The sequence below is a fragment of the Xenopus tropicalis genome, chromosome 5 (assembly GCF_000004195.4).
Source record: "Xenopus tropicalis strain Nigerian chromosome 5, UCB_Xtro_10.0, whole genome shotgun sequence".
Classification (NCBI taxonomy): domain Eukaryota; kingdom Metazoa; phylum Chordata; class Amphibia; order Anura; family Pipidae; genus Xenopus; species Xenopus tropicalis.
In genome coordinates, this window is record NC_030681.2 from 137402905 (window position 1) to 137474993 (window position 72089).

The 72089-nt window shown below is 44.7% G+C and overlaps 2 protein-coding genes and 2 long non-coding RNA genes across 9 annotated transcripts in view; 1 reads left to right on the forward strand and 3 right to left on the reverse strand.

Moving 5' to 3' along the window:
- Positions 1–24877: 24877 nt before the first annotated feature.
- On the reverse strand, positions 24878–30825 carry LOC108647704. Its single transcript, XR_004222804.1, has 2 exons — positions 25690–30825; positions 24878–25546 (listed from the first exon to the last, which is right to left on the reverse strand). It is a non-coding gene; the product is annotated as an uncharacterized LOC108647704 (long non-coding RNA).
- Positions 30826–31483: 658 nt separating this feature from the next.
- LOC116411071 lies at positions 31484–35354 on the reverse strand. The gene is made up of 2 exons (XR_004222803.1): positions 35115–35354; positions 31484–34471 (listed from the first exon to the last, which is right to left on the reverse strand). It is a non-coding gene; the product is annotated as an uncharacterized LOC116411071 (long non-coding RNA).
- Positions 35355–35536: 182 nt separating this feature from the next.
- id2 (inhibitor of DNA binding 2) lies at positions 35537–39842 on the forward strand. The gene is made up of 3 exons (NM_203554.1): positions 35537–35979; positions 36909–36966; positions 39120–39842. Exons 1-2 carry the CDS (start codon positions 35635–35637, stop codon positions 36960–36962), a joined length of 399 nt encoding a protein of 132 aa, NP_988885.1. The 5' UTR covers positions 35537–35634; the 3' UTR covers positions 36963–36966; positions 39120–39842.
- A 9436-nt stretch (positions 39843–49278) lies between these two features.
- Positions 49279–72089, reverse strand: part of kidins220 (kinase D-interacting substrate 220kDa) — a 90262-nt gene continuing 67451 nt past the window's right edge. For 2 of the 6 annotated variants that reach the window (XM_012962719.3, XM_012962720.3), the window contains exons 25-31: positions 70212–70325; positions 65080–65136; positions 57184–57321; positions 54658–54756; positions 53512–53736; positions 51455–52673; positions 49279–51294 (exon numbers count right to left, since the gene is read on the reverse strand). In XM_012962719.3, coding sequence (XP_012818173.1) covers positions 51272–51294; positions 51455–52673; positions 53512–53736; positions 54658–54756; positions 57184–57321; positions 65080–65136; positions 70212–70325 — 1875 coding nt within the window. In that variant the 3' untranslated portion in view covers positions 49279–51271. 6 annotated transcript variants of the gene reach the window in all.

Below are 72089 nucleotides of genomic sequence, written 5' to 3' on the forward strand. Positions count from 1 at the left end.
GGGCGTGGTCAAAAAATGTGGCCCTCTTTTCATTTTTCAAATGTTGGGAGGTATGGAGCAGGGGCCAATGGTCAAATTGTACAGTGGGCCTATGAAGACACATCAGACGAGGACAGTATCAGTACGTTTATCTGTTCTTCATTAGATGGAATTTTCAAACCTGCCTGATAAAAATCTGACTTTTAGGCAGATATTGTTCCAGCAGGCCCTGCCAAGGGCACCAATCATGATTCAGTAAGCTGCCTTTTCTATCTGAAGGGAACAAGATAGCAGCCTTTATCTGTCCTCAAATGGCCCTTGTATCGTCATGATGCAGTGCTGGCTAGGACATACAGCAGCATCAGAAGATAAGTGATGCCATGTCAACTACCAATTCTGTAAACAGGATCTTTGTATTAATCACTTTTCTTACATTCAGAAAGGGACAGCCTTGACTATAATGAAAGAGTGGCACAGCATGTTTGTAAACAGGAAGTCAATGCATTTTCTTCCCAGCCTCACTTCCTGCTACCTTGCAGGAAGTTCAGTAAACAACTTCCTGTGAAGTATTTATCCACCCCATTCATGGAGAAAAAAAAAGTCTAAATATCCCCAAACCATTTCAATAACAAGTTTTATCCTTATTATTCCTTTCATGTCAGCTCTGGCAAACACACTGTGACTGTATATGGATGCAATATACAATGGGCATTGTAGTGTAACACAGTTGCATGTTCTGTGTGTGTAAAGGTGGCCATACATGTAAAGTTCCACTCGCCTGGCGAGGTTCCCAAGCAAGCGGATCTTCTCCCGATATGCCCCACCTACGGGTGAATTCAGGCTAATTTGGTCATTTGGCCCTGGGGCCAAACAATCTAATTAGAATGCCGGTAATAGGCACAATCGATTCGAGGCCACATCAATGAGCCGATGCAGTCCGCGATCCGACCAAATTTTTTAACCTGCCCGATCGATATCTGCCCTATTTCAGGCCAGGCCTCTTGTTTGTGCCCCTACACAGGCTGATAAGCTGCCGAATTGGTCTAAGGGACCGATATCGGCAGGGTCGGACTGGGTGTGAAGGGCCCCCCGGGGCTTCCGTCCCAGGGGCCCTGCAGGTGCACTCAGCTGGGCACGTCCTCTAACCACCCCACACCCCCCGTATGGGTCCCCCAACCCCCCTCGCAGGGCCCCCACCCAACGTCCTCCCCCGAGCACATAAATTTGATGCGTCAGGGGTGGAGCGTTAGGGAGGCGGAGTGCCGGCAACGGTCGGGTCTGGGCCGCTGGGGCCCACTAGAACCGGGGCCCACCGGGATTTTTCCCAGGCAGCTACAATCGGCCACCTTAACAAAGAAAGCCTGTTAGGGCTCTGGCACACGGGGGAGATTAGTCGCCCGCGATAAAACTCCCTGTTCGCGGGCGACTAATCTCCCCGAGTTGCCTACCCCTGCCATCCCACCGGCGAACATGTAAGTTGCTGGCGGGATGGCAGACGCGGCAGGGCGATTTCCGGAAATCGCCGAAAAAGACTCGCGAGTGTGCCATCCCGCCGGCGACTTACATGTTCGCCGGTGGGATGGCAGGGGTAGGCAACTCGGGGAGATTAGTCGCCCGCGAACAGGGAGTTAATCGCAGGCGACTAATCTCCCCCGTGTGCCAGAGCCCTTAGACTAGAACTAGGAGTGTGATGACATTTACACACCTAATTATCCAGCCCACGACACACACAACTAAGGAGTGAAATCTCATCTCCCGACATGTTTTCCATAGGCTGCACCAGCTGACAGAGATGCTTGCTATGAGTGATACATTTAGCGTTTGCCGTATGTTTTAATAAATCACTCTGTACACCATCTCCCCACAGCCCAAGACTGGACATAGATTTATTACACCACATACTGCAATGTTCCCATCTGATCATCTTTATCAAAATGAGACAAGCAACACCTGGATTCCGAACGATAAACCCCACAGAGAGAAGCGGAGCAGCACATCTGGCCTCGGTATCACGCCGAGAGGAGAAATATGGGGCCGAGCTTCCATTTTTCAGCCAACATTTCGGGCACTTTTGGGTCAGGAAAACTATCATTAAAGAATGAAAGATGAGCTTTTTACCGTATATTGTTTTTAGAAGGATTTTTAAGAACAAAAACAACCTTAAAGCTGAAAAAACACAAAGTCCTTTAAGCTGACCATAATCTAAAAACTCCCCGCTTGTCAGACCAATACAGTCATTTCTATTCATCAACACCAGTGTTTCATGACTGCTGATTATGTAATATATTCTCATGGCAGATTGTAATAGAACGATAGGGTCATACAAAGAACAATATGGACTCCGAGCATGCTGTGGGTGCATTGGAGGGCCCCCTCCCTCCAGTTTCCTGCTTTAAAATACTTCTGTTTCATTTGTACACACTTCTGCTTACTTCTTGCCAGTTTTCTATACAAAGAAATATATATATAATACAAAAAATCTGTCAATATCCTTAAGTTATTTGCTTATAAACTGTGCTTAGTGATGTTGTTTGTTATACTTGGGGTGCTCAGTGATATAATTTCTGTCACATGACTAACTGAAACTTGTGTATTATAACAATTATTGTACTCCCTGTTGTAAAATATGAGGGTATTAGAAGTCACCTTAGAGTCACATGACTTGTATAAAAGCCCTTGGCATTTGGACTTGTGCCTTTATATGGTCATGGAACTCATCAGTGACTTATAATATCCTTATATTTTACAATAGGGGGTACTTTATTCAATTTATATGTATATAGGAAGAATCTTTGGTCCTTAATCTAAGGGCACGTATAGAGGATCGAAATGCTCAATACTCCCGCCGTTTGGTTTACTTGCATCCGCCTGTCCCTGAGAATACAGAGCCGAATTCAGGCTAAAATGCACAATTTTTGGGCCAAAATCCAGGCTGGCACTGGTGTTTTTTCAAAGGCAGAGGATCTGCCACTTGTGCCCCTAGCCTTAAGCAGTCAATCCATCGTTATCAGTGGAAATTATTCTTAAGAAATTAAATTTACATTTCCTGTCTCCTCTCTCCCCCCTCCTAACCAATCAAAAAAGGCATTTCTTGGCCTGTAATATAACTAACACAAAAAAGTAAGGTCACGGTGCTTGATAGGTCAACCAATTAATACATCACTTAGCAGGTTACGTACTGTGGAAACTCTGTGGTAGACGAGGATTGTTTGTGGCTAATTATTGCACAGAACTGTAGGGGGTTTCAGCAGCGCACACAGCTTCTTATTGTGAGTGATATAAACCTGGCTAATGTTTATTATTTCGTGGGGATTTTTTTCTGGTTTTGTGGGAATTTCTTTGTTCATTTATTAACATTTATTGTTAGTAGATGTGAAAATGGGTCACGGTTTGCATATAAAAGAAATGCAAGTCTCCTGAAGGAGCAAGAGCTGGAAATCACCACCAGACGTGTGGTTGGATCTGTGCAAGACAAAAGAAGCACGCAATGATATTAATAAACAATAGGCAAGCAAGGCAGAAATAACGAGACAATCTCTTTATCTTCTATTCATTCCTTTGAGGTTATGTCACTCTGAGAAGTACAGCAATAAAATCTCTGGCCTCTGCTAGGGTTGACAACTTTCTTCAGCTGAAATGCAAGGGTCGGAACTAGGAGTTCCATCACTAGGCATAAGCTTGAAACCCCAGCTTGGGGAGTGGGAGTACCAGAAAGGTCAGGCAGAGTCATAATGGCAATCTAATAGGCATAGGACATGCCATGTACCATAAAAATATACAATATTGCTATATACAATATTATATACAAAATGCTCTCAGTAATTATAGATGTGGGATCTGTTATCCAGAAACCCATTATCCAGAAAGTACCGAATTTTGGGAAGGCTGTCTCCTTTTTCTCTGTAATAATAAAATAGTACCGTGTACTTGATCTGAAGATATAATTAATTCTTATTGGGGGCAGAACAGTCCTATTGGTTTATTTCATGGTTAAATGATTCCCTTTTCTCTGTAATAATAAAACGGTACCTGTACTTGATCCCAACTAAGATATAATTACCCCTTATTGGGGGCAGAACAGTCCTATTGGGTTTATTTCATGGTTAAATGATTCCCTTTTCTCTGTAATAATAAAACGGTACCTGTACTTGATCCCAACTAAGATATAATTACCCCTTATTGGGGCAGAACAGCCCTATTGGGTTTATTTCATGGTTAAATGATTCCCTTTTCTCTGTAATAATAAAACAGTACCTGTACTTGATCCCAACTAAGATATAATTACCCCTTATTGGGGCAGAACAGCCCTATTGGGTTTATTTCATGGTTAAATGATTCCCTTTTCTCTGTAATAATAAAACAGTACCTGTACTTGATCCCAACTAAGATATACAGTAATTAATCCTTATTGGAGGCAAAACAATCCTTTTGGGTTTATTTAATGTTTAAATGACTTTTAGAGGACTTTAGGTATGAAGATCCTAATTACGGAAAGACACCTTATCCGGAATGCCCAGGTCCGGGGCATTCTGGATTAAAGGACCCATACCTGTACTAGCAAGGTAGACTTGCAATAAGTTATTCAACTTAAGTGTTGTTGGAACCCTCCTATGAGTCATATCCATGGGTACCAGGCAACACAAACTGATTTAAATACTACACTTACAGGACTGCCAATTACAATATTGTGGTTTATTGTGTAGTTCAACTTTTCCTTAGGGACAAGGCAAGGTCTGACCATTGATTACTGGTGTACTGTCAACAAGGGTGTCAAATATACACCAGTACTAAGGAGGTGAGGAGAGTTGTAGTCAACAGAGCTGGCAGATGGCAAACTGGCAGAGCTCAAGAAAATCAACAATACAAGGAGCTGGCCAAGGTGAAAAGTAGTGACAGGTAAAAGTACCTGTAGATTGTAAGCTCTTTTGGGCAGGGCCCTCTTCACCTCTTGTATCGGTTATTGATTGCTTTATATGTTACTCTGTATGTACAATGTATGAAACCCACTTATTGTACAGCGCTGCGGAATATGTTGGTGCTTTATAAATAAATGTTAATAATAAAAAGTAGGAGCAGAAATGAGAAAAGGAGTTAAATTAGGAGTGAGATGAAGAGGTTTAAATGATTGTCTGCCAAGGCAAATCAAAGCCTTCTAATGTCATTCTAAGGACACTTCCGGGACAATTGTAAGCAAAAATTCCTGTGTCATCTCTGCAAAGCCTGCACATTTTTGCTCCGGGAAGCAGCAGGCGCCCCTCATGGTCGAGCAAGTGACACTTTGTGCATTTGAAACCTTTGTCACGACTGCCCAATTACATGTTACCAGGCTCAGAGGCAAAATCCACAAGCTGAGTTAGTAACATAAGTATTGAAGTTAGTAATATATGTATAGAACCAAGTGTAGCACTGCGAATGGAATATATATGTGAATGCTCTTGTAAGACTAGCCCTGGAAAGATTATTGAACCTTCATTCCGAAATTCACCTCACAGATCCATCAAGCAGATATGAAGCAAAATGAACTCAAAGGTTATTGTGCCTTTAAAATAAGCAGGTCACATGAGGTGCACTGACACCCCGTGACATGTTTAAAAAGAACAATAAGTGGGTGGGGCTAGTATACTGAGAACGTACAGTATGAATGGCTAGGCAGCAAGAGTGACTCCGACAGGAGGTTTATGCCTTTGGCAAAAACACACCTAGAAATTAGATGCCAAGAATTTTCAGAAGCATTGTATAATTATAGTGATTTATGACATCATTACAGGAGAAAGCCTTATGAATATGTTGAAACATTTGGCAGAATGACTGCAAGAAACCGGCTCCACACTAATCTACTATTAGCCTGAATGAATAGCACCCTGGTTGTCACCTATAATGATAACTCTATTATAGTCTTACACAAATAGAACATCTGCAAATAAACACTTCCCAACAGTAAGTCTCACAAAGCGATTTAGTCACATGCGATAGATCTCTGCTACTGTGGTCAACTAAATGCCTCCGAAATGCCTTTGCACTGGCAACAAGGGGAATCACCAGTAGAAAGGCCTACGCATCACTTTGGTTTTCCAGAGGTGCGCAAAGTTTCTTCTTGCAGGAAACTTTGCACGAATTTGGAAAACCAAAGCTATGCACAAACAGGCCCTGCCCATTAAGGATGGTTTGTCTTCTATTTATTGTTACCTCACATATCTCCTAAGACATCCAATTAAAAAAAAACCTGACTTGACTGGTTACAGTCCTTTGGAACAGAGCAAACATTTACCAAATTTATTACATAAATCTGTATGTGTCAATGTAAATTCAGGCTACTGCAGCCAGTTCCTTTTAAGGTGGGAAATTTGACTGCCCACCTAAAAACAGTGGAGGGGCATGTATACAGAAGTCAAATTGAGCCTTCATAGAGCTCTACCCCAAGAAATAGTATTGTTGAAGAAACCTGAATGGTTATCTCTGAAATCACCAATGGCCTCCAAGCCTTTGTCAACCAGTGCTTGAGAAGGATACCCCATGGTCTGTTTTGATTAAATCGAACAAACCTGTGGAGACAAGAAAAAGAGGAGCAGATACAGATGAGGATGTGGTGATGGTTCGGACACATACTGAAAAGGGATCAGAGTACCACAGAGATCAGAGCGCTTCTGTGGAACCCCCAAGGTTGAAGGAAGAAGTATACTCCAAGGATGACACGGAGAAGGAGCATTGAGGAGGAGACAAAAATGTCGGGAGATCTGAGAACCCTCATTCATAACAGAGTCTGTGGCATTATTTTATTCTCTCTAAGAATGAAGGTATTTAAGTAAAAGAGTAAGTAAATTTGATTGCCTAAAGTGGGCAGATTTTTTTTAGCCTTGGGCTGATAATCAGGTCAAAAGGGGCACTGGGAAGCAAGGTCAATTACATATCCACATACATGAGATAATGCACTAAGCACTGGACATGTTTTGTCCTAGTGACTGTGGATTTATTGGTACCAGTACTACAATCTCATGTTTTTAATCCCATTCAAGGGACAATGGTCTGATACTGAAGCAAACCAATTCACACCTCCCAGCCGTTGCTAATAAGTCCATCAGTTCCAGTTTAGGGAAGTGTAGGGAAGGGCAGTGGGCAGAGATTGGGATAGATCAGTTTGTGGCTTGGTGTTGTTGGAAGTAGCCTTGGCAGATAGGGTGTGGCTTTAAATGCCCTCATTTTTCATTTGATGGTTATCTGTGTGTGTATAATGGCCTTCTGATCCCCACTGATATCCATTTACTATGGTTTAGGAATTGGGAACATTTAATTTGCCGATGTGCTGTCGGCCAGTTCATGGTGCAGCTACAGCTCCTCCTTACTTCCTGCTGTTTTGATCACTAATGTTCTTTTCACAAATTTTTGGAACAATAGAAAGAAGGGCATACCGTGTGTCGCCCCTCATATGCTCCCAGTCCGATAGACCTAGCTGATTGGGCCTTGTGTGACCGCCTTAAGACTGGGGAAAGCAAATAGCTGGTTGCTATCACACACTTAACTGCAGAATACTTATGCCCATTCTACTTTGTAGTCCCTTAAACTACAGCATTGTTATCATTTTGCTGCATTAATAAAATGTAACCTTCTTTAAAGGGCTATTGAATTTCCCCATAATTTAAAGAAGGCCATACACGTAGCAATTTCGATCTTTCAAAGATCGTTCCCACCCTCCACTGACGTTCAGGGCTGAATCATCAGATATGAACGTAGATTTTGCTTGGGCGCCTTCAATGGCACCAGATCAAAATCTTTTAACCTGGCCAATCGATGAGTCAACCGATATCCACAGCCTTTTGCGATATCGGTCGCCTTGTCGAGCCGCCATACACATACCTTATATTGTACAAAACAAGGTATTGTATGGTATCATCGGAGCGTGTATGGCCAGCTTAAAACTTTGTCTGTGATAACAAACCCTCACAGTTACTTTGTGCCCGAAAGTCTCCAAGACAGAGAAGGAGGTATAATTATCTCAAAGGAGTCAGCATCTGGCTGGATGAGACATAGACGTGTGTCTTTTCTAGGTCGGTTACTGCCCCATCCAGCTTGACTGGATCCGTGAGGAGGGTTTCCAAATCTATTGTATAACACTAATTGCTGACAGTGAGGTAAGAAAGGAAATGAAGCCTTAGGTAGATAGGGGTGCACAATACCCAAAGCCTTAAGTGCGCAACAACAACAACAAAACAAAAAAGGCAGAGAAAATGGAAACCCTTCACCACACAGCTTTGAGTCTAAGTAGTATATAAACAAAGCAAGGCACGGGGATTACATGTAAGAATGTATTAAATCAGCCAGTGGAAGAGCTTGCGCTGAAAGCAAGAATTCAATCGCTGTGGGTAAGTGATACGAGCAGGACGAAACTGAGAACTGTCATTATGATATAACTGCAAAAAAGAGGACAATTTATATCAGGTACTGTCTACTAGGAATTAAATGGTTTTGTTTCTTCTGCCTCAGTTAAGCTTTCTTGTCTAAATTGGCCATGGGCAGTCAAAAGGGCATATGTGCCATAGGCCCAATGTCTGCAAAGTAGTAAATAAAAAGGAGCCTTTCAGAGCAAGTTTCATTTATCCTGTGTGTCTTGTAAGACACTAAAGCTGGCCATACATGGTGAGTTATTTGGTGAGGTTGCCAAATAAGTGGGTTTTTTTTGGCCAGTCTGGCCAACCACATGCTGACCTAAATCAGGCTGATCAAATTATTCTGTGGACCAAATGAGATCATTCAATGAGATGATGATAAAACCAACACACAAAAGTGACCCTTGACTGATGGGATTTCTTAAGGTGGCCATACAGAGACCAATAAAAGCTGTTGGAAGTCAGCAGTCAGCAGTTTATCTACCCATTTTTGTTGCCCTCAGATTAGCCTACCCAACCAATATCTGTCTGCAAATCAGCCAGATGTTGATTGGCAGGTCAAAAAAAACCCTGCTGGGATGAGGAGCACATAGACACGTTGATGTGATCGTTTTACCAATAGCCTGTATCCCATCAACGTGATCCAGTCATTTGGCCCGAGCCAAGCTCAGCCATATATCTGTTGGGCAGACCCATCTAAGAGCCCCATACACTGGCTAATAAGCTGCCAACTTGGTCTGGAGGGGGTGAGTTGGAGATTTTTTATTGGCCCATGTATGGCCAGCTATACTTTGACCACAAGTACATGGCTTATGCAGTTAATTTTAAGCTTTCTGCAAGTGACATTTCTTATTCAGCCGTTTATCGTGCACCTTCTGGGTTTAGGATGAAGAAAAAAAGTCCAATTTTTTTCCTTCTGTAAATGAAATGAAGTTCCCTCTCCTCTCTCTTTCTCTCACTCTGTCCCCAGAGACTGTGGGATCCAAGTGATCTGTTTTTATGCCCCAAAGTAATTACTGCTGTTTGACTTCATCTCCCTTTGCTCATTAGTTACAGTTTGTTTATGGAGACACAATGTCTTATTTGTAAAGTTTCTTTGCTATCAATTTGGGTCCAGCTGTGCCCACTAGCAAATGGCCTCCATGTGTTTCCTTAAGTAGGGGGAGCTCCAATGGGAGGAAGGCAGTGACTCTCAGCATCTGAGTTGCAACATTTAACCTAAAATTAAAAAAATAGCAGATAATATAAAATGTTCAGGGCTGCAATGATACAATAATAATTAAATTGTAAGCAATGTGAGCAATAGGTTTTTTTGGCTGCTGGGGTCAGTGACCCCCATTTCAAAGCTGGAAAAAGGCAGAAGTGGAAGGCAAATAATTAAAAAACTATAAAAAAAAATAATAAAAGTCAATTACAAAGTTGAGAGGAGTAGGACATTCCATAATATTTTTAACGTGAAGTTGAACCACTCCTTTAAATTGTGCTCTTGTGACAGCCCCCATTAATTGTCACATGGTTTTGTACTTAGTATTTGATTTAAAGAACCCCTTGGCGTCTAAAAATTCCGCTGTGACTGTTCAGTGAGTGCTGTCTATACATTTATTTTCCTATAGATACCGAGAGACGAGTCGGAGTCCTTCACAGACATGCACTACAAAGCATGACCTTTGTTAGGGAGAGTGCTGTATGGCTCAAAATAATGCTGCCCCAGGCTGCTGCCTTTCATCGGAGAAGAGAGCAATTGGTGACCTAGATTTCAGAGCTACAACAAAGCCTGGACATTACAGATACACGCTGCTGGGAGAGGAATCTCTTTTTAAAGGTCAAACCACCTAGTATGAGCAAGGCACATTCATAGCAAGCATTGCAGGCACTGTGGTTAGCTCAGCACATATGCTTGAGACCTGGATCATTGTACAACAGGTGTTAAATAGGGTCATCACCATGGAAAAGTGCTTGTGGCCACCTGCTGGCCGTAGGACCCGGTTCCCCACGCTCACCTGTTACACGCCAACGTCAGAGTTTGGTTTCCACCCACAGGTCTATGTACACAGGCTTGTTAGGAGCTCAATGAATTATAATCGTTATTGCTTAACAGGGCCAGAGATGTTCATATGTATGCAAAAACCCTATCACTCAATGCAACAGGAATCTGAGCTAGGTACCCAGACAGGAACCATACAATGATGCTTTGGTACCACACCAGGCCTGTTCATATTGAACAGCATATAAAGTTGTATATCTAAGGCAAAATCTCTTGGGGATTCTAATTCTAATTATTATTATTAACATTTATTTATGAAGCGGCAACATATCCCACAGCGCTGTACAATAAGTGGGTTTCATACATTGGACATACAGAGTAACATATAAAGCAATCAATAACCGATACAAGAGGTGAAGAGAGCCCTGCCCAAAAGAGTTTACAATTTACAAGGAGAAAGGGTTGAGACACAAATGCACTTTTTATGTAAAAATGCAACATTCACTAGTTGTATTTTTTTCAGCTATTCCATATTTTATGTATGGTGGGTTTGAGGTACCAAGCCACCTAAGAGCCCCCCTGAGCCACACTCCAGAAGCGCACAAACAAGCCCTTAATGGGCTGCATGGGATGTATTCAGAGCCTATGGCCTATTCTCAGAATGTAAGAACAGTTTGCTAGACTATGGGACACATTTATCAAAGTACGAATCCGAATCACGAAATGGGAAAAATTCGGATTAAATTCGATAATTTCTGATGATCGGAAATGTCACGAAAATGCTTACGAAAAGATCGTAATAGCGTTCCGAAAGTCACGATAATATCGTAATGGCGTTCCGAAAGTCACAATATTTTCGTACCGCAAACTTCATAAACGCCATGAAAATATCGTACTACTGTAAGCGAAAATCACGAAAAAGTATTCGACACAATCGTACATTGATAAATGTGCCCCAAAGCCTTATCACCTTGAAGTCAGTGAATATGGAGTACAGGTGTCTATAACTTATATGGTCCCATAAAGATAGCGATGTTTGTTAGTCAGTGTCTTTCATGAATATGTGCACTTGTTAGCAGCCCTGCTTGCAGCCCTTTACAGTCCTCCTATGATAATTGCAGTGATCCAAAACTCTAGGGTCTGATGAAATCTGTTTCCCATTTATTTATATGTGAAATGAGCTGCCCATTTCCAAAGCCATCAGGTGGGGATCCCTCAAGAACACGTAAGTCACGTCTTCTTCAGACAAACTCATAGCATGCTAAAACATCTGGCCTAACATTGGCCCCTATATTTATAAATGGAGAAACCCATGAGTAGGGGGATCATTCAAGAATGGCAGACCATGTTTAAAATGTTACCTAATAACATGTCTTAGTGAAACTTTCAATGTAATCTAAAATATCTGGATGCTATGGGCCTAACATTGGCCCCTATATTTATAAATGGTATGACCTATACCATTTGGTAATTTTCAATGTCCGTAATTCCCTGGGACACATAATAAGGGACTGTATTGTTCCCCAGGGTTTTTTCTGGTATGTGCATCCCCTGTGCTTACCACTTTGAGCTTTCAAAGGATGGCCACGTGCATCCCTGAGGGATTTCAGCTGGGCCTTCACACTGCCTGACAAGGATCAGCCCTTCAGTATACACTACATTGTTGTCTGCTTATCAAAAGGGGCCGCTGTCTGGGTATCACATGGATGAGGAGACAATACCAAGCAAAATAGGTGCACGGGGGACATACCATTTGCATCCCCACACAGAGGGCCCTGCACACATGAGTGGCCTTAAGGAATCGCTGCTGCCCTTTCATGTCATGTGATGCTGAGCTGACTACCCAGCCATAAATAAAGTGGCCACAGAAAGAAAACATTAGCAGTCAATACATTAAGTATTGAAAAAAACCTGTTTTACTTCAAAATCAGGAATAATATAATATTGTCCAATGATTGTCTCTGAAATCTTTAAGTCAGATGAGTCAGAAGAGACATAAGGGAGATGAAGCCATACAACATGTGACCGAGATCAGGAGTCGCATCCTTATTATTATTAACATTTATTTATACACCATATAAATATATAAAACATATTCCGCAGCGCTGTACAATAAGTGGGTTACATACATTGGACATACAGAGTAACATATAAAGCAACCAATAACCGATACAGGAGGTGAAGAGAGCCCTGCCCAAAAGAGCTTACAATCTACAAGGAGACATACAGAGTAACATATAAAGCAACCAATAACCGATAAAAGAGGTGAAGAGAACCCTGCCCAAAAGAGCTTACACTCTACAACAAAAGAGCTTACAATCTTGAACTGGGGAATGAATTCCTACAAATATTAAATATTGAAAGCAATTTTTCAAATGAATATTATATATATATATATATATATATATAAAGACACATAAAGGAAATACCTGAATAGCAGAATCTGGAACAGCAAAAACACTTTTTGGAGATTCCGTGCATTAGGTCTTCGCTCCTTTTAAAAACAACGGTGTGCTGACGCCAGCCAAGGCAGATCTAAAGAGAGTCGCTCGCTAGCAACTGGCGCCTGTGAGGAAGGGTCATGCGTAGACAGGTAAAGCCATGACATAGAGACTGAAGAAACAAATTGAAAAAACAGCCAACAAAGAATACGCCAATCAAAAACGTCAACTTTCATGAAAACTGGTGTGAAAAACTGCACAATGTTTATTTAGAACTTCTTTAAAGGACAAGTAGGATTAGATAAATATGGGTTTGCCTTAATATTCACTGTCTGGTGGTTTTATGCGTAAATCTGTATGATTACACAGCTCTAACAATGTTCTAAATCAGTGGTTGTTGGACTTTTCCAGTTCAAGTCACCCTTTAATGTTTAACCTTTGGTCAGGACCCCCTTATCTCATAACAAGTAGGAAAGCACTGGAGCAATAGTCATTCAACCATAGTTCCAAGAATATCTGGGACAGAAAAAATGTTTTTACCACAATTCTCACCATAGCTAAGTTTCTAGCTGGGCTTTCAGGTGTGTCCAGGAGAGAAAATAGGCCTTCTCCTGCCTTTGCTCCAAGTTCTCCCCCACCACAGAGGCAAGCCACAAGCTTTGGAAACAACCAATCTAGCTTTAAATCTGGGGCAATTTAGGCCATGCCCCAATCTACAGTAGTCATGTCCAGTTACAGTATATAGAGCCACCCTAAAACCTGCTTTCTAGTAACCCCACTATCTGGATTTGTGAGTGAGAACAAACTTTACAACCTCCACTGAGAGCAGCAGCACCCAACAATGGTCCTAGGACTCAATGTACCTCTCAGGAGCAGCCAATGGCTTCCTCTGATCCCTACTGGAAACAACATGTCATAAACGACTCATTGCTGGATGGTGCCAGAGGCAAAACCTTCACCTTGCACTGTATTATTTAAATAACTATACATTTATTTTTATTGCATGTACAAAGCCCTAAATAGCTGCGTGCGGAAACTGAATCTGCGATGGCACCATGCCCGAGTTTTTTCAGAGTAAGCTGTACATATGGGACACATACATAAAAGACAGGCAGGAACTGAGAATTAGGAACTGAGCTTACGAAACATTTTTTATAAGTTTTAATTCTCCCTGCCAACAAAGGTGAGCCACGGTGACTGCACATCCTAAGGCTGGACTTATTCATCCTTCAGCATACTGGGTAACAGGGATATGGTAGCTGTGGCAATACAGATGTCTGTGAACTACAACTCTCCAACATCCTGCAATCAGTGCTCTGAAGGATAATGCTCATCAACGTCTCCATTATGTGATCTATTATTCTTGCAAAGAAAAAAAAAAGTTGGTTGCCGGGCAGACTTTTAAAAAGGAATAGTATACTGCATCCTGATTGGTGAATCTGGTTAAATAATTAAACACAGTGCAGCAAGGGGGAAACAGTCTATATAAAAAGTCTATTAGTACATTTGCATGAAATAGCTCCAGTTACAAATATATATAAGTGCAGCAGGCACTGCCCTTTAGGTCATCGACCTCTTACTCATAACATAGTGTTGCCCTATCTGATAAGCTAGTTACACTGGGCTCGGATGAGCTAGTTACACAGGGCTCTCATAAGCTAGTTACACTGGGCTCGGATGAGCTAGTTACACTGGGCTCGGATGAGCTAGTTACACAGGGCTCTCATAAGCTAGTTACACTGGGCTCGGATGAGCTAGTTACACTGGGCTCGGATGAGCTAGTTACACAGGGCTCTCATAAGCTAGTTACACTGGGCTCGGATGAGCTTGTTAGACTGGGCAGAACACGAGGTTTTTGGCTGCTGTAAGTGGACAGGAAACAGTGGCATACCCCAGTCGTGGGGGGATTGGGGGACCCTATATTGTTATATATAAATTTATACACAACCGCATGGGGGGACACCTGTGGAGTGAAGGGGGGTTGGTAGGGTTGGCTACGCTGTGCCAGGCCCCTCTGAAGATTTTTTTGCAGGGGGGCCCAGCACAGAGTAGTTACGGCAGAAAATGTAGCCCCATGGAAGTATTTAGGTCCCACCCTAGAAACTAAACCTAAGTACAGCCCAGCATGGCTGTGCGTGATGTCACTTCAGGTGCGCATGATGTCACTTCTGTTGATGTCATGGAGGAAAATGCACCGACCCCAGCTCCCCTGCCGGATCTCCCTTGGTAGGTCTGATTGCAAGCAGGAAAGGGTTCTGATTTTTTTTTTATTTTTTTAAACTTCATTGATTATATAGGCACCCAAGGGCTGCCCCCCCTAAGTCTGCCATCCTACGCACAGGCCCTTGGGTGTCTATATTTAAATGTGGCCTGGGTGGCCCAAATTTAGGGGCAGCATGCCACCCAGCAGTATTTACACATTTGGAGCACTGGGGTCTAGGCGTGGTGAAGTTTTTTGTGCGTCCTGTCCCCAGTGCTCTGTGTGCGAGCTAAAAGTATGTGCTTCAGCGTGATCCTGGGGAGGAAGGGGGCAGGGGATGGGGGGGTTGCCTCTGGGTACCTTGTTTAGAAACCAGTACTGCATGGCCATGAAATAATTATGTGATTTATTATATCCTTGTATTTTACAATAGGGGGTCCATTATTCCCTATATATATAACAATAAAGGGTGCATATTACTATTATATACATATTATACATATTATTATATTCATATTACTTATATAAATTTCAGTGTCATCTTTGACTACAACACTACAGCCCTTACTTACTAAAATCCCAATGTGATGAAGACCAAACTGCATTCCTCCCTGCAGGTCAAGTAGCCGGAGTCTAACGGGTCTGATTGATGAGGGTTTGATGCTCCCTCTCTATCTATGTGATTCATGGGGCAGCCGAGGAAAATAATTAGCACTTCCATATCTTCTTGGGATGTTGACCATTTGCTGAGAATCCTGTCTACAATGCTAAACAAATGATCTTTTAAATGTTTCTGACATTGCGCCTTCCCTTATACCTTTTAAACAATAGAATTCCTGGGTTCTTAGATGGAGACAAGCTGACGGGGAAGGTCAGGGCAGGGATGTTGTATGAAAGTAGCACCACAACAAACAAGGCAAGGGTGCAGAGCAGTGATCTCAGTATAACAAACCCCAGCCATGCCATTCAGTAAACAAGCTGACTAGTGCCATTTCAATATGTAGTGCCCAGAGGTGCCTCTAAACCTTGAATAGAGAGGTCACCTTAGAATTACCGTCATGTGTTATGCCTAATTTATATAGCTTTCCTTGTTCATCACCCAGTCCCTGTCCAGATCAGCAACTAAAACTACTTATACACAAGCCAATATAAAGCCCTGAAGGTGGCCATACACGGACCAATAAAAGCTGTCAGCAGCTTAACAGCCTGTGTATGGGGCACTTAAACAGGCCTGCCTAACTGAAACCTGGCCAAAAATCAGCCAAATGTTGATTGGATGAGAAGCGCACAGGCACGTTGATGTGGTCCTTGTCCTGATGGCCTCTACCCCGGAAATGTGATATGGTTGCTTGGTCCAAGGGCCAAACAATCACATCAATCCAATATCACCCACCTCAAGGGCATATTGGGAAAAGATCCACTGGTTTGGTGACCTTGCCAAACAATTGGATCTCTCCTCATATGGTCGGCTTTAGACCAAGATTTGTTAGTCACCCCCCCCAGTAATTACATTGCTAACCTATATTCCTGCCAATGCTACACCCCCATGTTCTGCAAGGTCCCCAGTCCCTTGTGGCAGTACTGGACAAATGCATGCACTTTTACATGTACAGACCACCCCAGGGAAGGCAGTATTAGAAGATTATCCTGTGAATCCATTGGGTCATAGCTGATCTGTTTGGCCTATTGACATACAGCTGCTTTATTGGCAGATCTGGAATAGCCAGGGGCCTCACCTTAATCAATAACTAAAAATCTTATAGGTTACTGGTGCCTTTGGTGCACTGTCCCCTGTTTATCATACTGATTTGCCTTCCATTCATTTCCCCTTCGCGTGGATCAGAATGCTGATCATTATTGGCAGAGAGTGTTTCCGCATACTTGTTTATAACAAATGGTGCTGTTAATGCATAAAGCGGATATAAAAACTTCCATGCGCACAACACAATTTATATATTGAACACTTTTTCCAGTGAAATAAACAATGGAGACATAAAATGTGCTGCAGTTCAAGTAGCATTTTGAATACAATATATATATATATATATATATATATATATACTGTATATTTGGTACATTTTCACTTCCAATTTAGTCTTGTGATATGGCTACAATAAACTATCTGTGTATCTAGTGTATGTTCTCCTAATGTCTGTGTGTGTTTCCGTGCAGGAAAGGTAACTGATAACCTTAGACTCTGGGCCAGTAGTCCTCTTAGCTGAAAAATGCACCGCCATCATCTTCAAGGATTTCCCAGGATCCATTGCAGCTGTCCAGGAGCAACTGCACACTGCATGTTTGACATCACTAGTCGACACAAATGCGAAGTATAGTAAAATAGGAAATGTAAAGTGATAAATTTGTAATAACTTGTCCTCCACCCCTGGCCCGCCTCTGATCCTATCCCCTCTCCCAGGCCCCTTTCTAGCCTGCCCCACTCACTATTCCCCCTTATATAGAGCCCACCAAAGTCATGCCTGCCCCATTTACATCACAGTTTTGCCCCTGACATCACAGACCCACCCCTGCTTTGGCTGAAGGAATGGTGGCAATCCTGTTTTCATAGGGGGGTGCCTTACTATGTGAATACTACTTTCCTTGTCCTTTAAACCAAAAATAAGGGACGTGCCATGAATATTGGGAGTTTTTCCACCAAACTTGTCTCACATTCAGAATTACAGTGTTAGAAGTAGGAAACCATGAAGCAACGCGTTCCCTTCCCATGTAAGCGACGCCCTATTTCTCAACCAAGTTGCCATCTGCACATTTGGGTGCTCTTTTCTGATAACGAAGGCTATTGCCTGTTTAGACCCAGCAGGTACCACCAGCTCCCGCTGTCATGTTCTCAGGTCCGTAGCGCTTTTTGTTCTCGTGCAAGAGCTGGGAGTGTGTATCGGTGGTCACAACATGTGTTAGTTCCCCTGCTCTCTCCAGATAAAATGGGACATGAAAGCCCCAGCCACTTCCTGCTGAGGTCGAGCCTGAGACATGTTGTGTACTACGTGACACGCTACTTACGCCACACTGGTCAGCAGAGGCAAAAATACACACAAAACACATTTTTACCAAACTTCTCACATTTGTAAAGAAACATTTGTGTTCTTTACAAACAATCTTTTTGTGAATAATTGCCATTTGCTTTTCATAAAGAGGAGAGGTGCCGGACAATAAATATTATATATAGCGCTACCCAGCTTGTTATCCCAGAAAATCATCATTTGTTGTGCCCACACATTCCTGGGCCAGATCCGATTAAAATCATGTGTTTCTTATATAAAAGTCTGCAGAGTTTTTAGGCTGGCTGGAGCCATACAAATCCTTGGAGGAGTGATACATCTGCCCCCCAGGCCTTCATTTGCACAGCCCTACTCTGACTTTCATTTATACAGTGCCTATTTATCCCACAGTGTAATACAAATGGCTGGGGTGAAACTGCCCATACACATTGTATTTTGGGTGGATCACCTTGACCCATTTTTGAGCCATGGATTTCGAATACTTTGTAAATCAGGTTTGGGAAGGTCATTAGCCAAAGCAACATTACCATTAAAGGAATACTATCAGGGGAAACAAGTTTTTTTCATATTGCATCAGTTAATAGAGCTTCTCCAGCAGAATCCTGCATTGAAATCTGTTTTTGAACAACGCAAACAGATTTTTTTTATATTTAATTTTGAAATTTCACATGGGGCTAGCCATATTCTTCATTTCCCAGGGTGTCACAACCATGTGACCTGTGCTCTGATAAACTTCAGTCACACTTTGCTGCTGAGCTGCAAGCGGAACAATGGAAAGGGAGCAAGATAGCAGCTCCTAATAGATATCAGAATAGCACTCAATAGTAGGAAATCCAAGTGCAGCTTGGGACTCCTCCAGTTACATGGGAATAGGGCCCCAAGGGGGCCTTGGTGTGATTGCACCCCCTACTTCCCCAGCAGTTACCCCATACCATGTACAGTTCCTCATATGGTATCCACCCATTCAGACCACCTTTAGACAAGTGACATACTGACAGATGGCAACAGGGGGAAATGGGAGTCATGCTCACAATGACAACAGGGGTCATTTACGTACAGTATGTCCAAGACTGAAGGAAGGAGCAATTGGCAGCCAAAATGCCACTTAGTGTTCATTTACCCACATCTGTTTGGGACATTACTGTTCTCTGCACCTCAGGCAGTATCTGGCACAAAGAGCAGAGGGCAGCACTGTCAGGCACCCAGCAGCCATAGTCAAGCATTAACTACAGGGCTCTGCTAAACATTAGGCCCACCAGTCCACTGATGCACAAGTAAGGGGCAAGGTAGGGAATCCCTCATGAATGCAGCACTGCTACATGCGGGCAGCACTGTATTCATGGAAGAAGCTCAAGTCTTTGCACTGGTTATTGGCTCCATTCCTGAGTGCAAATTGCAAGGCAGGGTGCAAGGCATAGGAAGGTAGCCACCATAGCAGGAATTCATATGACTTATGATTTACATTTCTCCTGTTCCCAAATATTAGGGCAGCCCTTAAAGGTGCCATTACACAGGCAGTCTATTAGCCCATGTATGTCTACTATAAATACGTAGCTAATTCAGCTATCCCTATTCCATCAGTAAAGAAATGATCTGGTCCTGGTTTTTACTATTATGAGACATCCCTGCAAATTCAGAGGCTCTAAAAAGACTTTATTCTAACAGGTTACAATCATCATGCAGTTACTATTTATTAAAATCAAATCTATTACACCTTATTCCTCCATTAGTTAAATAAATCTCCAATGGCTGCAGAATATCAGACTGGTATGGCTCTCCCTTTGGATGTCAGCAACTTGTTTTGGGGTTTTTTTTGTTTAAAGGAAAACTATACCCCCAGAATGAATACTTTACCAACAGATAGTTTATATTATGTTAAGTGGCCTATTAAAGAATCTTACCAAACTGGAATATATATATCAGTAAATATTGCCCTTTTACATCCTTCCCCTTGAGCCGCCATTTAGTGATGGGCCCTGTGTTCCCTCAGAGATCAGCTGACAGGAAATAATGCAGCTCTAACTGTAACAGGAAGTAGTGTGAAAGCAAAAGGCAGAAAAAGCCATTAATTGGCTGATGGGGCCTAGCATGTATGTGTGCCTTGGCTTGTTTGTGTGCACTGTGAATCCTATGATCCCAGGGGGCGGCCCATAATTCTTAAAATGGCAATTTTCTATTTAGGATTACCCAATAGCACATACTACTGAAAAAGTATATTTTTATGAAAATGATTTATTTAGATGAAGCAGGGTATTACATATGAGCTGGTTTATGCAATGTATTTTTATAGAGACCTACATGTTTGGGGGCATAGTTTTCCTTTAAGGTTTGGTGAAGTTCCATTAGTACCAGGACATACACTAACCCATGTTCCTTGAAGCTCTATTATATACATAATCCTATTCTAAAATGCACAGCCGTGTATTAGGAGTCTCTAAGGGCAGCACCACTGAGATGGGAGGCCTAGAAACCTGGCCTGATACCTTGCTAAGTGCCACAGAGAGGCAGAACAATACCACTCAGGGGAAGTCTGTTTTCTTTAACAATATTGAATTATCCAAAGAAAACAGTGCTTTATCATGTTGTGTTTCAGGCTCATTGCCCCATTAAACCAGGATGTAGAATCAATAAGGATCCTTTTGTTTCCATTCCTCTCTTCTTCCTTTCCGTTAAGCCTTTGCACTGATTACAAACTTTGAAGAGTGGGGAACTGACTGTTTCACTGCAAGGAACGACTACGTGCTGGATGTACACTCACCTGCCCTGGATTGCTGGGAAACACTCCCATTCGCTAGGCATCATTACGGATGGACCAATTCCAATTGATCTGTAATGATTTTTGGATTTATCCACTGATAATGAACCAATTCCGATGAACGTACAAGAATCAGTAACTTCAATTAATCACGCTAGCATGCTTAGGAGCTGAAGGCAGGAGACATACAGTGGACCCCGTGGCCATCCAGGCCCCCTGCAATTGTGGGGTCTGCTGTATGCTAGTTACGCCAGTGATTATTCATATCAGTTCCTGTAGAGCTTACAATCAATGATCCCTATAACATTCACACACACTGCATTGAACATTATCTTAATTGTAATCAACATCATTGTTCATTTTAAGGTAAATTTCCCCTTTAAAGAATATTAGCATCATGAAAATGTGGAAATGTCCTTCCCTTGCCTTAAGTAAAGCTGGCCATACAAGAGCAGATTTAAACTGCAGATTTGGCCCCTTCAGGCCGAGTCAGCTGCATCGAACTGGAGCTTGAGAGGCCCACTGAGGCTGCTACCCCAAGGGTCCCTCATACCAACTCAATTGGGGGAGAGAGGGCAGTGGGGGAACAAAAGCAGTGGGTAGCGACAATTCATGCAGTGTCTGGGTTGGCACTGCGGGTTTTATGGGTCTGCACAGGCCTCCATTATGATCTGATTATTAGCCAAGTGGCCAAATGATCGGATCAGCTGATTTGCCTCAGCATGTAGTTGGCCAAATCAGCAAAGATCCAGTTGTTTGGCCTGCTTACCCACAATGCAGCCTTTTTCCAGAATTAATTGTAATTGTGGCAGCAGGTGGATTTGCAGCACAGTTAAACTGGGTTTGTAATATAAAGCTCTGTATAGGTGTAACAGTGTTATACAATAGTAATTACAGTACATCACCATTAAAGGAAAACTAACCCCCTCTACTATACACAAGCTCCTCCTGCCTGCCTCTCACTGTCCCTTTAATACATAACTGAGACACAAATACGACTTCATGTCTCTCACAATCTTGATAGTTTGTTCCACTTTTCCACTGCTAGTTTCCGCTGGTAATATATCAGATAAAGGGAGGGGATCGGTGACCTATATTTTATTGTGGGCCATATCAAATTATTCATCAGCCTGCGTTTTCCAGCTAGTGTCAAACAAATTGGCCGGCCTGAAGTAGCTAATAATCTGTGTCAGGGCTATGTAATGTATACGTTTCACGGAGGAACTAAATGATTTACTGCTGTGCAGCACAAACCCCACTGTCTGATGGTTGCACTTAAGCATGCAAGGGAAGCACTTAAAGGGGATATAAACCCAAAATAATGAAAGAAAGCACCTTCTAAACCCACATTTATAATGTCTTTTCTTCATTGTACATTCATTTGTAAATATAACTGCTATTAAATTCAACATATGTCTCTTTATTTTCTGTGCACAGCTGGTTCTGACTGTTAAACCAATGGAACATAAGCCTTGCGACCTGTGAAGCTCGCAAGGCTGATTTTTGCTATACCGTATTGCTTTAGGAGACAGAACCAGCAGTGCAGAAAGGGACACAATATCACTTTCACTTGTAGTTTTATTTACACCACTGCACTTTTTATTAAATTTATGGTGTAATTGTATTCTCTTTAGGTGGGGGACCCCTGTGAGGTGCGTACCATGAGCTCCCCTTTTATCTTATACAGTGATGATCCACACGCCCTGTGCGCCATATTCCTGAAGGGGCCACACAGCATTTCTAGACACCTTCTGCAGTGCTACAACAGCTTGTTTGGTCCCAACCTTACAGTGGTTTCTGAGTAACCCGAATTCTAACCTTTAATGTTTCTGCTAAACATCGACGATGATGGGTCAGAACCATTCAACCACATAATCATCAGATTCATTGTTCCAAGAGACATATAAAGCGATATTACCATCTAAATAAAAGGGGAAAAAGTTTATTAGTGCCCAAAACTTTATGCCTGGCCTTAATTTCGAAACATGCCCTTGAATTCTAACATTTAATGTTTCTGGTCATTCTTGGCTTACTAAATAGTGACGATGACGGGTCAGAACCATTCAACCACATAATCATCACATTCATTGTTCCAAGAGACATATAAAGCAACATTACCATCTAAACAAAAGGGAAAAAGGTTTATTAGTGCCCAAAAGTTTATGCCTGACCTGAATTTCAAAATATGCCCCGGTACTTCAAGTACACACAGACCCAATATAAGCCACAGTCTAACAGCCATGTATTTATGGCATAACTTTATGGCCTCTGGTCCCCCAACAATACGATTTATTAGGATCCCTTCATTCTGTGTATTCACAGGAATGCAACTTGAGATTCACATGGAGTGAGTGACCCACAATCCATCATGCCCCCCCAAGCTGTCCGTCCTTACTGTGCCCCCCACAGTTGTAGGGTCTTTTCCCCCTATAGTTATGACGATGGTAGCAGCCTAGCCTCCTGCTCCCTGTAATTTGCACCCAAACTACAGTTAATGCCACCCAATGTAACGGTGGGTGTGGTCCAGGAGTAACCGGGTGTGGTCCAGGATAGTAACAGGGTGTGGCCAATGTGTTCAGTTGGCATCCCTGTGTTACTGCCCTAAAACACAGAACTCAGATGACTAAGGTGTAAAACATGTTTGCGCTATAATGCAATATAAGGAATTTACTGATGGGCACAGATGTTTTTTGGGTGATATATACTGGAATTACAATTAGCACAGCCCTATTTATTACCCTGCCAAGTAAAAAAGAGCCGCAGTTCAAAGAAGTATGCCCTTTGCCCACATGCCCTCGCCTATGCCCTGCCCATGCTTATGTACAAACCCCACCCATTGTCCACCAAAACCAACCTCCTCCTCCATAAGCCCCACCCCTGCTGTCCCACAAATGATACCCTCCTGTCTCTTGGGGGCCCCCTACAGGGACCCTGGCTGTAGTACCTTACTGATAGTAGCTATGGTGATTCAAATGCCAGCCAGGCAACCCTATTCACAATCAGTTTGCCCTGGGCAATGCATAAAGGCTAGGGGCACCTATCATATAAGTCCAGTTTCTCCCTTACAGCCCTTAGCCTGCAGTGGGATGTGGAGAGTTGCAGTTGCACTACAGCTGGAGGGTTGCTGGGCATCAATGTTGCATATACTGCATTATACAGTATATCCAACGCTTTAACCAGAGGCCCATTGGTTGTTATTAGGAGCCCCGCAGCCAATGTTCTTCCCCAGTTGAAGCCGCACGGTTGGTGTGAGAGCCTTCTCCCCTGTGTGTGTGTTCAGCTCTCAGCTAATTCCCTCTCCTCCCCGCAACATACACTGTAACCTAATGCAAATAGATGCAGGTGTGCGGGCCCCGGAGCCTCATTCCTTCCCCTCTCTCTCTCTATTGATACAGCCGGGAGCGCGCCTCCTGATTGACAGGCAGCGTTTCCATGGCAGCCGCCTCGGCGGCGCCGGCCCAGGGACGAGAGGCTTCTCGGAGTAGCTCGGCCATGAATGGAGAGCGGGGAGTGTGACGTCACCGGGCCGGCGCCAGAGAGTCTGCCGCTCACTCTCTCCCTCTCTCTCTCTCATTCTCTGCCGCGCTTTTGGTGCCAATTCATCACCTGTCAGGGGGGGATCACTCGGGGTGGGGGGGCGTTAGGCGAAATGTACACAGCTGCGAGAACAAAAAAGAGGAGGGAAAAAAGGGGGGGGCGAAATAAAGAGGGAAAAATCCCTTTCCAATTGGGCCAGATGTGTGGAGGCAGAGAAAGAAAGGGAGTTGTAGAATCCCAAGTCTGCATTGCATCACGGCGAGAATAGAACCCAAATCCCCTGCCTCCCCCCCATACACTGCCATGTACCCGGAGAGGGGGCGCTCCCCCCTGGCTGGGAGCACATGGTTTCGCCCTCTACTCAGGCTCCTTCCCTGGGAGAATAGCGCTCACACTGCCGCCACCTCTCCTTATCGCTCCCCTCACGCTTGCCCCACACATACCTATGGTGTCTGGGGTCACCGACCCGCCTTCTGCCTGAGGGGGCTGTGCCTCAGGGGTCACTGCCTGGGATGGGGAGACTTGTAACTGCAGGTGGCTGCATAGTTTAATTAAACAAATTCCGATACACATTCATTATATGTGAATTTCATAAGGCAACACTTTATTTTGGGGTTAATATCTCCTTTAAATAATATCATCGTTTATACAGCGCCAGTAAATTACACAACGCTTCACAATAAATGTAAACAAACAGGGATCTTAAAAGTTTAACAAACAAGGATAGTCAGAGTAACAATAGGATCAGAGGGCCCTACTTGCAAGAGCTTACAATCTACAGGATAATTGACATTATCTGCCTTATAAACCATTGCCCCGTTGCTAGGGTAGGTTAAGCCCTAGCAACCAGATAACCATTTAATGTTGAAACTGGGGAGTTGCAAAACAGAACAGAGCACAAACAAAGCACAATGAATAAATAATAAAGACCAACTGCAACCTGTCTTACAATTCCATTGTGTAAACTTTGCTCTAAGAACTGACTGCCTGTGGGCTCCATAGACATGAAAATGATACAAAACTCGATGCTATAGGCAGGGATCCCTTGGGGTGGCCGACTTATAGTTCTGCAGCAGTTCCTGCCTACTGTATTTACTCCCTACAGCTTCTCTCTTTGCAGTTAGCCATGTTTGCAGATGACATGATCTGTGACCCCGGTGCATGTTTTCTATCTGGCGCCATGGCATGTTTTGCTTCATGCCTCACTTGCTCTCTCACGGGTTCCTCTCAGGGTGGCTTCTCTTCAGTGGATCTGCACACAAGGAAAGGGAAGATCAAAGCACTCGGAGGGGTGCTCAGCCCTGATCCCCTGGCCCCTAAAGCCGAGCTCCCAACACTACGTAGAGCATTCTCTTGCGTAAAAATCTGCCTGGTATCTAAACCATGTTTATCTACCTTTACTGAGCTGCGGCACTCCCTCCATCTGCAGCATTCGCACTGCCCCCGTGCCACATCAGATGTTAAACATTGGCCCTGGTCTCCTGCGCCCCATTGACCAGGATTGCCATATTAATGGTCTGACCGTCTTCCTGATTGTCCAGGTGACCAGGCATTATAGTCTAATTCAGCCTAACCGAAATTGGGCTTTAGTTTTATGGTATCTCTGTGTAGAGGCTATGAGCCAATCAGGGTCGGACTGGGTTGGAGGAACACTGGGAAAAAACGCGGTGGGCCTTGATTCTCATGGGCTCCACCAACCCAGATCCAGTCCCAACCTGCCATCACTGCCATCACTGCCCTCCTACCCCCAACCACGGCGTAGTGTATAAGGTATGCATGTGTGGGGAAAGGGCTGGCGGTGGGTGCCCGGGAGGTTGGGGCCCCTGAGGGGTTGTCGGTAGCAACCCCAGTGGGTCTCACACACCCCAGTCCAACCCTGGAGCCGTTTTAGAGTAATCCCTACAATCATTTATTCCATTTACAGCCCCATCAATTGCGCCCCCTACCCCTGGACCCTAATCAGGAGCCTCTCTGCCCCTACTTCCAGCCCCAAACACAAAAATTATCCACCACCTATGAGCCTGAACATGTAGACAGAGCTGCCCATATAGGTTTGGCAGTATAGAGGGAATGACAAAAAGTGGCCAATCCAATCTGGCAGTGTATGGCCTCCTTATCTATACATTCTCCCACGATCCAAGTATAAAGTACAGCTAAGTGGGTGCATCTGTTCTCATAGAACTCAGCCTGTCACAGGCAAATGGATCCAATCAAGATGAGATGACATCACAGAGGATTGTGGTCCCATTTATCTGCGTTGATCAAACCCCTTTCTGCTCGTGGCTGGAGTTGAACTCAGTACAAAGCATTTCAGGCGTTCGGCAAAGGCAGCGGCTCAGCAATATCTTTATCATCATTTTCCTGAACATTCGTTAGCTAATTAGTCACATGCATTGAATTAAAGGATAAAAGGTAAACAGGGAAGAGATTGTATTTGAGAATCCCATGAGCCGTTGGGGATTTGTATGGCTCGGAGTATCAGCGTTGGGCTCTGTGCTGCCAGCTCAAAATTCCAGCACTCACTAACTAGGGAGAGATCTCCTGTGCCCAGATATGAAATCCATTGGCTGAGCTGGGATTTGGTGAGCTAAAAAGAATGCAGCGAGAGGCCTGCGCTCACATAGAGCTGGGAATGGTGGCGTCTCACTTGCACAAGAGAAACCTGTCGGACATTATAGCAGTGATCAACAGCGAAGCCCAAGGGAAGATATGGGGGACTAATTGGTAACTGCCTCCTCCTGCCCCATAATAGCCTGGGTGGGATCCTAGCATCAACAGGGGTGATTAAAGCTTCAAAGAAAGGAAGAGGGCTATTTTATGGTATTCATATCAGTATATGGCGGCTGCTCTTTGTTTAGCACCCATCAAACATGTCTATGCTAAAACATCCAGGAAGGCTTAGAGAACAAAAACCATGTACCTATTAATGACCCCTGGAGTGGCCTCTTTCCTGAAATGTACCACTGCAACCCCCAAATTCAGCCCCATCACTGCACCCCTAATTCAGCCCAACTGCTGCACCACCAAATTCAGCTTCAGCTCCACCACTACACCCCCATTTCAGCTCCAATACTGCAATAAAGGCCAACCACTGCACCCCCAAATTCAGCCCCACCACTGAACCTCCCTAATTCAGCCCTGCCACTTCACCCCCTAATTCAGCCCCACCTGTTCACAAAAAGGGTCCTAACTTAACTTAGCTTAGCTTTTGTTCTCCAGAGGACAAGAAAGCCCTGATTTACTGGGGCTCAGATATGTTGAGCACCCCCACCCCCCCAGCTAATAGAATCTCCAAGTGTTTTTCCTGCCCATTGTACCTTATGCAATTGCACTGAAAGTCCAGTTGGCATTCTACATGAGAGTGATGTGTGCCACATTTTTTTGGTGCATCTGCACTGTACCTATTGACGCAGGACAATTCTACCGCCTAGTTTGGAGGTGGTGGCAGCTCCAGGCATTAATAGGCGCAACAGTTCTCCTTTCAGTGCTGTGTTTGCAGTCAGAAATTACCTCTTAAAACTGGACACATATATAATAGTGAACCAAAGTCGAGATCTATGGTAGTTGCAATGCCAAGAGTTGAGGTGGCACTAGGGGGTACCACAACCCATATTGGGGTGCATAACCTTTTGCTGCTCATTCCCATTTATTTTTACTAAGGCTCCTTAATCTCCATTTTTGGGTGGATCTGAGCACCAAGACAGAGCAAGACATATTGTTGTACACATGTATAATTGTGTGTGCCTGCATGTGTGTTCATATCTGTGTGAGTGGCTGTGTCTGTGTGATGGTCAGTACAGTACATATGATCCCTCAGCAGCTGGTGACAAACCCCTTGGCAGGCACACAAGTCCTTTCTGGCACACAGAGGGTTATAGGGCCACCAGCTGGGGCGACCAGGCTTGTGCAGATGCTAATGGGCGGATTAGTAAAATGTTTGTTTACATTGACTCCATCCTTAAGCTGTCAGGCAATCACATCATGCCACAAACACTGTCACAACAAAATCTGTTCCTGCGCAGTGACAGCCATGGCTGGAGCCGAGTGTGTGACATAGACTTGCGGCTCCGTGCTTGCCTTCCTTTCCCTCTCTGTGACCTCCCATGGCTGCTCAGCATCCCGTGTCCATCTGGGAATAAGCTTGGCCACCATATGGGTGCAAGATAAGGGATTCATTCAACACACAGCACCACCCGCAGAGTGGCATAGTCAGGACAATGTCACCAGTCACTATACGTGACAACAATACACCCTCTCAGTGACACTTCTCTCAGCACGACACAAAGTACAGAAATAAACGAAAGCAAAATGTTTATTTGTTATTGGGCTATGCGTTGGCCGTGCTCACTGTGCCCCAATGGGTGATTCCTTCCTATCCATTATACCAAAGTGGCAATGAATAATGTTGGCCCTCAAAGACTGACAATGATTGAAAATATAAAGGAAATATCTGCTCAGTCTTGTCCTGTCTAGTATATTGCTATACTGCTGAGGGGCCTAGGGATATGCACCCAGCAGGCCATCTTCCCCAGGTTTTGGGGAACAAAAAAGACTGTTGTGGAGCCAAGTGTTGATCTTGATGTGGTTTCCAGGCCGAGGCGAGACAACTGCCTACTGCACTGGTTCTGCAACTGCAAAGCTTGCCCTCCTGGAGGGGCCAGGGTCAGACTGGGGAATAACCTTGTGGGCCCTGCCAACCAAGGTGTGCTCGCTGGCAGGTACTTTGGGTGCTTCACCCCCACCCCGATCACGTTTGCAAGGAGGAAGTAGTGTGGCACTTGCTGGGATGCCCAATACCTGGTGGTAACCCTTTCGGTCATTACCAACGGGTTCTTGTTTTTCTATAGTGGCGTTCAGTACCAGGATAGCAACACAGGTGCAAGGACAGCAGGTGGTTGGCCTGCAGCAGGGGCCCAGGGGGGCCCGGGATCATATATAATAAGATCTTTTCCACATTTAGGGATGAGTGGGCGTGGATTAGAGGGCAGGAACTCAGGGACCCTGTGACCATAGAGAAAAATATTCCCACATTTAGAAAACTGGATGTCCCAGGTTTATGTTATTTCCCCTTCCTACATCCCTACAGGCCCCTTTCCTGTAACTGCCAGCCTGAACTGGGGAACCTGTTTGTTCTGGTCCTTCTGGCAAAAACCTAGTGATCCATTTCAGTACATTCCACTCCCACACTGCTGCTATAGGCACTGGCTGTCACTCATTAACAGGCTGGGACGCGCAGGCACCGACCTCTTCTCTTGTTAAACATCAATCTAATGATTTGCACAAATAATCCCTATTTTCTCTGGCTGGTTCCATTAGTTCAGGGTTTATGAAGCCAAAGTGGTAACCGGTTATTCCTTTTTTTGCAATGATACTGGGAACAAGAAGAAGCCTAAGTGAAAAAGATAATATAAATGCAATGTAAACATAGCAGGTTTTTTTCTTGTTTCTGCTATACATGCCCTGGGGCAATGTGACCCCTCTTCTTCATACAACCTGCAAGCCAAGGCTCTTCTGGTCCCTACCGGGTCCCCTTTCAACTATAGCCCCGAGATGTCCACAGTTGTGGGGTCCATAATCATAATGCCACTGCTGTCACCACTTCCCACAATAAAAAAAGTGGTGTCTGAAGCCCCTGTAACAGTGATAGGTGGACAGGGGTGCTATAGAAAGCAATGGGGCCCCTTTTGCCCCACCTCTGACCCATGCAGCCACGCCCCCCAATCCACCCAAACCATATCCCTTTTTCAGCCATTCAGTCCCCCTTATTTCACTGAGCCCCTGACATAACTCCTGCCTGTCCTCCCCTGAGTCTGGTCCTGAAGGCTGACCTTTACTCAGACGTGCCCCAGGGGAGAATACAGATGCTGGAGACAAAGTGGGAGAATACAGATGCTGGAGACAAAGTGGGAGAATACAGATGCTGGAGATAAAGAGGGTGAATAGAGATGCTGGAGATACAAAGGGAGAACAGAGATGCTGAAGAGAGAGAATGCAGAATCCATAACTAGACGAGTAGGATGTACATGCCTGACACAGAGTACAGATACTATAACTACAGGAGGGAATGCAGATAAATAGGCAGAATACAGCTACCCGAGCTTGGGAGGAAGAATACAGATTCAATACATGGAGGGAATGCATACAGGTGCTGGGGGAAGAAAGAAGAACTCAGATACTTAGGCTTGAGGAGTGGGAAAACATAGGTGCTTCATCTGGTCAGAGAGAGTATATATGGGTTATGTATGTGAGTGTATCGAGATAGGTCAGTATGGGATCCCTTATTTGGAAACCCATTTTGCAGAAATGTCCAAATAACAGGAAGGCCATCTCCAATAGATGCCACTTTAATTAAATAAATCTAATTTTAAAGAATTTCCTTTCTCTACATAATAAATCAGTACTTTTACTTGATCCTGACTAAAGGTGGACATAGCAGGGAAAAATCACCAAATGAGTGTATGGCCAACTAAAGCTGCATGAATCCATTTTGGGTTTATTTCATGTTCAAATGATTTTTAGCTGACATAAAAGTATGGAGATCCAAATGACTGAAAGATCTCTTATAGGGAAAAGCCCAGGTCCCAAGCATTCCGGATAATAGATCCTATACCAGAGTGTAATAAACCTTTCTATTTTTTGCATTTACATTTTGTTCACAATTCTTTAAATCCTAGGAGTGCCATCCTTGTTTCAGTATACCAGAGAGTATAGGTATGTTTGCCAGAGGGCAGGGGAGTATACAGGCAAAGGAGAAGCAGAGGGAACAATACAGGAGATGAATATTGCAGTGAACAAGCAGCATGGCAGCAGCACAGGTGAAAGAAGTAACTTTAAAGTAAAATCATTATATTATAGAACATTGTATAATTAGCAAGAACTATGAGAGGAGGCTTGCCAGGCAAGGGCAGAATGAAGGCAGACATACCCTGGGCACTATACTTCATATATACTGTGTTAGAACCCAGGAAATGCCAGCTCCCTGCTCCTGGGCACGGCATCTCCTCTAAAGCCCTTACCACCTGCCCTTGCAGAAAGTGATGGAGTAGCTGGTAAAGTTCTCATCCTGTAGCTGTTCTGTGGCCTATATTGGCCAGTAATAGAGATTAATAGATACCTGTGCCTATATTACTTATGGCGTATATTAACTGCTTTAACTCTTTGCTTCAAAATGAGCCTTGGAGACAATGAATAATGTGCAATTAAACATGCTGTCCAGAAAGCTCTGGCTTGCCCATTTATTATGTGTTTTCTTCTGTAACACGATTAGCGCGGTGTAGATTAGGATAAATCCACTGCACATATGTTCCCTGTGCCCGCGCCTTTATTCAGATGGAGCAGGTACCTAAGGCTGCTGTTATGAGGAGACAGGATTAATGGGAAGAATCTCTTTTCCATTTTTACCTGCTGGAAGCGAGGGGGGGGAGGAGTTAAAGGGGATATATACCCTGTTTATTGCTTTTTTCCATAGAAAGAAGTCTCAGAACCCCTGGGAAGATTGCTGGCCATGATAATAACAATCTAAACTATTGGTATCAGGGGTAGTTTTAGTGAAGGACAAAAAGTGCATCTTGTCCTAAATCCCCAGCATCAGAGGGTCCCTTTTCGGAGGAAGAGCACAGATACAGAGCCAATGAACAAATTATATTGTGTAACAGCTAAAGGTTGGATATCCCTAATTCATGGAATTTGTTGCCTCTATACATTGGGGCACAGCTTCCCTACATTAATATAAGACCCTATCTTTAATACCTTCAGTCCTGGTTGCATACATCTCTTAATTTGGGCATTATAGACCCAATGTACCTCTTGTTCCACCCAGTTACATTCTGACTTGATCCTGATCTGCCCTAAAATCCTCCTGCTCTCTATTAAGCCCCGACCTTTGGGAGTCTGCAAGTCTGTATGACATTGGGACCATCTAAGTGTATGTAGGGTATCCACCATACCAGCCTGCTGGGGGATAGCTGTGACATGATGTCACCAGAGCCACTGTGACATCATGGCCATGGGGAATAAGCAGATTGGGTGAGGGTTGAGGAACTGTACCTGGTGGATGTTTTATATTACTGGCCCTGTCCTAGCTGGTTATATACTGGTGGCTAGGCTGGTGAAATATTGGCCAGGTGCCTGCCCTCGACACTAGATAGGGCCACATGTAGTGCTAGTGATATGGCTGAGATATGTTATGGCAGATCCCAAACATCTATAAATGCAGATAAGGCCACTCTGTACATAATCTCTGGCATTTACTAAAGAAGTTAAACCCTGTTGCTAAATATGATATATCCCTTTACAGCAATTTGTTTTGTGCCATGAAAGCCTCCCATGTAGGAACTCTTACTGTCCTATTTGTAATAAACCAAGAGAGGATCCCAATTTTATTCATGGTGGGTTATGACTACTCAATATATCTGAGCTGCCAGAGGATGATAGGTGAAAACCTTTGCACTCGTTAATAAAAGGGTCATTTGCACTGCTTCTACCTGGATACTGCACTGAACACTGGCCCAGTCTTTCTTTATAGCCACTTGCATTGATGGAGGCAGGAGCACCATAAATATTTCATAACCAGTGGCATGTTGGGATACTGAGCCAGTATACACACAGGTGCCCATGCTAGTCGGCTAGAAGGAATTTTGGGTGGGTAGCCACACTGCCCTGATCTGGAATCTATCACTGCCATACGAACCATCCCCGTCCAACACAGAAAGGCGGCCAGTGAGTGATATGTAAATCAGGAAACACTGAGAGGCTTTTCCTTTGCCACTGATACTGGTTAATTATAGTAAAGCAGATAATCCGGCCAAGGTGTCTAGTGGAGGTCACAAGCCCTTTTTATAGTCGCTGCTGGGGAATAAGATCAGAATATCAGGGCAGGGCTCATGAAACAGGGTCCCAGACATTGCAATAAGCCCCCCCCCCCCCCCTTTAACCCTGCCAGCGTAATGGAATTATCGCCCTAGGATGCGCAGGAGATGGTGCTGGCAGGGTTAGAGCGAATACAAGATTATACTATGGAGCAACAAAATCACTCCAGGGTCCCATAAATCAGCTTTATGTAGAAGATAAATGATTGATTATAGATATATTGATTATCCCATACCTGCCAATGAGATGTATGAAGGATGTTCATTTGTTTATCTACATCTTGGCATCTATTGGTACATGCTTGTGCTGTTATACCAGAGGCAGAATGTTCAAGTAAAAATGTCAAAATAAAGGTGTGCTCCCGTGTGGTGTTTTTTTCCGTGTTCCACCGAAGGCACGGTTCTTCCCTATTGTGCCTGTACCACCAGGAAGGGCCTATACATTTGTTCATTTGGTATGGTAGTGGAGCCAATCTCTGCCCAATTTGGCCACCCATGTGCTTGAGCCAATAATTATTATAAAGTGTGCCTAAATGTGGCCATACACCGGCCAATAAAACCACTAAAAGTAGCTTATTGGTCCAGATACGGGGCCCTCCAATGTGCTGAAAATCGACAATAAATTAATCGGGGAGTTTTAAAAATTCCATTGGGCAAGATCTGTAGGTATTTGTCAAGGGCCAAATGATAGGATCAGCCTGATACCACCCACCTTAAGGAGGGCATATTGGGGAAAGATCTGCTCATTTGGCAACTATATATACATGTATACACACACACATATTCACCATAAATATACACAAACATAAATATATATAAATATATACACGCACATATTAATACATGCACACACGCACTATGCTTGGGGTTGACCGACAGAGGAGGTGTCAGTCCAGACCCGCTCTCTCCATGCACACAGCTCATACACTCAATGTTCCTAATGTGTTTTGACAAATCATTTCTCCCTCCTGCTGTTCCTCCTCCAAACTATTCATCAGCCATTGCCGGGCTGGAGGAATAAATCTGCCAGGCAGTGCTGCCCCCTCCCTCAGCCGCGCAGGGTCCTGAACCAATACTATTACTGCATCAATTTGTTACACTTTAAAGACACTCAGTGTCAGGCTCCAGCGCCAGAATGAGATAAATGGATTCAGATTAACCTCACAGAGTGCAGGAAAATAAAGCAGTCTCTTCTCCTGCGTGGGGAGCCTTGATGTGCCTCTGGTAGAGTGCAAGCTCTTCTGAGCAGGGGCCTCTCCCTTCTGCCATTGCTTTGTTTCCTGTTGCATTGTTGACACCTGAGGCGCCGACTTCAAGGAAAATAAACAGTATCATTAAAACAGTATTGTTAAAACTAGCTGCTGCTGAACTACAATTCCCAGAATCCCCCCACAATCAGGATGGCCGATTACACAAGAGAGCTCCAGAATGTAGCTGTCCAGCTGTTGCTGAATACTAACTCCCAACATGCTTAGACAGACTGCATCCAGGAAGCTGTAGGTCAACAACAGTCTCAGTTAAAGCCCCCATTACAGACAATTCCAATACATTGTATAGGATCATTGCAATGATCTGACCAGTCAGTCTACCCAGCCCAATGGCCATTCCATATTTCTCACACCCATGAAAAATCACCATATTCTACAGCGCTGTATATTGAATGTTCAGATCAGTCTCTCCATGGCCACCTTTACATTTCTTGCAAGTATGTGCCAGTGTTATCTGGTTGGCACTGCCATACAAACAAACAATATGGGTTAGACATTCCTTTGCACAGCCAGATTATTCTATGCAGCTTCAACAGGAGGAAGTTGAACATATTTAGAAAGAAGCTTCTTTTCTTCCTCTTGTAAATAATACTGAAAACTGTGCCAATGCCCAAACACCCATCCCTAAAATCAACTCCCTTGCACCCCTGGTCACAGCACCTTAGTTGCACAGCTATAGCCATACCTGCAGCATCACTATCACCTAATTCTTCCACTGTCCAAAGAGGATGCTGGGAGTTGTATTCAGCAACAGCTGGAGGATGTGACAGTCGTGTCCCTGTTACAGAATGAAAGTGGTTCTGCAGCAGCAGAGGCAGTGGCTTGCTGGCATCTGACCCTCTGCCCTGGTGGCCCCAGCCAAATCATTGCACCCAGCGGGACATTCCTACCCTGTGCCAAGCGTTGGAAGCTGCAATTTACCAGCACAGCTGGGATGAAAAAGCCACGCCTCCAGCCACCGCTCATTGGTTGAGAATGCGGAAGAGACTTGGGATTCAGTGCAAAGTCTTTAAGCCAATCGGGAGGCAGGGAGTCCGCCTACTTGTCAGTGGCTGCTCTGGGCACTATATAAAGCGGAGGGAAACGCGGCGGGACTCATTCTGAGCGGATTAGGAGAGGCGTACGGCGTTAGCTGGTTGTGCTGCGGTTATATTAGAGTGTGTGTGTGCGCGGTGGGAGCGATCCATTCCTACCTAAACGGTACCATGAAAGCATTCAGCCCAGTAAGGTCTGTCCGAAAAAGCAGCCTAACGGAACACAGCCTGGGCATAGCTCGGAGCAAAACGCCAGTGGATGACCCGATGAGCCTCTTGTACAATATGAATGATTGTTACTCTAAGCTGAAGGAACTGGTGCCCAGTATTCCCCAGAACAAGAAGGTCAGCAAGATGGAGATCCTCCAGCACGTCATCGACTATATCCTGGACCTGCAGCTCGCCCTGGATTCCCACCCCAGCATTGTCAGTCTCCATCATGCCCGGGTGGGGGGCAGCACGTCCCGGACCCCCCTGACCGCCCTAAACACAGACATCAGCATCCTGTCACTGCAGGTAAGGGGCACCCTAAAGCCGTCATACCCATTGCCCACCTAGGCTTACCCATTGCCCACCTAGGCTTACCCATTGCCCACCTAGCTTACCCATTGCCCACCTAGGCTTACCCATTGCCCACCTATGCTTACCCATTGCCCACCTAGACTTACCCATTGCCCACCTAGGCTTACCCATTGCCCACCTATACTTACCCTTTGCCCACCCAGACTTACCCATTGCCCACCTAGGCTTACCCATTGCCCACCTAGGCTTACCCATTGCCCACCTAGGCTTACCCCTTGCCCACCTAGGCTTACCCCTTGCCCACCTAGGCTTACCCCTTGCCCACCTAGGCTTACCCCTTGCCCACCTAGGCTTACCCCTTGCCCACCCTTGCTAACCCTTTGCCCACCTATGCTAACCCATTGCCCACCTAGGCTTGCCTACAGCTGTCATACCTGTCATTAGAGCCATAATACCTGTATATCATGCCCACCATTATAACTCCCTGTTCATACCCACCATCATACCTTTATATCAACACCCACTGCCCCCACAATGCCTTCCCTTCTCCTACATACTTACTGCTCCCAATATCCCTCCCATAGCCCCCAAATCTGCTCACCCTTCCCCCCCCCCCATACTCGCTGCCCCTAATGCCACACATTCCCGGAGCGTCTAAAGTTGGCGCCCTGTGCCCCCTGGAAATGCCTCCCCTTCTCACGAATGTAATTACGGTAAGGGATGCCATTCTCTCTGCCAGTCCATGCCTGTTGGTAGCCGTGAGTAAGTGCTCTAAGCCCTTATTAGCCATGCTCTTTGCCCAACTTTACCCCCACTCCAATCAAGATCTACTATACCTTACCCTGAACTTACGGCCCTGCCTGCCCCTTCCCATTCCGTGCCCCCTGGCACTGCCCGTACTCATGTGCCCTCTCTCCTTCCAGGCGGCTGAATTATCGGCAGAGTTCACAGACGAGAGCAAATCCCTTTGTCCTTAAAATGGTGAGTTAAGTACTTTAATTAAGTGAAGGGGGGGATGGTTGTTACTTAGTGGGGTGCCAGGCTGCTAGCTGGTATTATACGGGCCTTGGCACTTATGTACCAATGTCTGTAGTAGCGGCTGAACTGCTCCTCTGTGGCTGTCAGGAGCTGTTAGTTATAGTTCAGGAGCTGTGTTAGTTATAGTTCAGGAGCTGTGTTAGTTATAGTTCAGGAGCTGTGTTAGTTATAGTTCAGGAGCTGTGTTAGTTATAGTTCAGGAGCTGTGTTAGTTATAGTTCAGGAGCTGTGTTAGTTATAGTTCAGGAGCTGTGTTAGTTATAGTTCAGGAGCTGTGTTAGTTATAGTTCAGGAGCTGTGTTAGTTATAGTTCAGGAGCTGTGTTAGTTATAGTTCAGGAGCTGTGTTAGTTATAGTTCAGGAGCTGTGTTAGTTATAGTTCAGGAGCTGTGTTAGTTATAGTTCAGGAGCTGTGTTAGTTTTAGTTCAGGAGCTGGAGGGTCGGCACTCGGGTAAAAGTTCTGAATGTACAGCGCTGTCAGCTCTGCAGGCAAGTGAGGGCAAAGCACCGCAAGCCCCTATAACTTTGCTATCTGAATGGGTGTGTGTGAGCCCCATGCCAGGGTACAGAGTTGGGTGTGTGTGAGCCCCATGCCGGGGTATAGAGGTAGGTGTGTGTGTGTGTGTGTGTGTGTGAGTGTGAGCCCCATGCAGGGTTATAGAGGTGTGTGTGAGCCCCATGTAGGGGTATAGAGGTAGGTGTGTGTGAGCCCCATGTAGGGGTACAGAGTTGGGTGTGTGTGAGCCCCATGACGGGGTATAGAGGTAGGTGAGTGTGTGTGAGCCCCATGCAGGGTTATAGAGGTGTGTGTGTGTGAGCCCCATGCAGGGGTATAGAGGTGTGTGTGTGTGTGTGAGCCCCATGCAGGGGTATAGAGGTGTGTGTGTGTGTGTGAGCCCCATGCAGGGGTATAGAGGTGTGTGTGTGTGAGCCCCATGTAGGGGTATAGAGGTGTGAGTATGAGCCCCATGTCGGGGTATAGAGGTGTGTGTGTGTGTGTGAGTCCCATGCCAGGGTATAGAGGTGTGTGTGAGCCCCATGTAGGGGTATAGAGGTGTGAGTATGAGCCCCATGTCGGGGTATAGAGGTGTGTGTGTGTGTGAGTCCCATGCCAGGGTATAGAGGTGTGTGTGTGTGAGCCCCATGTAGGGGTATAGAGGTGTGAGTGTGAGCCCCATGTCGGGGTATAGAGGTGTGTATGTGTGTGAGTCCCATGCCAGGGTATAGAGGTGTGCGTCCCATGCCGGGGTATAGAGGTGTGAGTCCCATGCCGGGGTATAGAGGTGTGTGTGTGTGTGTGTGTGTGTGTGTGTGTGAGCGTGTGTGAGCCCCATGCCGGGGTATAGAGTTGGGTGTGTGTGAGCCCCATTCCGGGGTATAGAGTTGGGTGTGTGTGAGCCCCATGCCGGGGTATAGAGTTGGGTGTGTGTGAGCCCCATGCCGGGGTATAGAGTTGGGGGGGGGGGGGGTACTTATACCATAAATGCACTGCTGGTGGGATTCTGCCATCGTTTGTTGTAAAGTGACTGCGTTTAATCAAATAATTGGTACAAGGCAGCAGACTGGCGCCTCCACTCATTGCACTTAAGTAGATCCATGGGAGAGAAATGGCTTCGCACTCCCCCACCCAATCTGCATCATATGTTCCCATTTAACATCTGCCTTGCTGGGGCTATCTGCCAGCTCTGCCCACAGTTACAGACCCACATCCAGGGCTAGAGTGCCCGGTCTGCTGCCCTCCAGCTGTTGCCTGGCACAGTAGGCATCTACCTATCTACTGCCCCCCCCCCCCAGTATAAACATACCCGGGGGGGCGCATTTATTGTACTTGAAAGTGATTCTTGGAAAGGTTTAATAATCGCTTAGGCAGCACAAGGGTTAATAAAATGTATAATAAGGCATGATCTATGCTTTCTTACTGTGTGAGTAATGTCCTCCGGCCAGGATGAGGTTAATGTGGAGCCTGTGTGTGTACATCTGGCCAAATGGGTTTGCCCCAGTGAGTGTTTGGCTAAATGCTCCGTGTGGCTTCCTCACTGGCGCCAGTCTGTCTACTGATCCCTCCGCTAAACCCTCCTTTCTCAATGTCTTGCAGGTGTTCAGCCTGACTGTTTCCCTTTGCACATCATGGCTACAAGACTCACTTCATTATCTGAGTGCTGCATTTGTACAGCCAGCTCCTGGGAGAGACGGGAGGGAGGGGGCCACACACCCAAGGTGGCTGGGGAAAAAGAGAAAATAAAAAGACTTATCCAGATTTAAATATATATATATATATCCCCCTCCCTTGCCGCCCCCGCCCCCGATCCTCCAATCAAGCTTCTCGGACTGCTTTCAGTTATTTATGAAGAGACTTTTAATAATGTTATAATGACCTTTTCTTACATGGGGAAGGATTGCGCTACAATTATCCCCTACCTATGGGGAGTGATCGTTTTAATAAAGGAAAAAAGAAAAGCGAGTGCCACAAGGGGTTTTGCCACTTACCATCCGCATTCGACTCTTTTGTTGGCGATAAAAAGGGCGAATTGCTTCGGGCACGAAGAGGAAGATTCGGAAACTATTCAGTTTTGCTCGAAAATTAAACCCGAAACGTCGAACCATTCCACCCCGGACTGAATGCTCCTTTGTACATAGATCCCATTGTTTAACTCTTTATTTGGAGTTATTTTGTCCCACTTCACCCCCACCCCTTGTACAGTGGCAGAGATGGTGCTATTTCTGCAGATGTGTAATGATTGAATCATGCTAGACTTTTTATAAAAGTTTGGTTGTAAAGCCTTTTTTTATACAGAATAAATCGATCGTGTTTATGGAAGTGAATTTTGCCCTTGTGTCTGATTTTTATTGCTGTAAATAAGGAGCAGTGGTTCCGAATTAATGGGGGTTGTTAGACTACATGGCACCAATAATTAGCACTGGCCCGTGGTTTGGGTTATGGGCTGCACAATGTTGCGCTTTTGCCTGACGGTACAGAAGTTGAACTACACCATGACAGATGGGGGAGTGAGAGTTGTAGTTCAGCGCCTATTAAGGCCTAAAAGTCAGTCAAGTTCGGAGCTCAGAGCCCAAAGCTGTACTACTGCGCCTTCCCCAGGTGGGTCGGCGCCACGACTGGATTAACCCGTAACAGAACCTGCCCCCATAGATCGGATGGTATTGGGCTTTCTGCGTTATGTGCCAGTTCTGCCTGGGCTGGGCAGTATCGGTATAAACTTGTTACAGTCCAGCCCTGGAATTGCACCAAAAACAACTCTCTTTATATTAGAGGTCACTGAAATCCCACTCTCCCTGCGGGCTGGCTATTGGGAGTTTTTAGAAAGCGGAGTAGGAACAAACCAAAGCACAGGCCTCTCCCCACACAATCACAGCTGCCTGGGGGGGGGGGGGCAACTGTCCCGGGGCCCACGGCTATTATAGGGCCCCTCTGAGCAGTAGGTAGAATAGTGCTGGAATGCTGTGCCGAACCGTATATTCTTCTACTGCAGGAGGGGGGCATGAGTGGGAGAAGGAAAAGTAGTGCCTGGGGTATCGGGGGTACAGTAGTACATGGGGTATCAGTGAGGGGATCGGGGGTACAGTAGTACATGGGGTATCAGTGAGGGTATCGGGGGTACAGTAGTACATGGGGTATCAGTGAGGGGATTAAGGGGACAGTAGTACATGGGGTATCAGTGAGGGGATTAAGGGGACAGTAGTACATGGGGTATCAGTGGGGGTATCGGGGGTACAGTAGTACATGGGGTATCAGTGAGGGGATTAAGGGGACAGTAGTGCCTATAGTATGAATGGCAAGATAGGGGTACAGTAGTACATGGGGTATCAGTGAGGGTGGCAGGGGTACAGTAGTAGATGGGGCATCAGTGAGGGTGGCAGGGGTACAGTAGTAGATGGGGCATCAGTGAGGGTGGCAGGGGTACAGTAGTAGATGGGGCATCAGTGAGGGTGGCAGGGGTACATGGGGTATCAGTGAGGGTGGCAGGAGTACAGTAGTACATGGGGTATCAGTGAATGTGGCAGGGGTACATGGGGTATCAGTGAATGTGGCAGGGGTACATGGGGTATCAGTGAATGTGGCAGGGGTACAGTAGTACATGGGGTATCAGTGAGGGTGGCAGGGGTACAGTAGTACATGGGGTATCAGTGAAGATGGCAGGGGTACATGGGGTATCAGTGCCTATGATATGAATGGCAAGATAGGGGTACAGTAGTGCCTAGACAGGTATCATTTGGGGGCTGCCTATAGTATGGGGGAGGGGCTTATAGTAAGTACAGTAGGGCCCATTACCCCGCACTGTACCATGCAGGGAGCTGCCGTGTAGGAGTAGGCAAAGGGTTAAGAGTGCAGGCTGAGGAGGCTTGTGTGCTGGGAGGACTCTTACTGTGAAAGGGAGCCTGCTCACCTGTGTGTGTAACACTTTAACCTGAGTGCAACAGGTGTCTGGGAGGCGCCACACAGTCTGGAACAGCTGCCCTTCCCTGCCCTTGACACAAAATCCATCTGGTAGGCATGGGAGCCGGGCAGCGCTAACACAAACACTGCGCTGACAGCTCTGCAGCCAAGCGGGGGGGGGGGGCTATCAGTGATCCCAAAACACAAGCCCCACATAGACAAATAGCCACAGGGCACACAATCCCCTTATCTACAGCAGCCATGGGGCATCTCTAGGGGCATCTCCTATCTGTCAGGGCAATTAGAGACCCCCCCCCTCCCACTCATTCCTTGGGTGTCTATTCCACATGTTGGGGGGGGGGGGTATAGATCTCTGGCGAGCCTTTGTACTGCTGCTTTGCATTGAATGGAGTCTCCCAGATAAGCCATTAGCGCTAATAGCCAGAAACAAAGGGGCCACAGTGCGCTGATTGTCTCCGCTAATGGGCTCAATGCGCTGCCCATGGGAAGGGGCTTTTATCGGGCCATTTGCGCAGACAGGGTAGCGCTATGTACACACAAGCTGCAGTAATGGCTGGGCAATGGGCTGAGTACATAACCCCCCCAGTTGTTACATTGTTTTATTTACTAGCGTTTTGTTCCTGATACAATGTGCCCATCGCCAGGACAGCGGGGCGACTTGTGAACAAACTAACTGAATTAGCTTCCGAAGGGGACGCAAAACGGTTTTTTTTTTTCAAATATGTGGCTGATGGTTGAGATGTTGTAGAACTACAAGTCCCACAGCCAGAAGCACAAACAGGTTGACAAGATTCCCAAGGGATCGTACATGTGAGCGCTATAAACGCCCTAGAATCTGAGTATTTACTGCCGGCTCCTTAATTAACCCTTTATAGTCTAGAAAAGGGATATTGTTTCGCTATTCCTTATATAAGGGCAATTAATACGCAGAGCTAGGGTATCAGGTGAAGCATTTACCGAACTGCAACCCTCAGCATACCCAACAAGGCTACATTTGGCCGATGCGCCAGTTGGATAAATACAAATTATTATACAGACACAATGTATTACTTTCCAGTTCCTTGAAACTGCAACTCCCAACAACCTTATAAGACTGGGGGGGGGGGGATTTATAGGGCAGTAGACGCAGGTACGTGACTAGGGACGCACAATCTGGTGGCACTTAGTGTCTGATCAAAGCAGTATTTGTGATGGTTAATAAATGAAGCGCAGTAATTAGGAGTAACATTGGGAGTATTAATTGTGGCTGATCCGGGGATCGCATGTCGCACATTCATTGCGTCCCAGGGGGTTGGTGAATGGGAGTTATGACAGCAGCAGCCCATTACATACCTTTACACGAGTGAAAGTCACTTTCTAGTGCAAGAGGCATGTCATTCCTGTGTAAGTGCCGCAACTCCACCGAGACGCTCACAACTTGCACAGCTCTTTGGCGCCCTCTAGCACCCCTATCGGGAAGTGCCGCCAGGAGCCGAGACTGAGAAATATTAACCCCTCAGACGCCAGGAGGATCGCTCTTCATCAGATAAAGCCTGTCCTGCGCTGCTCGACTGCAAAGCTGTGCACACAGGCTGACAGTGTCGCTAATCGCACAGATCAGATCACTGTGCTGGTGTCAGGGTATTTTTAGGCTGATGTTTCCTGGAGAGGAAAAAACTAAAGCCACATTTCCTATAGCGCTGCTGTGTGACAGCTATCGCACCGAGCTGCCTGTGCGCTCAGATCCGGCCAGAATAGCTCCCTATAGAACAGGACACATCCATTTCAACCCAACAGCCCCTTCATTGTGGCTTGAAACAAGTCATTAATGAACAGCTAATGATTGGCAGGCACCCAGGGAAAGGGTTAAATGCAGAACTATAAAGCTTCCTGGCAATAGGAGCTTTCAATCTAAACGAAGGGATAGTGGGTGGAAACAGTCAGTTTATACTTTAGAATTGAGATCTGGCTCAACTGTAGTTCCAACTCTATGGTTCCTAGGCATAGGGAGGGGGCCAAGAAAGGATGTTAGCCGCCCCCCCCCCCCCCCCCAGTACCTAGTGCAGCCCGCCCCCCCAGTACCTAGTGCAGCCCCCCCCCCCAGTACCTAGTGCAGCCCCCCCCCAGTACCTAGTGCAGCCCCCCCCCCCCCCCCCCCCCCCCCCCCCCCCCCCCCCCCCCCAGTACCTAGTGCAGCCCCCCTTACACAGCCACCTTCAGCAACTGGACAGGAGGGGATATACAAGGGCCCAGTGGCCCATGGAGCACATAAGGGGCAGAGGTTGTGGGGGAATGGGCATTGTGGGCTTGTTTGGAACAGGGAGCACCCTGGGTAGATCGGGGGCATAGTCTGACTGGCAAACTCTGGCTTCAGGCAAATGCCAGGGGGGCTACAGGGAGATGCCATAGACAGTCACTATTTATTGGGCTGGGGGGGGCTGTTTGGGTCTCTCTGTACTTGAAATGCCAGGGCCTATTCTGAATCCCATTCCAGACCTGGGCCAGTGTGCTATATAGGTGAGTTCTTTAATTGGCACACCATTTTACTAAGTTGACAGGGGCCCAGCTAATGGTGGGCTAATAACCCATAATAAAGTGGTAGTGGGTGCTACAGCCAGTTCTCCAGTATCCATTTGTAATAAGTGCCTTTGCTTAAAGGGCTCGCCTTCTCCACCCTAATTACTAGCTGACAGTTGCAGGATTTCTGTAGCCAAGCTCAGGTGTGTGCCTGCAGCACAATCCCCCCCCCCCCCACAGAGCCTTTGAAGTACTAAGGCCAGAACTGCAGAGCCTTCCTCCCAGCAGCGCCCAGTACTGGTTTTCCCAGAACTTCCCTGCACCTGTGTGCAAATCCTTAAACTGCCAACTGGTGTGCAAATGTCTATTTACTTACTCAGCACTGAGGCTGCCCTAACCAATCTGTGTGCGTGGTCCCTATTGAGGGGCAGTACAGATGGACTTTAATGGAACAAGTGTCAGAGCATCATTTAGGGCTCAAACAGACAAGCATTTCCTCCTTCTTTTATTGCTTCCATGCACCTGTCAGTACAGCCCCATAAAAAGGAGTGGGATGTGTTTCATCCTGTGCCCCCCCCTGCAGTGGGATAATAGCCTCTGGGAAGGGACTGGGGCTGTGGGATAGCAGGTATAGTAGGGAGAGATGGTTCCTATAGTAGCAGTGGGATAATAGCCTCTGGGAAGGGACTGTGGCTGTGGGATAGCAGGTATAGTAGGGAGAGATGGTGCCTATAGTAGCAGTGGGGGGATAATAGCCTCTGGGAAGGGACTGTGGCTGTGGGATAGCAGGTATAGTAGGGAGAGATGGTGCCTATAGTAGCAGTGGGGGATAATAGCCTCTGGGAAGGGACTGTGGCTGTGGGATAGCAGGTATAGTAGGGAGAGATGGTGCCTATAGTAGCAGTGGGATAATAGCCTCTGGGAAGGGACTGGGGCTGTGGGATAGCAGGTATAGTAGGGAGAGATGGTGCCTATAGTAGCAGTGGAGGGATAATAGCCTCTGGGAAGGGACTGGGGCTGTGGGATAGCAGGTATAGTAGGGAGAGATGGTGCCTATAGTAGCAGTGGGATAATAGCCTCTGGGAAGGGACTGGGGCTGTGGGATAGCAGGTATAGTAGGGAGAGATGGTGCCTATAGTAGCAGTGGGATAATAGCCTCTGGGAAGGGACTGGGGCTGTGGGATAGCAGGTATAGTAGGGAGAGATGGTGCCTATAGTAGCAGTGGGATAATAGCCTCTGGGAAGGGACTGTGGCTGTGGGATAGCAGGTGTAGTAGGGAGAGATGGTGCCTATCATAGCATTGGGTATAATAGCCTCTGGGAAGGGAGTGTGGCTGTGGGATAGCAGGTATAGTAGGGAGAGATGGTGCCTATAGTAGCAGTGGGGGGATAATAGCCTCTGGGAAGGGACTGTGGCTGTGGGATAGCAGGTATAGTAGGGAGAGATGGTGCCTATAGTAGAAGTGGGATAATAGCCTCTGGGAAGGGACTGGGGCTGTGGGATAGCATGTATAGTAGGGAGAGATGGTGTCTATAGTAGCAGTGGGATAATAGCCTCTGGGAAGGGACTGGGGCTGTGGGATAGCAGGTATAGTAGGGAGAGATGGTGCCTATAGTAGCAGTGGGGGGATAATAGCCTCTGGGAAGGGACTGTGGCTGTGGGATAGCAGGTATAGTAGGGAGAGATGGTGCCTATAGTAGCAGTGGGGGGATAATAGCCTCTGGGGAGGGAGTAAAGAATATAAGTGTAACTATTTACACAATGTAGTTCAGACATATCGAAGACACATGCTGGAGCCACAGAAATATGACAGTGTACTCTTTAGTCACACCAAACAGCAACACTAGAAAGACTGAAATACAAAGTACTGTTTGATGTGATTGTTCTGATATTTGTTTTCGGACATGCAGTATTTACAGTAAATGGCAGGATCTTCCCTGTCAAGGGATCATGTGACATCTCCACAAGTGCTCACAATCTTCCCTATATGTGCAACTGGGAGGCAGGGTATCCAAGCAACACAGGGCATAACTAGGACATAAATCAAGTACCACTTACATGGATTGGAATCTGCAGGGTGGGAGCGCCCTAATGGACACAATGCAGCACATTGACCGTAGGCAGCAGAATAGTTAACTGGCATTCCTGCACACTAATTGTACTAACTCAGGCTAGATACCCATACCTGCTTGCCATCCCTGCCTATAGATAACCATACTGCATCCTGCAAGTGTAGCTCGCCACCTACTGGTAAGAAGGAGAAAGAAACCATTAAGATTCCTCTTACAGTAACGTGAATGTATTATTACTATCCAAATACCAAATAGGATGTGTAGTGTTAAACCCAATACCTGGTTTTCTTTTGTGTGTGATTGGCTGGTAAGTCCTTCCAGCACCTCACATTAAATCCGTACGTATCTATCCAGCCGTATCATGCCACGCAGTGGAATGGAATCAAGGTCAGACATTTAATTAGTTGAGTGCCCGATGCAAGTTAAATGTTGGATAAAAGGAGTGAGGATGAGCTCCGGCGCTGCATAATGCAAGCCATACATCACACATCAAACAATTATAAGCGAGGGAGAGAAGCAATGTAATGGAAAATGACCCGAGGGTGTTAATAAATAAAGTAAAATGTGATCACAGGCGAGAGCGGCGCAGAATTACAGAGTGTGACATGAGAAATGAATATAATTATATTCAGGGAGAAAGCAGATCAGAATATGAGGCAGAGCCTGGCAGCCAAGAAAGCAGGGAAAACATCACTGGCATTCCAAAGTTACTAGTGGCTCCTAAGTGCCAGCGACGGCCAAAAAGAACTAGGTACGTGCAGCCATAGTGTTTGCATTTGTGTCCCAGCCTATAGGGTCTAAGCAAAGCCCCCCAAGCCCAGCATGATGGGAGTTTGCTTAGTGCCGTGCCCACAGACTCACATGGGTTCCTCACTCTGAGAGAAAAGGTTTGGCCAAATACTGAGCTGAATGCAAATAAATGAAGAAAAATATAAAATGTAAAGATTTGGTTCTGAGCCACAATTAGAGGGGTACTTGGTGGGAATCCAGTCAGGGGCCCATGACAGAGGGCAGCACTAAGAGATGTAGAGTTACTTGTGCATTGTGAGGGTCAGGGGTTTAGGGAGTGCTTTAGGGCCACCATCAGAGAGGGAACAGGGGGGGAGTCCAGTTGGGGCCCTGTAATGATGTAATTCTATTTGTGGGTTATAAGCGTAGGGGTATGAGTGTGTTGGGGATGGCTGGGAAGAAGTGGGGGCACAGAATGTAGTTGCCCATTTTTTTATTGGGCCCCATTAAGAATCAGGGAGGTGCAGTGGCGCACAAGTTTTTTTCAGGCAGGGTGCACTGAGGGGACAGACTTGGGGCACATCCCCAGCACCGCAGGGCTACTGACTATTCAGTACTGTTGGGCTGACTATACCTGCTATCCCACAGCCCCAGTCCCTTCCCAGAGGCTATTATCCCACTGCTACTATAGGCATCATCTCTCCCTACTATACCTGCTATCCCACAGCCACAGTCCCTTCCCAGAGGCTATTATCCCACTGCTACTATAGGCATCATCTCTCCCTACTATACCTGCTATCCCACAGCCCCAGTCCCTTCCCAGAGGCTATTATCCCACTGCTACTATAGGCACCATCTCTCCCTACTATACCTGCTATCCCACAGCCCCAGTCCCTTCCCAGAGGCTATTATCCCCCCACTGCTACTATAGGCACCATCTCTCCCTACTATACCTGTTATCCCACAGCCCCAGTCCCTTCCCAGAGGCTATTATCCCCCCACTGCTACTATAGGCACCATCTCTCCCTACTATACCTGTTATCCCACAGCCACAGTCCCTTCCCAGAGGCTATTATCCCCCCACTGCTACTATAGGCACCATCTCTCCCTACTATACCTGCTATCCCACAGCCCCAGTCCCTTCCCAGAGGCTATTATCCCCACTGCTACTATAGGCACCATCTCTCCCTACTATACCTGCTATCCCACAGCCCCAGTCCCTTCCCAGAGGCTATTATCCCTCCACTGCTACTATAGGCACCATCTCTCCCTACTATACCTGCTATCCCACAGCCCCAGTCCCTTCCCAGAGGCTATTATCCCCCCACTGCTACTATAGGCACCATCTCTCCCTACTATACCTGCTATCCCACAGCCCCAGTCCCTTCCCAGAGGCTATTATCCCCCCACTGCTACTATAGGCACCATCTCTCCCTACTATACCTGCTATCCCACAGCTACAGTCCCTTCCCAGAGGCTATTATCCCCCCACTGCTACTATAGGCACCATCTCTCCCTACTATACCTGCTATCCCACAGCCCCAGTCCCTTCCCAGAGGCTATTATCCCCCACTGCTACTATAGGCACCATCTCTCCCTACTATACCTGCTATCCCACAGCCCCAGTCCCTTCCCAGAGGCTATTATCCCCCCACTGTTACTATAGGCACCATCTCTCCCTACTATACCTGCTATCCCACAGCCACAGTCCCTTCCCAGAGGCTATTATCCCACTGCTACTATAGGCACCATCTCTCCCTACTATACCTGCTATCCCACAGCCCCAGTCCCTTCCCAGAGGCTATTATCCCCCCACTGCTACTATAGGCACCATCTCTCCCTACTATACCTGCTATCCCACAGCCCCAGTCCCTTCCCAGAGGCTATTATCCCCCCACTGTTACTATAGGCACCATCTCTCCCTACTATACCTGCTATCCCACAGCCCCAGTCCCTTCCCAGGGGCTATTATCCCACTGCTACTATAGGCACCATCTCTCCCTACTATACCTGCTATCCCACAGCCCCAGTCCCTTCCCAGAGGCTATTATCCCACTGCTACTATAGGCACCATCTCTCCCTACTATACCTGCTATCCCACAGCCCCAGTCCCTTCCCAGAGGCTATTATCCCACTGCTACTATAGGCACCATCTCTCCCTACTATACCTGCTATCCCACAGCCCCAGTCCCTTCCCAGAGGCTATTATCCCCCACTGCTACTATAGGCACCATCTCTCCCTACTATACCTGCTATCCCACAGCCACAGTCCCTTCCCAGAGGCTATTATCCCACTGCTACTATAGGCACCATCTCTCCCTACTATACCTGCTATCCCACAGCCCCAGTCCCTTCCCAGAGGCTATTATCCCCCCACTGCTACTATAGACACCATCTCTCCCTACTATACCTGCTATCCCACAGCCACAGTCAGGGCTACTCACTATTCAGTACTGTTGGACTGACAAGGTAACTGAATAGGACACATTTCTGCTCGTCCCCAGGCCTGGGAGATGAAGATAACAGAAGCAGATAAACCAGAGAGATTTTCAGCCATTTATTTTGCACGTCACAGCACATTGCACGTACACAATACACATTTTTTTTGTTGCTATCAATGTTTTCCATCAAGTGTCACTTACAGGCAACATCACAATATATTGTGTCCTACAGAGCGACAGGGTGCAAATACTCTCATTACTGGGCATTCCAGTACTAAGTCCATTACTTTCAACAAAAAACATTGTTGTACCAGCTGAGCTAGTCCAGCCTCTCCTGGCCTGGTTGGATAAGCACTGCACTACTCAATAGAGAACTACTGGGTGCCAGTACTTGCTCCTCCTGTAACCAGATACACAATGTATATTAATGTGGAACTAAAAAATGCTCCATTTGATGTGTATAGGCCGTATATCTGGAAGAGACCGTTGCTGTCTAACACGCAATACTCTATTCTGAGAGTTTGATGCTCTCGTTAGTTCAAAACTGCGCAGGGTTTATAATTGCCTTTAAAGCCACAAGGACATCAGCTAAAGGGACTGACCCTTGGCAAATGTCACATAAATAATACATCAAACAGCAAGTTTTCTATCAAAGACAAGCCACAGGCTAGAGCCCAGCCCTTCCCAGGCAAGGTCCCTATTGTCACAAGAGAGATAGACAAGCAGCATGCAGTCCTGGCAGAACACACACAATTACACACTATGGCACGCACTACTCTGTGACAACATTCCACGGACACTGATTTAATAGGAACTGCATTTCAACAAAGCTCTTAGGTTTGCACAACACATTTCTACAAAGAATGGGAACCCTCTGGATGCCATTCTGTAAGGGTAGAAGGCAAACTCATGACGTGGGCTATGACACACAGGGCACTTCTAGGCTACCTGGAACGTTCCACCAACTGCCTCCCATTTTTTTGAATGGCAAGCTCAGAAGAGGTTTCAGGTGCAAAGAAGCCACAGCCAGCAGTTTTTGGTGTTGAAATGAACCGGGCTGTTGTATCAAGCCATCAGCCTTACACGCATAATGGCAATTATTCTCTCAGGTTAGAGATACAATGTTCCTGAACTGTGTTTAAATGCTTGTCAGCAGGTGAAACCGAAGAGAACATCAATGAAACAGAACCTCTGTAATCCAGGGGATACAAATGTCAAGGCAGTCTAGACAAAGCAAAATGGGAAGTGAACACGACTACTAGCTTAATGAAAGAATTAGGGGCAGACTTAGCAAAGGTTGAATGAAGAATCCTCCAGGGGAGGGTCACAAATCAGTACGTATCATTGTCAATAGCTTATTTGTCATCTCAGAACTACAGGCCAAAGACAGAGATCCCCAACCTTTTGTACTCATGAGCTACACTCAGCTGTAGAAAGTGTTGGGGAGCCACACAAGCATGAAAACATATTTTGTGGATGCTGAATAAGGGCTGTGATTGGCTAGTTGGTACCCCATGTGGACTGCTGGCCTGCAGGAGGCTCTGATTGGAGAAAACGGTGTCTCTTCTAAAACTTGCCTCCAAGCCAGAGACTTAAAAATGGGCACCTGCTTTGAGGCCACTGGGAGAAACATCAAATGGGGCGGTGAGCAACATATTGCTCCTGAGTTTACTGGTTTAGGGTATGAAGGCGGTGGACATGTTTTTCCAGTGCCGTCAATCAATATTGATCTAATTCAAGTAATTTAGAGTCTTTCTAAATGCAATCCAATTTGATCAGTTTAGAATTGTCAGATTAATTGATTTCAAAGTCAGTCTACCTCCCTGTATTTCATAGGGATGGAGAAAATATCCAAGCCCAACCCAAAGGAGAGCTCCTACATTTTGGCAACCAGATATTAAATATCATTTTAAAGTTTGGGTATTAGAGTTTATAGTTATATCCTCTGAAGCTCTGCCTAGAGGGGGGTGGAGAAAATAAAATGATGAGTCCGTGGTTCCTTCTCGTCATGCTGAAGCTGCTCTTCATTCTTCTCTCCCAGGCTTCAGTGGGACGCTAAGCTACAGCCAGTTACAACCCTTTTTTTTTCCAGATTTATTCTTTTATCTGAATACTTTCTAGTTCATTGCAAAAAAAAAAAAAAAAAAAATTAAGGATCACAATAGGTGAAATTTTTTAGGCTTGAGTGAGATTGGCAAATAAATGATGAATAAAAGTAAAAGCAAAAATGGATGGTAGGAAGAAAAATGGACTTCTGATTCTCCGTTTAAAGGATACTCTCTCTTTCTTCTGCAAAGCCGGATGCATCAGAGGAAGCCACAGTGTTTAGCTCTGAAGCTTCTTTGGCCAGACGGCTGTACCCTGCACGCTGACCTCGCTTGTGAGTCAAACGCTTCAGGTTCTCGTTTTGAACAGGACTTGACCCAGGAACTACTATGATTGGAGAATCGTTTTTAGCATCTTCTGTCTCTTCAAAGTTTTGGTTGGCGGTATTGTTGTTGAGCGTGACTGTACTTGGCGTACGGTTCAGATTGAAGGACTTCTGACTTGAAGGCCAGTTCTCCTCAGGGCTGCTGGCAATCAGACTACTTTCTGAAGGACTTTTCTTGTCGGAGCAGATTGACATGCGTGCGATTTCCGAGTCCTGGAGGCCACTCAGACTGTTGGGTATTCCTCTCTTTCCTCGTAAGCGCCCATCTTCCAGCTCAATAAGATTTGTCTTTTCAAGCTGGGAATCGTCACCGCCTTCATTATTGAGAGAGTGATTGGGAGAACTTTCATTGGATCTCATGCCGGAGTCAGAAGAATCTTTCTTGTTCAGGATGGCATCTGAAAGGTACTCCTTTGCTTTACTGTAGGCCATTATGGGCTCAGAGGCAAGCTCTCCTGCTTTCTTATCCAGACTGCAGTCAGTCTTTTTTTCTTTTCCATCCTTAAGGAGAGGGGTGTTATCGGACTCCTCTGTCCCGGACTCATCTTCATCACTTGGAAGTTTCTGGTAACGCAGTCCAGTTCCTTTCAGTTTCAAATCTGTTGCCTGGAAGAGGCTAGATCTTTCAGCTGGCTTCTTGGTAGACAGAAGCTTAGATCCCGACTGATCTGATTTTTCATCTTCTTCAGTAATAGGATCAAGCGGAGAAGCATCAGTAGTGGAAACAGTTGATGACGTATAGTCAACAACATCCGTTCTCTTCATCAAAAATGGCTTCCGTCCCTCTTCATGCTTTAGTTCTCCGTCTTTCATTTTGTCCTGTTCTGAAGCAGAGTGAATAGAACTCACCGATGTGCTCTGTCCTATGTAGTAACCACCTGAGCTTAATGGAGAAGACCTACCACTGACAGAGCTTACAGCACCCTCAATTTGTGACATCTGGGAAATGTACTCCCTATAGGCATCTCTATATTCTGCCTGCACTTTATCTGTGAGCCTTGTGATTTCATTACTAGATTCTTGGGAATTAATACTGGAAAGGCTTGGTGTCCTGTGTGCCCGTCCCTGCAAAATAAACATAAAAAGGATGCATAATAATAGGCTTTATCTACAGCAGATGCAAAATAACAGACTACTTCATTATTATATTATAACAATACCAGGCAGCACAGTAACAGTAGTAAATGGGGTACAACAACCAGAGGGATATTGGGGAACATAATCTGATCTAGCTACAACAAAATGGGCCCCTTATTAGTAATAGGGACGTGCATTACCACACTAAGTGTAGAACATTCTGTGTTAAGTATGTTCCAAAGACTTATTTTAGAACATTGTTTTAAGACTGTTAAATACTAAACACATGGGGAAAAAATGGCTAATCTCTTGCGCCACTATGGACACTTAGTTGGGTATGGCTCCAACTAAACTTTCATACACCTGGTGTTTTAGATATAAAATTTCATTTACAACAGAGAGAGCCAGCACTAAGTATAAAAATAGGGACAGAATGCCACCTCTGCAGAAAGCTATTGCCCCTAACTGCACTTATCTATTCTACTCTCAACACATACTTTTATGCATCAGAAGCAAGGTACAAATCACTAACCATTAGGATTACCATTGCCTAACAAAGGGAAGAGGGGAGTTGTGGCGCCATTCACTGGCACTTATGGTGCATCAGTACATTACACTTTCAAACATGCCAGATCAACAAACTGACCAATATACATAGTATATAGATATTGGTTGGGATCAAAGTACATGTATGCCGCATTCTATTGACGTATGTTTGCCTATATCAGTATAAGACTGGACATCTGAACACAATGTAATTATAATTACAAAGTATTGTAGTGACAGCCGCTGAAAATCCAGACAGACAACAGATTTGGAGATGTACCTGCCAGGCCATGTTGCGATTTGACTCCTCAAAACCAAGTGTGTTTAGATCTTCAAAGCTGAAGCTGAAGTCATAATTCTGCCCGGCCAACTCGGTATGAGGAAGCTCTGTAGTGGCAACGGGGCGTCTGGTAACCTCACTGCGTGGCGCCATTCTGCTGGGCTCACCTACCATCCGGCCCTCCTCAGGTTGTATTTGGGTATCAGAGCTCCTCATTTCGTGAAGCTGGAGCAGGAACAAAACAGGCGTACTATTAGAGAGTCTGAGAATGAAAGATTCTCTCTGCATCTCTGTCCTTTGGTTGGCTAAGAGAAAAACTCATGACTGCTGCGTAGAGCCTGAATCATGTACTGACCCCCTCACTCATATACTGACCCCCTCACTCATATACTGACCCCCTCACTCATATACTGACCAAGATTCATATACTGACCCCCTCTCATATACTGACCAAGATTCATATACTGACCCCCTCTCATATACTGACCACTCACTCGTATACAGACCCAGATTCATATACAGACCCAGATTCATATACAGACCCAGATTCATATACAGACCCAGATTCATATACTGACTCCTCACGCATATACTGACCTAGAGTCATATACTGACCCCTCACTCATATACAGACCCCTTCACTCGTATACAGACCCCCTTCACTCGTATACAGACCCCTTTCACTCGTATACAGACCCCCTCACTCGTATACAGACCCCCTTCACTCGTATACAGACCCAGATTCATATACTGACCCAGATTCATATACAGACCCAGATTCATATACAGACCCAGATTCATATACTGACTCCTCACGCATATACTGACCCCTCACTCATATACAGACCCCCTCACTCGTATACAGACCCCCTTCACTCGTATACAGACCCAGATTCATATACTGACCCAAATTCATATACTGACCCAGATTCATATACTGACTCCTCACTCATATACAGACCCCCTTCACTCGTATACAGACCCCCTTCACTCGTATACAGACCCCCTTCACTCGTATACAGACCCCCTTCACTCGTATACAGACCCAGATTCATATACTGACCCAGATTCATATAGTGAGCACCTCTGGTGGTATTGAGTCTAGGGGACACTAACACTATCATATGACTATGTCAATTCCCTTACTGCGCTCTTGAATAGGTGCCAGTCGCCAAAGTTCATGTTCATTTCTTTCTTTAGTTCATCCATGGTGCACTGCGTCAGAACCCGCCCATTGATATTTGCCTGGAGGGAGATTATAGGGAGTATAAATTCATGTGTATGGCAATGCATTATGGGCATATAGCTGCCAATCATCAATAACATTTTATCCTTAAAGTTATGCAGTTTGCATACATAATAAATAATATTAATTACCAACATATGTGATAAAGTGACAAGCCCACTCCCTTCTTGTCAGATTTTCAAGACAAATTGCAATTCGTTTTAATTTTTTATGGCTTTTTAATTATTTCACTTTTTGATCAGCAGCTCTCCAGTATGGAATTTCCGCAGCTATCTGGTTGCTAGGGTGCGAATTATCTTACCAACCAGGGAGTGGTTTGAATGAGAGACTGGTATATGAATAGGAGATGCCTGAATAGAAAGATACAGTACAAAATAAAAAGTAGCAATAACACTGTAGCCTCATAGAGCAATAGTGGCTGCCGGGGTCAGTGACCCCTATTTGAAAGCTGGAAAGAGTCTGAAGGCAGCTAATAATTTAAAAACTAAGAATTGGCCATTCTATAACATACTAAAAGTTAACTTAAAGGTGAAGCACCCCTTTAGGGAACCCTATGACCAGGTTATGCCTTTCACTGCATCCAATCCAAATAGGAGTTTTAGCTTGCAGGAAGGGCAGTGTATGTTTCTACTCTCAATATCACTTTCAGAGTTAAACACTTCCTCACAATGAATAGCACAGACCATCTTATTACAAAATGCTTGCATTGAGCCAAAGCTCCTTTATGACACAATAAAAACGCGTGCCATTAGTAAATTGCACTTTATAGCGTGACCCTGAATACTGAGCGAATGGCATGCTTTCCACTTTTATGAACTCGCCGGGAGATGTATGTTGGTTAATAAAAAATTACAATCTTCCTGCATTTTCCTGCAGTTAAATGCAAGCAAAGGCAGCTACAGGGATATCTCTTTATCATTAATAACATACAACTGCCTGTAATCCTACGGTGTGCGCTTTCTGCTTCACAGATGGGCCCCTGTGTGAAGATGGAAATCTCACCTTCTGGGCGGTACATGGAAGGGCTGCAGTAAATACAAACGCATATCTGTTGGGTACAGATACCCAGTTTCTCCATATGTTAAATCATATAAACATTAAATAAAACTAAATAAGTTTGTTTTGCCTTCAATAAGGATTAATTATATCTTAGTTTGGATCAAGAACAAGGTACTGTTTTATTATTACAGAGAAAAGGGAATCATTTAACCATTAGATAAACCCAATAGGGCTGTTCTGCCCCCAATAAGGAGTAATTATATCTTAGTTGGGATCAAGTACAGGTACTGTTTTATTATTACAGAGAAAAGGGAATCATTTAACCATGAAATAAACCCAATAGGGCTGTTCTGCCCCCAATAAGGGGTAATTATATCTTAGTTGGGATCAAGTACAGGTACTGTTTTATTATTACAGAGAAAGGGGAATAATTTAACCATAAAATAAACCCAATAGGGCTGTTCTGCCCCCAATAAGGGGTAATTATATCTTAGTTGGGATCAAGTACAGGTACTGTTTTATTATTACAGAGAAAAGGGAATCATTTAACCATGAAATAAACCCAATAGGACTGTTCTGCCCCCAATAAGGGGTAATTATATCTTAGTTGGGATCAAGTACAGGTACTGTTTTATTATTACAGAGAAAAGGGAATCATTTAACCATTAAATAAACCCAATAGGGCTGTTCTGCCCCCAATAAGGGGTAATTATATCTTAGTTGGGATCAAGTACAGGTACTGTTTTATTATTACTGAGAAATATTTGAATTATTTGATTAATATGGAGTCTATGGATGACAGCCTTCCCATAATTTGGAGCTTTCTGGATAACAGATTTCCAAATAACAGATCCCATACCTGTATTTAATGATGATTCTTTTTATATTCTGCTGTCTTGACCCCAAGCTGCTCATAAAAGCATTCAGTGAAGCACCTTTTTTTAAAGACACTAAATGATGGTGTAATCAATAAATGGCTAAAAGTCTGTCCAGGGCTAATAACTCATAGCAACCAATCAGATGTTTGCATTCATATAGCTAACCAGTAAATTCTATCAGTTGGTTGCTATGTGTTATAGAGCAGGCAGGATAGGGTTTTGGTCTGGTTTTTGAACATTATTAAAGGTTCAGTTTCATTTTCTCTCTCTTATAATGGGCCTCTAAACCTAAAGTTATAAATCCAGTCTTAAAGGTATTGTTCACCTTTCAGTTAACTGTTAGTATGAAGTAGCGAGTAATATTCTGAGACAACTGGTCTTCATTTTTTGTTATTTTGTACTTTAGTTATTTCACTTCTTGTTCAGCAGCTCTGCAGTTTGGAGTTTCAACAGCTGTCTGGTTGCTAGGGTCCAAATTACCTTAGCAACCAGGGAACAGTTTGAATAAGAGGATACCTGGCAGAGAGGCTGCAGTTGGGTTTCACTCACCTTGCGTATGGTGGCAGTGTACTGAGGCAGCATACTTTGTTCAATCCCGTCTATGCCTTTCAGCTTCTCGCACACACCGTCCACGTTCATGGCGGCTAAAGCAGAAGAGTGTGCTCCTGCTACGCTGCTGCTGGTAGCCTACATATTGGGGGAGCAGGAGGGGGACATAACAAACATTAAGGTAACACACAGCTTTATGAGTTCAGAATACATACACAAGTGTGGCATGCAATCTCAAAATCAGATGTGGTTATTGAATAGGCACCAACGGTTACGGCTGTGTAATGGAACATGAGCATGAACATCCAAAAGAACTGTGGTTATGGCAGAAACGGGTCTTATAGCTTCAAATGTTGACATTTTTTGGAAGGAATAACTGTCTGTGTGCCATAACCATAGTGATAACCAGTCATTCTGTCTCACCGTGATGGTGACAAAACCCTACAGCTCAAAAAACAGAACTGCCATAGCCAAATAGCAACAGATGTCTTCATTGGCTGGTAGGTTTCCTAGGCATTTGTGCCGAGACTACTATACCCAAGCCAGTGAATAATGTCCTAGGGCAAGGTGGGGAGAAGCCAACTGGCAGCCAGCTACATTGCTTAGTGCCCTTATAATTCCTACCCTTGCCCATATACACAGATATTGATAGTGAAACATGGAATGGAAGGATTAATAGTGTGTCAGATGCAGATCCTGCCTTAGCCCACTGATCTGAGAGACTGCGCTTGGAAGAAAAAAGTTATTAAGATATTTATAACTGCGCTACTAAAACAGAAGCTGGGAATTCATGACTGGGAGCGGGGCCAAGAGGAGCGAGTATTTGAGTGAAGAATGCTCTCAAACAAGAAGAGCTCAGTCCAAGACATCTAAATAACAAACAGCTTTGGCAAGCGGCTCTGCTGCACTTTCCCCTGCTTGCAGGGATACTGTTGCTCTCTGGCTGCTAAACCCTGCCATTAGGCGCGCCGCGGGAAGTGGCGCAGGGAAGCTTGCACTCTAATGATACGGAATTAGATGGAATGTAGCACAGCAGCTACTTATATCATTAATCCCTTCAACACTGTTTACACTGACAAAACGACATACAAATAGCAGGATTTTAAATATGAAAGTGGCTGAAAGGGATGAGAAGAGCTAAATCACTGGTGTGCCAAACCCAAGGAGCAGAACTTGCTACACGCTCCCTACAGGTGAATACATTGGATTTCCCAACCTCCCTCTGCCAGGCATTGACATTTTATGACGAGCACAATATATATGTAGGTAATTGAGCGCAAGTGTGGGAAATGGCAAACAGGTAAAGGATATTTGGAGTTAGAGGTTATTTTGAAGGGAGATACAATAAAGGGCACATTTACCAAAAGTCAAGTTGGGTTGAATTTTTGCAAATAATCCTGCGTCCTCTCTATTATGCTTTTAATCTTGATTTTCCTCTAATCTGACTGTATTTAATTAAGATCCTAAATCCCGGTCAAGTTCAATGGAAGTGCTATACTAAAAACATTTGTTATTATTTTCTCCAATCCCAGCATCCCATGCAGCCTCCACCCATCTGAAGAATCAGGCGACATCTGTATTTTTCAAGTTTTTGAGAAAATAAACTCCAAATAATACCCATTGACTTTAGTGGCATATATGTCTGAGCTGGAGAGATGAAACTTCCCATTGATTTAAGTTTGCTATGGGATCCGCTATCCAGAAACCCGCTATGCAGAAAGCTCAGAATTACTAAAAGGCCATCTCCCATAATGATCAAACAATTCAAACATTTAAAACATATTTCCTTTAGCCTCTATATCCTTATCTGGAAAACCCCAGGTCCCGAGCATTCTGGATAACAGGTCCCATACCTGTATATCATAAATTGGGATGGATGTACAAGATGGATCAGCACAGCATTTGTAATGGAGGAAAAACTTGCATTAGCTTTACTAAATTCTCCGGCCTTGACCTTTGATAAATGTATCCCTTAGGTTGATTGGTTTTCCGCACATATATTGCAATAACAGCCCTCGAATACTTATTGGTCCCCCAGCAGCCATGAAGTCTGTGGTCTATGCGGTTACAAGCATGCCTTTTGTACTTTGCACTCTCTTGTGCTCATATCACTTTCTTCCATTACACCTTCCCTCTTCCCTCCATTCTGCACTCTCCCTTCCTTATATTCACTCCCCTTCACTTTCTCTCTTTTTGTCCCTCTCGCCCCCCCATCTCATACAAACTCTCAGGCTTGCTCATTTCTCTACCAGTTCTCTCTCCCATAATCTCATTTTTTTTTCTCACAGATCGTACACAAAGATTTGCCTTTAGAGAGAAACGAAGCCTATCTGTTAATGACAGGCAGAACACTCGGTACGTATCTTTGTTCCAAGCTTGTTGTCAGCTCTCTCTTCATTCCAACGCACGGCTGAGATGGGGGACACTTTCTACAAGTGCCAAAAGATATATGTCGCAAACCCTCTGCTTATAAATATTCATCTCCATTTATACTGCTGGATTCTCTATTATCTACTTTATAAGGGAAAAAAAAAGAAAGAGAAACATTGCGGGGGGATGCCAAAAAAAGCCTGGGAAAGTGTTGAGTAATTGGCGTTTTAGTTATGTGAAGTAATTCGCAGAGCATTCGGGTGTTGTAGGACGGTATTTGTATTAAACAGAGAATGCAGCTGTTTAAATGGAATATATGAAAGCCCGATCGCCAATGTGTTCTACAGAATTTCTCTTGAAAGCTTTATCTCTTTCTGCCTTCCATAAAGCCATGCAAATCTGCGTTAAACAAATCAACACAGGTACATCTCATGGCGCCTTGCAGCCGTACGGCCCCGCCAGCGGCTTACACGCTGACAAATGTTCTTTTCAGCGGCTAAAGTTTCTTCCTAAATTGCTTCTCGCATTTGCATGGAATATACTGTCTCTGCGTTGCCTCCCTCTAAACCTTTCAAAAAAAAAAAAAAAAAAAAAAAAAAAGAAAGAAAATAAAGAAAGACTATGAGAAATGGAATGCGCCCCATGGCAGGAGCTTTTTTATTTTTTTTTTCCCTTTTCTCGATACCAAACTAAAGAATTCATGTTAATGCGTTTTGAAATGATTGCCTCTGCAGGGAGATATTGATCTGCACTTTTAAGATAGATGGAGCTAGGTATGGAAGAAAAAAAATGACAGTAAACTGCTCATCCTGCAGAAATGGATGGGAGCGGAACACAGTCTGCATGCTAATATATAAGGGAAGGGCTGCCTGGCGCTGCTGGATGTTGGACTGGTCTCGTGTAAAGTCTGATAAAAACACCTATACCAAGTGTATGACCTACACTGCTCTTCCTTGGCACTATATGCAAGTCTATAGCATAATATGTAAAAGTTAGCCTATGCGGAGGGCAGGTCACTGCTCTGATCTTATGGGCTGTGACACACGGGGACATTAGTCGCGCTGCAATAAATCTCCCTTGTCCGGGCAACTAATCTCCCTGAAATTTCATCCCACTGGCTAGAATGTAAATCGCGGGTGGGATGGCAAATGGCGCTGCCGCGTATGCCATTCCACTGGTGATTCTAGCAGGTGGGATGGCATTTCGGGGAGATTTGTCACGGCGCAACTAATCTCCCCGTGTGTCACAGACCTAAAGGGAAACTATACCCCCAAACAATGTAGGTCTCTAGAAAAATATATTGCGAGCGCATATGTAAAGCCCTGCTTCATCTAAATAAACCACTTTCATAAAAATATACTTTTTTAGTAGTATGTGACATTGGGTAAATAGAAAATTGCCATTTTAAGAATTAAGGGCCGCCCCCTGGGATCTAAGGAGTCACAGTGCACACAAACAAGCCAAGGCACACATACATGCTAGGCCCCATCAGCCAATGAATGGACAGAGTTCTGCCTTTTGCTCCCACACTACTTCCTGTTACAGTTAGAGCTGCATTATTTCCTGTCAGCTGATCTCTGAGGGAGCACACAGCCCATCACTAAATGGCGGCTCAAGGGAAAGGATGTAAAAGGGCAATATTTACTGATATATATATTCCAGTTTGGTGAGATTCTTTAATAGGCCACTTAACATAATATAAACTGTTGGTTAAGTATTCATTTTGGGGTATAGTTTTCACAAGTAAATATCCTGCCTTTTTCTATTATAGGCTTAGGGCTGTAAGAAAGGGCTGTACTGCAGAAAATCCAAATGCCATGATTTAGGGACTTATTAGGGAGGTTGCAGGGAACTTGGAAGCACACGGATCCATTTTTGTGCTTTATATCTTGCTTTGAGTTATGATGAAGCCCTGTGTCAGTTCCCTGATTCCCGGTTTGGCTGTTCTTACATCTAATTGGAGAAAGTTGAAGCGTGGGACATAAAAATGCCATGGATTGATAGAGTACAGCAATGCCAGTGCCCAATGCCTCTTACTAAAAGATAAAATAAAGGGAGATAAAAACACTGAGGGGGATTTACTAAAATTGGGCAATTAAGCCCTAGTACTGTAACCAAAATCATTCATTATTCTACCTAAATAGATATAAAAAATAAATAAATTCCAGTTACTCTGTGTTACAACGCTGGGGAAAACATGCCCAGTGTCCATAAATGAGTGCTAGTACACCAGCAGTAGTGGCGCCCCACATGGGGGGTCCAGTAAGAACCAGTGCCCCTATTGGTCACAATCCCAATTCCACCCACCAAGTCACAATCCCCTTTCTGGCCCTGCAGCTCCTGATCCTAGCTATGAACCCCTGACAGTTTACATCTAGCACTGGTGGGCCGTGGGTTAGAGCAGGGGTTATACATTTGTACATTAGCATTAATAAGTATTAATATTGGGGGATACCTATGGCAGTATAGTTTTAGGGTCTCTGCACAGCGTAAAAGCAAGCTGTAGGGCCTGTTCCTGCTGCAGGCAGGTCTGTATAGTTCTCAGCAGTTTCCCAATAGCAACCCCTCAATAACATCTACTGATCTACTACTAAGGGCAATAATATATGTAATAAAATATGAGACGATAATACATATGATTTATCAAAGCAGTACATTTAGCATTAACACATTGTGATGGACTATGCATGCCCCCATGACCCTTTGGGTAGGAGAAGGCTAGAACCCCCCAAACCACTTATAAAGGAAATATGGTCCTGCATTTTAGCTTTTAATGTCCCCAGTAGATAAATACAAAGGGTAGAACTTGGAAGCTAGTGGCCCTTCTTTTAATTACTGATTTTTTTCAACTCCTTTGTACCTGCTGCTCGAGTAGTTTAACACCCCACTAACTGCAGCCCTGTAATGTACTGCAAGCCATTTTGGGGGTGGGGGGGGTAGGGGGTGGAGAAATTAATTTACATTTGGCTTTCAGAGCCTATTTGAGGCTTTATTTGTGTAGTTAGCTCTTCTGTATGTGTAATTTCAAACAGGAAAAGGCCCCGGCGAGGGCTGTAAGTAGCACGGGCACCATGTCAGCAGTAGTATTGCTTCAAATGACTGCAGTAAGAGGGTTATCCTGGCATCCAACTGAGGCCGTTATGTTCCAGTTTGAATGAGGGAAACAGGCTCTAGGAGACCAGGAATGTAAGACTGAGCAGATTTGATGATCATAATACGTTGGCTGATATCGCCTTGTTTACTCCCAAGAAGAAAAGAGATCAGCTGACCTACGGGAAGGTGCCAACACGCTCTCAGCCGCACACAATCAGTTTGTTCCGCAGTCACAAAGAACATTCTACAGAGCGGCTAATCCTGAGTGCCACAGCGGAGTCTGCTGCTGAGCTGAAATTCCGAGCAATGCACAAACACTCTGAATCTCAGGGAAGCCAACAAATCCCCATGTTAAATCAGCACGCTCTCTGCAAAATACATATATATATGTCTTTAAGGGGTTGGTCACCTTTAAATTAACATTAATTTTAGTATGATGTAGAGAGTTCTATTCTGAGACAATTTGCAATTTAAATAATTTTACTTTGTGTTCAGCAGCTCTCCAGGTTGGAATTTTAGCAGCAATCTGTTTGCTAGGGTCCCAATTACCTTAGCAACTAAGAAGTAGTTTAAATGAGAGACCGATATATGAATAGGAGAGGGACCGAAGAGAAAGATTATTAAAAGTAATAATAACAGTAAAATTGTAGCCTCACAGAGCAGTAGTTTATGGCTGCTGGGGTCAGTGACCCCCTTGGAAAGCTGGAAAGAGTCAGAAGAAGGCAAATAATTAAAAAATAAAGATCAACTGAAAATTTGCTTAGAATTGGCCATTAAAAATTAACCTAAAGGTGAACTACCCCATTAAATGTAAACCATTAACTTGCTATTGATGTGACAGTTGCCTTATTCTTTTTTCCATATAATGCATTTGGATGTAGAAAGTAGAACTGAATTCTGCCCTGGTCACATGAAAGTCAAGCTGCTCAGGATTTCTATTTTACATCACAGAAATAAGGGAAAGGGAATAATCTATATATTGCTTTTCTCCCATGGGACTTAAAGTGCTTTGCAGCAAGCAAGGCAGCCATTATTGGCACACTAAGTATGTTGGGACACCAGGATATTATGTGACTTGCACAGGGTCACAAGGAATCGAACCAAGGTCCCTAGCATGAGCTCCCACATCAAAGGCTGATTACTTAACCTCTAAAAATTTGAGTATGGAATGAAAATGGCTGTGTGTCTTAATCTGACTGCATGGCTTAAACCACAATAGAGCAGAGCTAGTGTGAGACAAGATGGCAGCACTAAGCATGGAGGACCACCATGGTATTCTGGGAGCTGCTGTACATTTAGCTTCTTAAATATGACCAATGTGATTTGTTTGTGTGGCAGGATCATGCAGGTAGCCCATACAGTGTGACTGCAGTAAATTGTATACATGGCTCAACCTTAATCCTTGGCCAATCATATTTTCTTACATGAAATAAAGCAAGATCCCAGACCAGTACCTGATTAAGCCTTTGTTCTTCTGCCTTGATCCCTTATATTATACATGGAAGCCGACAATGCTGGTGCTATGTTATACAGCCATGTGCTCTTCTGGTTTTAACCCATTGTCCCAACCCAGTTTTAACCCAGTTTTTCCTGTGTCTGAGCCTGAAACAAGCTGACCTTTTAGAAGTTATGGTCCAGTATATAAATCTGGCCAATTATCCCACCCATGTGTGCGAGCAACCTACATGGCTCCCATCATTTGGGCAACATCTGCAAATTTAGCCGCCTACTTGAGTTGCCTGACTGGCAACTATAGAAGTAGTTGGGCACCAACTGGTCAGCTGTGGCCCATGATGAAGTCTGAAAAAAAATTCTAACAAATGCATTTAAGTGCATTTCTCAGCATTTTTAATCAAACCCCAGTCCTGCATTTGTGAGAATAAAACTGCTTGGAAAACAAGCAGCAGGAAGTCTTTGTATATTGTTCATAAAATGCTGTGCCTCCGTCCACAAAGCAGATGTCAACCTGAACATGGACGTCTAGCAGATGTGTTGTCTGAATGGTTCATGGCTGATGACCTTGGGTACGGAGCAATGGCTGAGCCCCAGACAACATAACGGATGAAACCTGGCAGGGCAGGGGGAGTAAGTGGGAATACACAGAGCTACGAGATAGCGCTCATTAAATTCTTTGTTTCACGATTTGGATTAAATGGCTACGGGAAAGAGAGAAATAATCATTAGAAATGCTGTCCATCTGCAGGACATTGATGTTCGCTGACCACCATGCCAGGCTGCAGAGTGGAGGATTTTATGTACAAACCACACAATTATGTGCAATAAAACCACATCAAATCAATGCGTCAGTGCGTCACACCGTTAGTGCTAGACTAGGGCACCTCACTCACTCGGCTGTGGATGCAGGATTAGTCGTGTAAGAGCAATGAAGTGTTACCACACACACACACGTCACTACACTGTGGCACGCTTTACCAGAAAGGCACGAATGGGGGAGGACAGAGTCTCTGCGGCATCTTCTTCGATAATGCTCTAGCAACACAACAATACATTAGGGTGGGAAAAGGACATAGTTACAAGTACAAATTATGAGGTCAGTCAGGAACACACAAGGGGTCCATTTACCAATATAAGTCCAGATGAGCAGTTGCCCATTATAACCATTCAGGGGTAAACTTACAATGCTTGATACATATATATTACACTGCAATTGGAACACACCTATTAGCACCTATAATGACAAGTATAAACAATGCAGAACCACCCTGCTCAGTAATAAGTGTTTTCTTGATTCCCAAGCCCTGCACAATGAGGTGCCCAGCTGCACACGCCCTTAAACACACACAGACATGCTATAAATCCCCTATTTATAAGGCCAAATCAGTGTGGGTAGCAGAAAAATCTCCACTAATATTAAAGCTGAGCTTAAAGGAAACCTATACGATGTAGGTCTCTCTAAAAATATATCACATGAAACATCTCATATGTAATCTATACCATTTTAATAAAAACATACTTTTTAAGTAGTATGTGCCATTAGGTAATACAAAATATAAAACATCCATTTTAAGTACTATGGGCCACCCCCTGGAATCATATGATTCACAGTGCACACAAACAAGCCAAGGCACACATACATGCTAGGCCCCATCAGCCAATGAATGGGCAGAGTTCTGCCTTTTACTTCCACGCTACTTCCTGTTACAGTTAGAGCTGCAGTATTTCCTGTCAGCTGATCTCTGAGGGAGCACACAGCTCATCACTAAATGGCGGCTCAAGGGAAAGGATGTAAAAGGGCAATATTTACCTATATATAGTTTCCAGTTTGGCAAGATTCTTTAATAGGCCACTTAATATGTCAAAAAGTGCAAAGTTATGCATTTTGGTAGAAATAAAATAAATGTCTAATTCCAGGCAGTGTCAATCAGTGGCCACTTCAGATTGGGGTCATTCTTGCTGAGTGCAATGTTTAACATAGTTCTAAAGCCAAAGTAAAGGAGTATACATTTCAACACATATACCCCCAAATTAGCAGAGGGAAATCTAATGAGCCCTGGCTATATGGCTCTTGGAATGTGCACTGTTATGAATACTGTTTGTTATAGAGCAACGGGCTCATTGATCACAGCCATTATATGACACACAAGCCAAAAGTATGCCAAGGGATGTCTATGAGACATCAATGTCCCTTCCCTCCCTCTGTGCAGGCAGTGCTGCTGAGAGCACTGGGAGCAAATTGCAGAAACCTTTTTTTTTGTACTTTGACTTTTTAGCATAGCACAGTACATATCCTAGGCATCTCCGTCAGGGGAGGACCATATCCATGGCCCAATGTGGCCCTCATCCAACAGGGTTTTCAACTCAGACCAATAGATTCTTGCCAAATGTCTATGTAATATTCTAAAGCAGTGCTTGCCTACTGGCGATCCTCCAATACAAACTCTCTCTAAGTCTCTCCCACAAACTTTTTTCCTAGCATTTTAATACAGTTTTGCCACTGGAATGTATTTCCCATTGTGTGGGGAAATTGCACTCCAGCAACATTGCAAAAGTTGAAGAGCTAAAAGCTTGTCATGCCTGGTCTATACTAGGTGTTTTAGACAAAAAAATGACCACAAGGCTCATCAGCAAGAATGGAAAAAGCAGAAACGGCTACTGTTAAAGGCTTTTTCTACCTTGCAAGTTTTCTACAACAAAGGGCAAATGGCTAGCATTGGTGCCCTGCAGCAGTGAGGCCTGGGGTTTAGTTCTAAGCAGGAAACAGTCAGAAAGCTACTGTTTTGCCTCCGTGCCCCAAAAACATATATACATTAAATGGCTTTATATATAGGTTTAGGAACCTTAGAGGTGACCATACATGGGCAGATTTCAGCTGTCTATTTGGGTCCTTCAATCCATATCGGCAGCTTATCTGCCCATGTATGGGCACCCCTGACAGGCCTACCTGACCAATATCTGGCCTAAAATTGGCCAGATTGATCTGACAGGCTTGATTTTTCATTGGAATGGGGACCACATTGGTTCACTGATGTGGTCCTTTGCTCTGACTTTTCCTATCACCTTCATTTCTAGGGCCAAACGATCGCATTAGCACAATATCGGGGGAAAGATATGCTCGTCTGCACATTGGAGGGACCTACAGTGGAAGTCACTTTCGTACGATTGGTGTCTGCCAACCATTAAATGTTCATAACATCTTTCGATTTGTAATTTTAACGGCTTTATCCTACAATTTCAATCTGAATGTTAGTTTTAGATTGTTGCATTTACACGTACAACTGATATCTGAACATTCGCAGAAGAAGGCTAAAAATTGAATGTGTATGGCTAGCTTTATATTATAAGCTCCATTGGGGTAGAGGTGAACTCTCTCTGTTATGTTATACAGTGGTGCAGAATAGGAAAGAATTGTAACTATAATTGCTGTTTAGGTTGTACAGTCCTCATCTGAGAGCAAAAAATGGACTAGGCTTACCAGAACGTTAGGATGGTTTGGAGAGGATCAGGGTGTGGCTCATAATGAGTGGCTATAGCTAAAGAGAATGAGGGGAATGGTCTTACAGGCCCTAACTAGGAGGCACATAAAATAGTTGATCTGTTCTAGCCCATAACACCCAATATAAATGACAAGATACAGAAATTAAAAAAAAATACAACCAACATTTGGCAAAGGGACAAAGCTGAGTAGGGCCAAGAAACTAAGCAAGTCGTCGTTTATCAGATGCACTTCAGTCCAACCTTGTTACAGCTTCTCTGTGCTACCGGGGGTTAATGTGTTTTATGTTTCTGGAGAATGTTAACTTGGCAGAAAATTCAATTCATTTTTGATTTCAAGAGGTAGTTCACCTTTAATTGAACTTTAAGCGTGACGTAGGTATTGATATTCTGAGAGGGTTTGCCACAGGTCTGGACTGGGATTCAAAATAGACCCTGGCATTTCCAGTACACAGAGGCCCAAACCCCCCCAAAACACTGGGCCTGTGTCCTTGAAATGCCAGGGCCTATTCCGACTCCCAGTCTAGGACCTGTTCAGCAGCTCTTTAGTTTAGAATTTCAGCTGCTACCAGTGACCCCACACAACCAGATAACATTTTAAATTGCAAGCTGGAAAGGGACAGAAAAGATATATAAACCCAGCTAAGAAGGGGTTCTGTAACAAACTAAAACTTAGAGGTGACCTAGCCCTTTAAGCCCCAGTACCAGTCATGGGGTAGTACACAGTAGCCTAAGGAGACTTCACATTTTTTTCCTCTGACGAACAAACACTTGATCTCATATTTACCATGAGTAACTCTTATTGACTGCTGGCAAAGCTGCTCAGAAAATAAATTCCTTCTCCCTACACCAAGCTAGGCTAATGAAAATCGTAGCTGGAAACCACAGGCGCTGTGATCACAGTAGCTGCGGCTTTGCCCTGCTTACAATGGCACTCATCTAGACCAGACCAAAAAGGCTCTGTGTCTCAGTGATGTTTATAAGCACTATGGCAATGCGTTTCAGGGAGCAGGGAGCCGCTTCGGAGGGAAGAAAATGCGGCTTTAGGAGCCAAGGGGGAAAAAAATTACTTTATTTAAAGCAAATGTTACTTCAGCAGAGTTTTTATTGCTTCTTCTTCATCAGATAGGAAAAAAATGTGGCAGAGGCTGAATTTGATGGACTCTGTCATTTTTCAGTCTCAGCAATCTATGAGAGTGAATAGAATACAATTACTGGGATCAGGGGAAAAGTGTCACATATAATGTATGTTCCATTGTCAGTGCCGGAAACCCACCAAGTGAAATCCGTTCTGCTCAGCTACACAATCCATCGGATACATTTTTGTCTGTTAATAGCAGCATAAAACCATTCACTTGTACCTTCCCAATAACTTCCAACAATCCTTTGCCTCCGGGGGCCAGAGATGGAAGAGAGGGGAAGGGAGGGGTAAAAAAAAAAAAATGTAGAAAAATCAGGCACACCCTCCAGCTGTAGCTGAACTGCAACTTGCAGAATCCCACCAGCAGCTGAAGGAGACATGTTGCTAAATTTAACAAAACTTAAGCCCCCTCCACCTTTTCCAGGGGCCCCTGTCATGCCCCAATGAGTCTCGCGACCCTGCAACCCAAACCCACAACCTGCATTTTAATCTGCTTGGACCCGCTACCCGACCTGACCCGCAACTACCTTATCCTCAACTAGATCCACAACCTACTGACCATCATTACACAGGAAGTTCTGTTCCTGCTAACCGGAAGTGACATAATCAGAAGTGGGCAGGGGTAAAACAAAAATGTTTAAAGAAGCAAAATATAGATAATATAAGGAATATAGACCTGCAACCCGCCCCACAGGCCAAGAGATCCCCATCTATACCCACAACATGCTTTTTTGCAGATACCCACTACAGAAGCAGAAGGCAGGGTGCAAACCTCCATGTTTTTTGCACTTTGCACCCTGTCATGCACTTAGTGCCCACACACACAAGGCTTTGCACAAATACATGTGTATTTCCCATAAATACAGCTCTGCCCATGTTCAGTAGTACTGTATGCATAGGGGGAGGGTTAGATAATGTAGATTGGCCTCCCTGAGGACACCCCCTAGATTGAGCATCATTCAGACATGCATTTTAGGGAACCCCTGTCTATACCAGACATTAAGCACTTAAGTGTCCTTGGCCTGACTGCATAGCTCTCTGCACCTTGTGCTGAATATTTAATCTAGCTTAAGTTGCAGAGCACAGGCAGCCTGAGATACCGTCATGGGTAAGTACTTGGGTAAGTATTTGCACCCTCTACTGCTCCTGCCCACTGTACGGTAAGAGAAACAGATGGTATAGCAAGCGGCCTGTATGACCTTGTATGCCAACAAGGTGCATTAATAAGGATTAAAACCTTCCTGATTGCCCAAAAGATCAGTATCCATAGTTTGCAGATGTCAGGATCATATCCCAGAATCCAGTCTGGGCCTAATGTGTGAAGCTTTAGAGTGACCCTTCCCACCCAAGAATAACAGGTTAATTACAGTTCTGCAGCTTTCGGCTACAATGTAGAAAAAGCATGGAACAACAGGTATGTCATGTTATACATTTCAGAGTTACCAGTTGGCACATTTGTCACAATACTTACTAGGCCATTGTTCTGATCTCTGGACACACTGTGTTTAAAAGATGGGCGTGACATGGGATGTTGGGGATTGCCAAAGTAATACCTTGGCAGGTAAACATGAGGTGCAAAGAATGGCTATGAAAAAAAAAGAAAACATGCAGGAATGAAGAAATAAAAGGTAAACAATAATACACAGGAGGAACATACTGAAAAAATGGAAAAAAAAACAAAACGCACATATGAAGGCATTCAATAAGGGTCAACATTGCCGCCCAGTTTAGTTCTAGAGGTCCGCGATCTGCATTGCGTTCTATGTTGCCATAGTTACCATGGCAGTTACATTGTTGCTCTCACTTAAAAAGCTAGGTGTTTGGGACAGACGTTTCTATGGGTTGCATCAGAGGGGACCTCGAAAACTAAATTCGGGCAGGCTTTTGGAGTGGAATATTGAAATAAAGGTTTAAAAAATCTTCAACATTTTAATGTACAAAAGAAGAAATTTGTACAAACGACTTGTTATATTGCAAGAACCAGCACTGCGAGATCCCGAGTCAGATGAATTTGATTTGTGGCCCTGCTGTGCAGTGCTCCATCACTGCTGGTGGATGCTGCAAGTCAAAAGCAGGTTATACCAACATATACTGAACATACTGCCGGACCAGTGGCTACCTAGCTCATTCACAATTACTGCTAAACCTCAAGGTATGGTTGTATTAGCCATTTGCAATAAAATGCAGCAAACTAATGGATCATTTCAGCTATGATGCCCAACTAATGGTCTTTCAGAGACAACTGAACTGCATCTCCCACCATATATGGGGGGGACTGTTAGGTGATGCTGAAAACCCTAATTCAGGTATGGCTGCAAAGCCTCTAGGATGTACCCTGCTGTTAAGCTACAGTATAGACTATTCACATGATAGGGAATAAATAAGGGAGACAGAGAACTAAAGATCCAGTGAAGCAGGTGGTATTGAAGCAATAATATTAATTAGTATTATAATATATTAATTAGCTAACATTGCAACCAGCGTATCCCAATAATCAACATTGTATCACCTGCTTCAATGACAGATGTAACTTTACTTGATTTGCTAACCCTAAGCTTGGCTTCTCAACAGCAGCCCAGAGCACACTGAGCATGTGCGGTGCCACAGACACTCAAGAGACGGATGAGGAGCTGCTCTGTACAACTTTGAAGGCCTGGATCATTACAGACATAGGGCTGCTGAACCTCTGGGCTGGAACTGCAAGATCAGTGTATATATTCACCTCTCTGTTGAGAGCTTTGATCTTGCAGCACTGAGCGTTGCCAGACACTTGCACAGGCAGTCAGGTAAATGAGAGCCAGCACCATACATTTTACGACCTGTGGCAAATAAGTAGCTAAAACGGTTAACCAGTTAACGCTACATGCCGATTGTTATGGGTTAATATCAATGGAGCAATTCTGCCCCTCTTTATTACACAGCCCCATCTTCATATAATCCTGCTACTCAGCGAATAAAAATGTGCGGAAAAGGATAATGTGTGTACATGTTAATAGTACATTTATTAGAAAATAAAGTGAAACTGAACCCGTTTTATGAGTACATTTTCCCTTTTAAAAACAGTGAATGAGAGAAACCTAATGACCCCTTGGGTTAGTTTGGTTCCAGTAACATTATGTTGTGCATGACTTTCCTAGCATTCCTTCCCTCTTGCTCCCAGGTGGGGAATCCTACCATTATATTTACACATTGGCTTTATTGGGGGCCAGAGACCCATTTCAGAATAGGATTTTTCTAGCGATGGGTTTTTGCCGATTTCCCTATTTGCTTTGTATACTCATGCTATAAATAAGTAATGCAGTGGGTGCTTTAAGTGCCCTTTTGTTTTGCAATAAAACCAGTTAAACAT

Bases quoted from the DNA above. Each gene is read 5' to 3' on its own strand.
- id2 (NM_203554.1), top strand. From the start codon at position 35,635: ATGAAAGCATTCAGCCCAGTAAGGTCTGTCCGAAAAAGCAGCCTAACG. The intron at 35,980-36,908 runs GTAAGGGGCACC...CTCTCCTTCCAG, and splicing joins TCAGCATCCTGTCACTGCAG to GCGGCTGAATTATCGGCAGA.